At 39.9% G+C, this 72,089-nt stretch overlaps 3 protein-coding genes across 5 annotated transcripts in view; 2 read left to right on the top strand and 1 right to left on the bottom strand.

The window, feature by feature from the left end:
* Nucleotides 1-26,105: 26,105 nt before the first annotated feature.
* Nucleotides 26,106-52,830, top strand: LOC117323790. Of its 3 annotated transcripts, none has more exons than XM_033879245.1 (3): nucleotides 26,106-26,369; nucleotides 50,731-50,765; nucleotides 51,045-52,830. In XM_033879245.1, exons 2-3 carry the CDS (start codon nucleotides 50,761-50,763, stop codon nucleotides 52,162-52,164), a joined length of 1,125 nt encoding a protein of 374 aa, XP_033735136.1. In that variant the 5' UTR covers nucleotides 26,106-26,369; nucleotides 50,731-50,760; the 3' UTR covers nucleotides 52,165-52,830. The 3 variants fall into 3 exon arrangements, 2 of the variants coding, with proteins under 2 accessions (XP_033735136.1, XP_033735143.1); XR_004531837.1 differs by lacking the exons at nucleotides 50,731-50,765; nucleotides 51,045-52,830 and adding exons at nucleotides 37,662-38,722; nucleotides 38,757-39,164 and having other exon boundaries at nucleotides 26,172-26,369; XM_033879252.1 differs by lacking the exon at nucleotides 26,106-26,369 and adding an exon at nucleotides 26,384-26,699.
* Nucleotides 52,831-52,992: 162 nt separating this feature from the next.
* LOC117336912 (translation initiation factor IF-2-like) lies at nucleotides 52,993-54,225 on the bottom strand. The gene has a single exon (XM_033898038.1). The coding sequence runs from the start codon at nucleotides 54,223-54,225 to the stop codon at nucleotides 52,993-52,995; it is 1,233 nt and encodes a 410-aa protein (XP_033753929.1).
* A 16,609-nt stretch (nucleotides 54,226-70,834) lies between these two features.
* Nucleotides 70,835-72,089, top strand: part of LOC117336159 — a 2,345-nt gene continuing 1,090 nt past the window's right edge. The window contains exons 1-2 of the mRNA XM_033896927.1: nucleotides 70,835-71,886; nucleotides 71,979-72,089. The exon at nucleotides 71,979-72,089 is cut by the window's right edge and continues 286 nt beyond it. Of these exons, the coding sequence (XP_033752818.1) occupies nucleotides 71,437-71,886; nucleotides 71,979-72,089 (561 nt within the window). The 5' untranslated portion in view covers nucleotides 70,835-71,436. The remainder of the gene's footprint in view (nucleotides 71,887-71,978) is intronic.

Below are 72,089 nucleotides of genomic sequence, written 5' to 3'. Positions count from 1 at the left end.
GACTACGGAAATGTGCTTGATCTTATAGGTATTTAAATGATGAAGCTCAAACGTGTGTGCGGAAGCATTCTTTCATTCTTGCTGAATGTGGACGTGTCAAAAAATGGTTCTGTCATCATTTCTGGTGCACTTAGGGCGATCGCACCTTGGCCAAAGCTCAGATGCTCCTCGAGTTATTAGTATGGACCACGGACATATGCTCGATCAGGTAATGAGCGTGTGGAAGCATTTTCACTGAATGTGAACGGGTCAACAAGCGGTTCTATCATCTTACTGTCAGAATACTTAGGACGGTCACATCTTGGTCAAAATTCATATTCTTCTCGTTTTTGGTGTGAGAACCACGGGAATGTGCTCGATCCGGTACACACATGAATGATGAATTTCAAACCACGTGCGCAGGGAAGAATATTTGCATTCTCCTTGATGTTTAGGGTTCAACAGGCATTTCTGTCCTAATTTTTAGAGTTTTTAGGGCGGTAGGATTTGAGAACACGAAAATATGGTTGATCCGGTACTTGTTTAAACGATGAATTTCAAAATACTTTCGTGCGACAGCATTGCTACTTAATGTGGACGGATCAAAAGTCGTTTTTGTCATCATCTCTGGAGTACTTAGGACGGTTGGATCTTGGTCAAAATTCATATGGATGTGGAGTTGGGTGTCGGAACCAAGGAAATGTGCTCGATCAGATACTCTTTTAAATGATGAATTTCAAAACACGTGCGTGCTACAGCTTTGTTACTCAAATGTGAACGTTGTACTAGTGGAAGATGTCAGAAAAGTCGGTGATTAGCCCAGAAAATGGCACCTGCAGACTATGGACAGGACCTGGGACAAAAACAGGAAAATATGGAATTTAATCTTTTAAGGACCCTGTTGATTCAAGGTGGGGAAAAAACATGCTCACAGGCTTACTGTTTTTGTTCATTTTTAAAACTTCGGCTTGTCAAGTGATCTGGACTGTTCCCATCTATGTCATAATAGTTTATGTATAAATATAGATCACAAGTTTAGAACCCCATTTTATTAACAATAATAGACAGTATTGTTTAAATTCAAATACATTGTATTTGTCATTGTCATGTAGGTTTCAGGGACTGTTTGTTAGATTTGAAAATTTGAAATTATTTTTGTTTCCGACCACCGCCACGGGGTGGCTTCCTCTTTAGGTAGTCATATATATGTAACTTTTTTGTTGTTCTTACATATGTGTTTTTGAATTTTGAATTCAATGCTTTATTTTCTGGTTGCCAATCTGTCCCTTTATCAATTTTTTTTCACTTTTCAATACAGATGATCCTGAAGCTGATTGTCTCCCCTGTATTGCTGGATGACTGGATCAAGCTGCCCTCTCCTGTCGTCGGACTTCCGGGCGGACTTGGGCATTTTCGCATGAACTTTGTGCTGTGCTGCCAGTAACGATATAGTTCTCTTCTTCACTTCAGGTTTGTACTGGTGTTGTCTTTGGTATAATTCTTCTGACCTCAGTTGATCCAACTTATGTTTAACTTCCCAACTCAGAGTACCATCGAGGTGTTCGAACTTCTGTTGTATAGCTTTCCGGCCGTGTTGTTTAGAGTTAAGATGGTGTTGTCAAGTCTTCCCTCAGCATTTCGTCCAAAGTTCTGAGGTTTTGGTAGAACGACATTGGTGCTTCTGTGACAAGCCTCATTCTTCTGAGTAAATGTGTTAAGTCTCATTGAATAGATAGTCTTCATTTACAGGAGCTCCAATACCAACAACTGGTCATCTGGCGTCATCTGAAGATGATGTATCTGGTTCGAACCGAGGAAGATTGAGCGCACCCACTAGTTGTCGCTGTCATCTCCAGAGCACACCTCGGAGTGCTGACTGCACCTGGAACAGTCCCCTGAATAGCACGACACGGTGGCATCTAACACATCAGGCAAGCGACTTGTGATAGTCTCCATGTCACCGTTGTGTTTTTTCATGAAGGATTTGAAAACCAAGCTGCTCCTGGCTTAAAAGCCTTGGGGGAACACCTGTGAGTGAGACCTCATAAGTCTGGTACGTCCGGGAAAGATGGAGTCTCTGAACTTAGCACTGTTAGATTCCGGAACTGAGTGCTCTGCCTATGTGAGTTGGGTCAGCCAGTCTCTCCACTTTCCACATTGAATGTAGGGCTCACATGGCTTCCTGTAGGCCTTGATCTCCGATGTCCTTCCCCATGGCATATTCAGACAGGCCGTCAAACCGTCCGGTGTTGGCTGTGCACTCAGGGTGACCACCAGGACAGTCAACATCATACCCTTTTCCTCTAAGCCAAGGGCCTTTCCAGCAAAGTTTGTTGTGGAGGGTACGTCCAACTATCCACTTCTTTGGAGTTCAAATCTCGATTCCGAGGCTGGTTCCGCAAGAGACATTCAATCCGGGCTTCTTTGAGCTTCCAAATGTTGTACTATTGTTCCGCCCATCCACAGTTATTCCGATGGGGCTCGGAAACTCCTGTCCTCTCAGGGTGTTGTCCTGTACCACCAGTCGAGTCTTTTCCTCCTTGTCTGTTTTGTTGAGAGCGGTTATCTCCCTTGACACCTGGTTTGCCTGTCGTTGCATTCCACTTTTGGCACCTGCAGGTAGGTTCAGAAGTCTGGCTCCTTTGGTGCTGACGGACTGTCCACACAGTGCTGAAAGTAGTTTTTTGTTAATCAGTGCGCTTCTCTGTAAAGTTTGTTAAGTTGAGACTTGTACTCACATTTGATGCACTGCACAGAGCAACTCCAACCCAGGGCCCATTTCTTCTCGGACACAAGTTTAAATTCGGGTACTCTACATGTGTTGTCAGTTTGTTCTGCGTGTACATTGATGACATCATTCCACATCTTCACCATCAAGATAACATCAATAATCCGGTTTCCATCTATTTCAGTCTCCGAGTCTGACGAGGCGGTTGATGCATGTATTGTACAGGGTCTATCTTCGGTGTCCACTGCTACATTGGGTTGACTTTTCGGACTTTGTGCTGTATACCTTCATCTTGAAAAACTTGGCCTTATTCTTGGGGATGCTTCCAGGTTTGAAATAGTTATTTCTTCTCTTTCTGTCTCCGTTCATATTTTTATTGGTCAGTAGTGGTCAGTGGTGGTCAGATGTGTTTGGAGTACAAAATTAAAGTGATGCTGAACACTGATCTAGTAATTGTAATATACACATCAGTGCCTGTTTGATACTAGACTTCAAATGTGTTTTCAGAAACGATTGAGAGAGGCCAGTATATTATCATTAAAGATATATGCCCATTAAGCCCCCTCCCCCTCCCCCTCCCCCACCCCTTCCCTGCCTATGACTAGACAGCCTAACAGTACATGTAAGCAAAATTAATTTTAAAATCGTTAAAAAATAAAGTTGAAATTTGAAATTAAAAGAAAGCTTTGCATAGCTATATGCGAGAAATATCAAAGTTTACATACCAGTTTACAAAATTGAAATATCTCAATTATTGAAAAATCTGTTTAATTGTTTTTTACACATGGTGTCAGAAATACATATAGTAACTGTATGTAGAACTGTGTCTAAATCGTCTGTGTCAAGAAGGTGTGTTTAGATCTCTGTAATCTCTCGTATCCAAGCAGACTTCAACTAAAATGTCTGCCACTTCCTTTGAAATGGAAGATATATATTTATTACAGGGAACATCTCCAAACCATTCCATTTTTTTAAATTTCAAAACGAAAGCTTTTTGAAATATCCTTACATTCTGTACGTCAGATAGACGTTTTTACTGTGAGGAGGTGTGTGACTGTACGTGAGACAATCTTTTTTACTGTGAGGAGTTGTGTGACTGTACGTGAGACAATCTTTTTTACTGTGAGGAGGTGTGTGACTGTACGTGAGACAATCTTTTTTACTGTGAGGAGTTGTGTGACTGTACGTGAGATAGTCTTTTTTACTGTGAGGAGGTGTGTGATTGTACGTGAGACAATCTTTTTTACTGTGAGGAGGTGTGTGACTGTACGTGAGACAGTCTTTTTTACTGTGAGGAGGTGTGTGACTGTACGTGAGACAGTCTTTTTTACTGTGAGGAGGTGTGTGACTGTACGTTAGACAATCTTTTTTTACTGTGAGGAGGTGTGTGACTGTATGTCAGACAATATTTTTTACTGTGAGGAGGTGTGTGACTGTACGTTAGACAATCTTTTTTAATGTGAGGAGGTGTGTGACTGTACGTGATACAATCTTTTTTACTGTGAGGAGGTGTGTGACTGTACGTGAGACAATCTTTTTTACTGTGATGAGGTGTGTGACTGTACGTGAGACAATCTTTTTTACTGTGAGGAGGTGTGTGACTGTACGTGAGACAATCTTTTTTACTGTGAGGAGGTGTGTGACTGTACGTGAGACAATATTTTTTACTGTGAGGAGGTGTGTGACTGGACGTGAGACAATCTTTTTTACTGTGAGGAGGTGTGTGACTGTACGTTAGACAATCTTTTTTACTGTGAGGAGGTGTGTGACTGTATGTCAGACAATATTTTTTACAGTGAGGAGGTGTGTGCTGTACGTGAGACAATCTTTTTTACTGTGAGGAGGTGTGTGACTGTACGTTAGACAATCTTTTTTACTGTGAGGAGGTGTGTGACTGTACGTGAGACAATCTTTTTTACTGTGAGGAGGTGTGTGACTGTACGTGAGACAGTCTTTTTTACTGTGAGGAGGTGTGTGACTGTACGTGAGACAATCTTTTTACTGTGAGGAGGTGTGTGACTGTACGTGAGACAATCTTTTTTACTGTGAGGAGGTGTGTGACTGTACGTGAGACAATCTTTTTTACTGTGAGGAGGTGTGTGACTGTACGTGAGACAATCTTTTTTACTGTGAGGAGGTGTGTGACTGTACGTGAGACAGTCTTTTTTACTGTGAGGAGGTGTGTGACTGTACGTGAGACAATCTTTTTTACTGTGAGGAGGTGTGTGACTGTACGTGAGACAATCTTTTTTACTGTGAGGAGGTGTGTGACTGTACGTGAGACAATCTTTTTTACTGTGAGGAGGTGTGTGACTGTACGTGAGACAATCTTTTTTACTGTGAGGAGGTGTGTGACTGTACGTGAGACAATCTTTTTTACTGTGAGGAGGTGTGTGACTGTACGTGAGACAATCTTTTTTACTGTGAGGAGGTGTGTGACTGTACGTTAGACAATCTTTTTTACTGTGAGGAGGTGTGTGACTGTACGTGAGACAATCTTTTTTACTGTGAGGAGGTGTGTGACTGTACGTTAGACAATCTTTTTTACTGTGAGGAGGTGTGTGACTGTACGTTAGACAATCTTTTTTACTGTGAGGAGGTGTGTGACTGTACGTTAGACAATCTTTTTTACTGTGAGGAGGTGAGTGACTGTACGTGAGACAATCTTTTTTACTGTGAGGAGGTGGTTGACTGTACGTTAGACAATCTTTTTTTACAGTGAGGAGGTGTGTGACTGGACGTGAGACAATCTTTTTTACTGTGAGGAGGTGGTTGACTGTACGTTAGACAATCTTTTTTACTGTGAGGAGGTGTGTGACTGTACGTGAGACAATCTTTTTTACTGTGAGGAGGTGTGTGACTGTACGTGAGACAATCTTTTTTACTGTGAGTAGGTGTGTGACTGTATGTCAGACAATATTTTTTACTGTGAGGAGGTGTGTGACTGTACGTTAGACAATCTTTTTTAATGTGAGGAGGTGTGTGACTGCACGTGATACAATCTTTTTTACTGTGAGGAGGTGTGTGACTGTACGTGAGACAATCTTTTTTACTGTGAGGAGGTGAGTGACTGTACGTGAGACAATCTTTTTTACTGTGAGGAGGTGTGTGACTGTACGTGAGACAATCTTTTTTACTGTGAGGAGGTGTGTGACTGTACGTGAGATAGTCTTTTTTACTGTGAGGAGGTGTGTGACTGTACGTTAGACAATCTTTTTTACTGTGAGGAGGTGTGTGACTGTATGTCAGACAATCTTTTTTACTGTGAGGAGGTGTGTGACTGTACGTTAGACAATCTTTTTTACTGTGAGGAGGTGTGTGACTGTATGTCAGACAATCTTTTTTACTGTGAGGAGGTGTGTGACTGTACGTTAGACAATCTTTTTTACTGTGAGGAGGTGTGTGACTGTACGTGAGATAGTCTTTTTTACTGTGAGGAGGTGTGTGACTGTACGTCAGACAATCATTTTTACTGTGAGGTGTGTGACTGTAAGTTAGACAATCTTTTTTACTGTGAGGATCTGTGTGACTGTACGTGAGACAATATTTTTTACTGTGAGGAGGTTTGTGACTGTATGTCAGACAATCTTTTTTACTGTGAGGAGGTGTGTGAGTTCGTTAAACCATCGTTGCCACTGTGTGGTGACGGATTAAGTAGAGAAAATATGAGGCTTATTGTAACAATAACATGTTGCCATGGGAATATTAGCGCTAGATTAGGATGCATGTTGAAAATAGATTGAAATGAAGTAATGTGAGATACGTTCAACCGAGACCTAACGGTGTCAGTCGTGACATGAAGATAGACGCAATAACACTAACCGTCTCCGCGGCGTCTCTGTCGGTTTTATTGTTCTACGGAAGTCGTGTTCTGTGGCCAACAAAATTAGACAGCAGCTTTATTTTCCCCATTGCTGCTAGATGACCCGTCGGCTGATAAACACACATAATGTGTCAAATGTCACATAAATGATTCAATAGAGTAGCATATGGTAGAAATGTTGTAATTCATTGAATAACAAAAATACAATGTATCTACATGTGATGATTTCATGTGCAATTCTCGTATCATATAATTGACTTATTTGTTAACTAAAATCATACGAGTTATAATCATTGATTAATTGCAAATTCGACCGACCAAACAGCAATAGAACCTACATGATCTAAATGTGAAATAAGTTATCTATTTATCAATATTGGAACAAGCAAATTTGTATTTAGAGTCATTTTACATATTTGATTTTGGAATCTTTGTTGATATTGCTATATTCCATGTATTAAATGTTATGTATTTGATCCTTATTATTTGAGTTAGGGATTGCGGTACATAATCCATGCAGACACATGAACAGTTGTCAACAATACTAAACCCGTCCAGAGAGAGATAGTGATTGTTGCCATGACTACACAACTCTCTCCGCAGAAAGGGGCAATTACCATGATTACATTTTTTGTATTCCGCAGAAAAAGGGTCACTGCCCTGACTGTCATTTTCTAATTTTATTGTGCTGGTGGAATGACAACTCCGTGTTTGCAAAGCTATATGAAAACCCCGTACAACATGTCCTGTATTGTTCTGCCTTTTGGGACCAATCACAACGAAAAGAAATGAATAATGTACAAAATCGGGCAAAGAGAACATTCATGGACGCGTCAAAACACACATCCACTGTTGGCATTATTGGAGACAATTGGTAGTTACCACCCTTAGTTAACAACGAATTGAAGGTTTTTGTCTGAACTGTCGGGTGAATTCCATTGATAACGGACGTCTGTTTAGTAAAATTCACATATGGGCTAGGCGTAAATCATTGGATGGGCGAGCACTTCGGCTAAGCGAACAATATAGTATTCGTGATGTATTGGAATTTTGATATAAACTCATGTAACATACTATGAACGTCATTAAATCTTTAAACTTAGCAGAAAGACAAAATTGAATGGTTCGGTCAAAGCTGGGACGACCGAAGTAAGCCAAACGGAAATAAATTACGGATGTAAAGGCGGGTTAAGAAGGATCTGAGAACGGAACATTATACGAAAATATACATGACTGGAGCCTACCGTTGTGCTCTAACCAACCAACCAACGATGTGGTAGTGCTTCTTTTAAGATAGAGACTGGTCGCTATAACTGGCCCCTTTATCCTTTTTGTGGTGACTCAGTAGACAGCGAAGTACATTTTCTGTGTGACTGTCCTTTATACAGTGACTTGAGAATTAATCTCTTTCATCAAATGAACAGTGTTGTTTATGTTGCCCAGAAGAAGCGTTTTGCAAACTAATCCTTGCTAGTCCTTGTAATATAACTAGGTAATTCATTATAAATTCATTGTTTATCAGTATAAATTATCAGGATCCCAATGGTGGGGGTTGTGTGATTTGTCGGTAGGGGTTGGACCAACCACTCTCCTATTTCTCCCGTTATTGGGTGTAAGTTCATTCTAATTACATACTTATTTATGATTTCTTATCTTACTGTTTTAGAAGATAGTACGCATTTATATCTGCTATAATGTTTCATGAGCACCAAGTAGCTGGATGTTAATATATATGTATATGTATATTAGTGTGCCTCATATACCTATTTTATTATGTATGTATTAACATTTGACACGTTGATAAAATATGATTGATTGATTGTATGTATTTCATAGCTCTCTAAATATCGTTAATAAGTTAAATGTAGTTTTGACATTATATTTAGCACCAAATTCTGAATAGAATAATGCAAAACATGTTTCCATGTCCTTGTGAGTTTCGGCTTGTCTTTTTTTTTCAATAAAATAAATGGGGCAATATTTGGGAGAACCTTTTGTGTATTCGGTCAGTAAGTAGAGATGATTGAATGTAAATGACAAGCCAGGAAAACATGTCTGAGGCCAGTGCCAGTGCTGGAACAATTAAGGTAGGTCAATTCGCAATCCCTACGTTAGGCAGCAAAGGGAGAAAAATGAGAAAACCAGGCTGAATCCGCCAAGAATGAACACAAAGTTACGAGGACTTGGCTAGTGAGGATGCGGTCTGACGAACACTTCTCGCCATGTTGATCCTTTAAAGTTGTTTGAGTAGTGAGATGTTGTGTGGTGAGACACATTGTTACAGTATTTCCAATCCTCCATAATAAATTGGAAGTGTTTTGTTTAAAAAGAAAAAGAAAATTAATACTAGTAATATAACTTTTCAATCTTTTTACAGATTTTCTGATAATTTGGATTCACCAGTAAAACGGATTGGGTCATGTAGAAAATCATTGAAGTACATGTGAGTTTGACTTGGTTTATTAAATGATTTCTTCCCCTGTTTTCTTAAGTAGAGGGAGGGGGCTTAATGTGGGCATGGTTTAATGGGAATAGGGGGGGGGGGGGGGGGGGGGGGGGGGGGGGAGTGGGGGGGGAGTGGGGGGGGGGGGGGGGGCTGGCTTGGTTACGATTTCAGGCTTCGTTGACTTTACTTGTATCAGTAAACTGGGATCGCAGACCGGGCTATGTGCTGTTACCCTGTACGTGTAACCTATAGTAAGGGGAAACAGTTAAACCCAATTTAATGGCTTTGGATGGAAGGTGATTGACCGGCCTCCAGTATGTAATTCGATAAGGTAGTTAAAACAAGATTGTGCCTCGTAATAACCGTTGCTGTTGATGGGACGATACACTCAATGATAACAATTTTCAACCAAAAAATGAACGATTGTATTGTATATAGATGATTTTGGGGTATTTTGTGAAGAAGCTAACTTTACCAGTAGTAAGTGAAAATCTATGTGTGGTAGGATTAGTCCCGGATTGAGATTGTTTTCCATCTTGGTAAATGACCGTGGCTCACTACTGTAGCTACACGTACTTGCCATAAGTGTTCCACCAAACACTGATAAATAGGTCCAAGTTTACACCTTGTGACCATTAAGATTACAGATGCAGCAATTCTTATTATTATGAAAAGTATAAATAAAATGTACATATAACCTCCTACAGATACAGTTGAGTGTAGACTAAAGGTTACACAAAGTGCACTCGGAGTGCACTCCGTTTGGACTCCAGGTAAACTCTGACACATGTGTTAATCAATTTGGTAGACACCTATTGACATTATGTAAAACCACGTCCTTAAGAATCGTAAATGGGCGTCATAAAGATGATATTAATGGCAATATAACATTTCTAAATAGTAGAGGGTCCAGTCTAATAGATTATGTATTGTCGTCCGATGATTTTTTAAAGAAATTTTTTTATTTTGAAAGTGGCATTTTTAATGTGTTTTCAGACCACTCTCCAGTTAGCTTTACAGTGGATTTGTATGAGGTAAAAAACTAGTATTATACCTGTTGTGGAAAATGCAAAAAGTCCATATACTAAGGCAAAATGGATTGAGGACCATGCAGATAGGTCGCTTTATTGTTTAGAGGAACATAGTATAGAACTGTTACAATTTTGTAACATAAGGGGAGATAACCAAGAATGTATAGATGAAAGTGTCAATAAGTTTACAAATATGTTAAATGAATTGTTATTGCCTTTAAATACTATTACAGGTACACCAAGACGGGCTAGAAAAACTCGAGTAGAGGACAAGCCGTGGTTTAATGAACTTTGTAAGAAAAGATATACTGATTTCAAAAACGCTTTATTTATTTTCAATTCTGATAAGTCAGAAGAAAATAGAAACATTTTTACATCTAAAAAGCGTATTTATAAAAAAACTCGAAGCTAAATTAAAACGTGAATATGTAGCTCAACAGGGAAATATGATGGCTTTTCTGAGAAAAAGTAATCCTAAAGCTTTTTACAGTAAATTCACGAAAAAGAAAAATATTGTTCATGGTAATCTTAACGAACAAGATTTTTACAATTATTTTAGTGAATTATCAACAACAGAACCTGTGGATAATCTAATGGTCAATGATTTTTTAAATGATTATGACATAAATGTACCAAATAATATGTTTCATGAATTAGATAATCAGATATCTGATAGTGAAGTTCTTAAAGCTATCAGAAACTTGAATAATTCTAAGGCTTGTGGGCCAGACTTACTATTAAATGAGTATTTTATTAAAGGAAAAGAGGTACTTTTGCCTTGCTTAGTCCAATTGTTCAATAATATCTTTAAATCTGGTTTTTATCCTTCATCATGGTCATTAGGCAATATTATACCTATCTTCAAGAAAGGTGATAAAAATGATACCAATAATTACAGGGGCATCACACTAGTTAGTTGTTTAGGTAAAATTTTTACATCAATTTTAAATGAGCGCCTAATGAAATTTGATAGTGATTATTCTAAATTAAGTGACGCTCAGTTTGGCTTTAAGAAAAACTTATCTACTGTAGACGCCATTTTTGTTTTACAAACCTTAATAAGTAAAATTTTAAAAAATAGGAAAAGACTATATTGCTGTTTTATTGATTACAAAGAAAGCTTTTGATTTATAAACAGACAAAATTTGTGGTACAAACTTATTAAAGAAGGTGTTGAAGGGAAAATGTTGAATATTATAAGAGCACTTTATAAAAATGTGAAATGTTGTGTCAAATATAATAATAATATGTCCGATTTTTTTAAATGTCAAAATGGGTTATTCCAAGGTGAAATAATGTCACCATTATTGTTCTCCATGTATGTCAACGACTGTGAAATGAATTTCCTAACAGAAGGATGTCCATCTATTGAGTTATATACTATTAACTTGTTTTTAATTATGTATGCTGATGATATGGTTTTAATGGCAGAAACTCCCGAGGGACTGCAAAAAATGTTAGACACTTTATTACTTTACACAAAGAAATGGAACCTTACTGTAAACACTACCAAAACTAAAGTAATGGTTTTCCGAAACGGTGGTAAATTAAGAAAAGAAGAAAAGTGGTTATATGACGGATGTGTATTAGAAACCGTAGATGAATTTAATTATCTGGGGATACAAATGAATTTTAATGGTAAATTTAAGAAAACTCAACAAAAAATTGCTGAACAAGGAAGAAAAGCATTATTTTCAATTTCGGGAGTATCAAAGAATTTTTTTTTTAACGTTGAAACCCAACTACATGTTTTTGATACATACGTCGGTAGTATAATTAACTATGGGGCTGAAATTTGGGGTTTTCATAAAGCACCGGATATAGAGAAAATCCACTTACAGTTTTTAAAAAGATTATTGGGGGTTAAGAAAAGTACTTCTAATTGTATGATTTACCAAGAATTAGGGAGATTACCTTTTGTAATAGTGAGGAAATTTAGAATTTTTAAATATTGGTTGAAATTAAAACAAACCAATAACTGTGTGTTAAATGCTTGTTATCAAGATATGTTAGAAAACGGGAATGAATGGTTGAATGAAGTAAAAGAAGAACTGTATAGAATGGGTGTTGGGTATATATGGCAAAATGGGGATATTTATACAGCTGATTATATTATGAATATTGTTAAATGCAGACTATGTGATATATTTATACAAGAATGTAAAGAAAAAATCAATTCATCTTCCAAGTGTTCACTGTACAAGTTTATTAGTGAAAAGTTCTACTTACAACCATATTTATCAAAACCAATAGGTACTTCTAATTTAAAAGAAATAACTAGAATTAGATTGTCATCACATAAATTAAATATTGAAATTGGTAGATTTAATAACTTAGAAAGAAATCAAAGAATTTGTTCCTATTGTAACAGTGGAGACATTGAAGATGAATTTCATTTTATTATTAAATGTGAATTTCATTTAGACCTAAGAAAACGTTTTATTAAGAAATATTATTATAATAAACCTAGTATGTACAAATTTATTCAACTTCTAGAAACAGTAAACAAAAAAGATCTTTCAAATTTAGCAAAATATATTAAATACAGTAATAAACAAAGAACAGATTTTTTATTAGTATAAAAAAAAAAAAAAAAAAATGTCCTTCTACACTCTACCTGTTGTACAATGTATGTGTTAGTCCGGTTGTGTGTGAGTGTGTGTATGGAGTGTGTGGTTTTTGTATTGTATCATTTCTGTACATGTATATATTTGTTGAACCGATGAGCCGTAAGGCTCAAGGAAATAAAGAACTTGAACTTGAACCTGGAGTCCTATCAGGCCCCAATCCTACCTGGGTCCACATGTATCACATGTACCTGTAACCAAGTACATATATACATAATGTTTATAGATAGATGTATACTCTTATACATTTTGACTCCTTAAACATGTAACAATAAGATATGTGTTACTGTTTTATCTTTGTATATATCATCTTATTTTGTCGGTTCATTTTTCGTTGGTTAACTAACAGCATCTAATATAATTGATTTTTTCTATTAGTTAACCCTATATAAAATGAATAGATCTGGCACTTCGTTGAAAAATGTATGATAGCATTCCTTTGATTTGAAGAGTTTTAACAAGCCACGTCAATTAGCAGAAAATTGGCAATAAACAAAAATGTATTTGGCAAGTTGTTTGTGGTCTCTCAAAATGTAGAGTTTGATTGTGTACTGGACATAACTTGTACTCGAAGTACTAAGTACTGTTTTTAATATATATTATATTTCAAATACTTTTCTTCCAACAGTTTGTATTTATCTTAACATACAACAAAAAAGAAAGTTTTTTTTTTATCACCTTGATAGCATATTCCGGATCTAATGTCTAATTTTGATTAACAGTTTAACATCAGACTTACATTTCTATTTGGTAAACCAACTTTTTTTTTGTTAAGCCTGCCTCATTAAATCCAGGTCATACATGGAGTTCTTTTAACAGTTATATCAGATACATCCCCCCCCCCCCCCCCCCCCCCCCAACTTCCAGGTCAATATCTACCTGTATATCAAGCGTGATTACAGGGGTGTGGAGAAAAGACAAACCTACACTGACCCCAATAATGACCCCTTCCTCCAAGTTTACCTCATAAGGTGTGAAGATCTGGACAGGTGTACACACAGTCATCTAACTGGATAAAGACCCCCTTAATTGTTAGATGGAAACTGGTCATCACACCTTACCTTTACCTAGCCCGAGTTTCCTCTGGCATTGACACCATGTCTGGTATATTGTCAAGGCTAGAGGAAACTCAGGCTGACCTACATGTATACCAAGGTCATATAGAATATAGGTACAGACTTGTGACGGTCGATATCTGACACTTTTGAAATTATATGATTGTCCATTCCTATTACAGTATTATAATTAAAACAGTTATAAGTCATTAATATAAAAAAAACAATATTTGAAATTTTTTAATTTTTTTTTTTTTATTTCAAACTGGTACTATTACTTTATTTATTTGATGTTATAATGGAAGCATGTATAGAGTATTAGAGGTCAATATGTAAATCATTATCTGAAATAAAATCTGAAATCTGAAACATAGATTAATATAATTTTCATGTTTGAATTAAGAAAATACTAATCGAACATTCCATACACCAATTGCAGCGGGCCTTAATATGCATTTTTTTTTTAAAGTTTGAACATTTAACGTTATGATTTTATAATGACCTGTATCTGTTACATACAATGTATGAGTGACACATATCATGATAGATATTGACTGAATGGGAATAGAAAACGATGTAGTTCCAACAGGTCAGTTTTACAGGTAAATGGTACATAGGTTTGCCGTGTCCAACTGCCCCGAGGCAAATTTTACCTCAGGCTCTATAATCTTATTTCCTGGATGAGAACAATGTGTACTAATTACGGGTATAAGGCTATAGGTTGGTTTTGGGAAATGGTGAATTTACATTCATTATACCATTTTGAATTAAACTGAAATATTTTTTTCTTTTTTAGTTTAATCTCTTTCTTTACAATTAATTTTTTAAAGCAATGTCTTTATAATTTTGAATATAACAAGATAAGAACTGCATCATTTCTTAATTTGATTTGCATTAATATTTTTTGAACTTATATCATTCAACATTGTACCTCTACATACCGGACACCTGCATAAACCAGCCAATACGTTTGGTCTCAATGACTTACGGTTTAGACAGGTTACAATGTAATAAGAAACAGCTTGTTTTTACTTTTTAATTTCAGTAAAGAATGACTTCATTTCAATAGAGTTTGTCTTCTTAAATCTGTTAACCAATTTGTTAATGGTTTTACAACTTATCTTGACATTTCCACCTTAATTACACTGGTATTTCATTTATACATGTAATTTTGGTCTGATTAAGGCCTCTCAAATGGAGAGCTACAATCCTTTCCTTCAAGTCAGGAGATAATCTTACTGTTCTGTTAATTGGCCTGAGGTTATAACACTGTGACCCTGCTTTGCCCAGGTTATAACACTGTGACCCTGCTTTGCCCAGCTTCATCATTTGAAGCCATACAGTGACAGTATTGATTTATTTTTTGAGCTTGAAGCTTGTATTAATCGCTATAGTAGCGAAGGTAAACTTATGTTAATCGGCGACTTTAATAGCCGCACAGGCACAAAATCTGATTTTGTCCAAAATGATAATATCCATGTCAGTTTAGAGAGGCAACTCTCTAATATGTTCCACTACATCCCTGACGATGAATATTGTACACGGTCCAACCCTGACGACACTGTTAACCAGTTTGGCAATCGGTTAATTGATTTATGTAAATCTACTGGAATACGCATATTTAACGGTAGAGATGTAGACGGTTATTCTAATGATTATACATATTGTGGTCATAATGGTATGAGTGTTATTGACTATTTGATTTTAAACCCATGCCTTATAAACTTAGTTAAAAAATTCATAGTGTGTAATTTCAATGTTTTGTCTGACCACGCCCCCTTGCACCTGGAATTGTCTACACGATTCTCATTGGACGAGCGCGACACCGCGTATGCGGAATCAACCGAACACAAACAAATCCCGAATTATCGCTGGAATGAGGAACATAGTGGTCAGTTCTTAGATAACCTTACTAGTAATCTTGATAATATTAACGCGTCCGTTGTAATTTCGGGTGAGGTCACTCAACATTCAATCGATTCCTGTGTAAGTCGCTTTACCGACGAATTCACCCGGACGATGCGCCCGTTTACTCCGACTACTCGTACGTGCGATACACACACCAAAGGTGCAACAGGGCATGACCAGACGAACCGAACTAGAGGTTCACACGTGTGCGAGGACAAACCCTGGTTTGACACAGAGTTAAAAAAAATGTTTTACAATTATAAAAACGCATTGAATATTTTCAATAGATGTAAATCCATAAATAATCATAAAATATTAATTGATAAGAAAAGGTTATATAAATTAGCCGAACTTACAAAGAAAAGGATGTATATTAGATTTGAAGGGGATATGCTTGAATACCTAAGGAAGTACAACCCAAAACAGTTCTATAAAAAGTTTTCATCTTCCAAGTCATCAGGTCCAGAAATGAAAATCAGTACATTGTTTGAACATTTCAAAGGTTTAGCCACCAATGATGGTGATGAAACTGGTACCTTTTGTAATCACGATTCTGAAGAAAATACTGTCCCATTATATGAGGAATTAGACAGTCCAATTAGTATTGATGAAATTAAGAAGGCTATTAATAACTTAAATCATGGCAAGTCACATGGAATAGATGGAATTTTGAACGAATGTTTTTTAGTTGGAAAAGAAATAATTATGCCTGTTTTATGTACACTTTTTAATTCAATTTTGAACTCTGGTTACTTCCCAACCGAGTGGTCTGTGGCAATAATAACTCCTGTTCATAAAAAAGGTGTAAAAACTGATCCCAACAATTTTAGAGGTATCAGCTTGCTAAGTTGTTTGGGCAAATTATTTACGTCCATTCTGAATTTAAGATTGATACGTTGGTCCGAAACTTATGAGACAATTACAGATGCACAATTTGGATTTCGTAGTGGATTAAGCACTGTAGATGCGATTTTTGCCTTACACTCTATTATTACTAAATCCTTAAGTGAAAATAAACGTTTGTATTGTTGCTTTGTCGACTTTCGCAAGGCGTTTGACTATGTGAACAGAATTAATTTATGGTATAAACTCTCGAAATTAGGTGTCAGGGGCAAGCTTCTTCAAATAATTAAATCAATTTATAACAATGTTAAATCTTGTGTCAAATTTAAAGGTTGTTTATCTGATTTTTTCTCAAACGATATTGGTTTAATGCAAGGCGAAACTTTGTCGCCGATATTATTTTCCATGTACGTAAATGATTTTGAATCTTTTTTTATATCGAAATGTAACCAAAATTACGATTTTGGCGAATTAAGCTTATTTCTGATGCTGTATGCTGACGATTTAGTCTTGTTCTCTGAAACTGTCGAAGGCTTACAGGAATTATTAAATAATCTCGCAACTTATTGTGACAAATGGAAACTAACAGTCAATATTGAGAAAACAAAAGTTATGGTTTTCCGTAAAGGCGGGAAAATCCGTAACTGTGAAATATGGTCTTACCGCGAGAAAAAACTTGATTGTGTTGACGATTTCTCCTATCTTGGCGTAAACTTTAGATACAATAATAAATTCACGAATGTACAAAAAAAATTGTCTGACCAAGGACGTAAAGCTATGTTTGCTTTGTTTTCTAAATGTGTAAACATGAATCTAAATTGTAAAACCATGCTGAGTATGTTTGACACCTATGTAAGTAGCATTTTATTCTACTCATGTGAAGTTTGGGGGTCGACCAAAGGGTTAGATATTGAACAGGTCCATTTACATTTTTGTAAGAGATTACTTAAAGTTAAAAAATCTACAAATAATGCAATGGTATACTGGGAACTTGGCCGTTTCCCTTTAGAATACACAAGGAGATATAGGATAATAAAATACTGGTTCAAACTACTTGACACGAAAAATTGTATTTTAAATACTGCGTACAACTTTTTGTTAACTAAGAACACTGGGTCATGTTTTAATTGGGTACAATGTGTAAAGGATCTACTTTGCTCCTTAGGTTTTGGTGATGTATGGCTCTGCCAATCATCACATAATTCTAAAGCTACTTTATCTTGTATACGTCAAAGAATTTTTGATCAAGCTAGGCAATATTTAAGAGATCTCTTAGAAAAGTCTTCTAAATGCTTTTTATATCAGTATATTGTGGACAATTTTTCCATTCAATTTTACTTAACAAAATATATACCTATGAATTACAGAATATGTTTATCGAAAATTCGTATGTCTGCGCATTCTTTAGCAATCGAAACCGGCCGCTACAAGAATATTGATCGACATAAGAGATATTGTATAATTTGTAAGTCAGCGACTGAAGTAGAGGATGAATACCATTTTATATTGAAATGTAACATGTACAATAACTTAAGACGTCGTCTCATTAAAAAATATTACTGGCAGAAACCTTCAATGTTTAAATTGATACAGCTATTGAATGTAAATAATATCAAACAGCTAACTCGTTTAGGCAAATTTATTTTCGAAGCTAATAAGATTCGAGCCGCATGTCTTTAACTTGTTCACTTTCCCCTACATTCGCTCCATATATTTTAACTTGATACACATAAGTATTTCACCATACAATCAGATCTGCCTGATCTCAACGGGGGATGTGCGAGTTTCTGGTAGGGGTATCCCCAACCACTCTCGCATCTCCCTCACCGTTGAGATCATTCATTTGGATCAAATACATAGCTTTTAATATACTGTTATTATACCAATATTATATGTAACCAATAGTACATGATTTGACTAAGTATAGACTTTTATATTTAATATAACTTATGTCAGTGAATTGTATATGCAAATCTTATTTTCGAAGCCAATAAGATCCTGGCTATATGTACAAACTCTGAACTCGTTCTCCACTTTGTAATTTCTATTGCTGTTCACGTATATTATGACTTTGTATATTAAAATATGTGCTAATGGGCAATATGGCCCACAGTCAATAAAGAAATTGACACAGGTATTTCTGTGAACCCAGGACAGTACCTGTAGCTGGCTCCTAAAACTCACCTGGCACAGGTATCAGAGGTGTCAGGCCAGAGTCAGTCATGCATGGCCAATAATAGTAGCAATTAAACAGATACTGTCATTTATTACGGGTAGTCCAGAACTACATAATTGTGTGTACGTTATGTCAGAATATTAATTTAACTATAGGCAATGCTCGTAAATATGTACAGTTGTAAATGTATATTTTTCAAATGATACATTTAAATATATAACCTATATAAACTAAAATGATTGTTTATTTTATAATTACTTGCCTGAATTGAGTACACATATGTAGAGAATGTCTTATATAAAAAACACATAATTCATTAAATACTGTAAACTTTCAATATTTTGAATAATCAATAACATAATATAAATATACAATGTATTATCTGAACTTCCTTTACAGTCATGACATATGTACAGTAATAAATATTCTAATTGAAATAATTTTCAATTCCTTAATAAAATTAAATGCAATTTACTTACATCTTAATAAAATATGAAATAATAAGCAATTAACTTTCATAGAAACCTGATTATAGCATAAATTGTATAACTGTCTTTTATGGATCTTAATAAATATATATTTAACATGTAGGCATTACAATCTATGTATTATCATGTATTAACAATCGAAGAAATATTCCTAGTAACTAAATAAATGTTAATAGTAATATTAACAGAACAAAAGTAATTTGTAAATATCTATTTAATTATATGTAAATTATATTAAAAGCATCAAAGTATTAATATTTTTACATTATGTATATGATATAGTCTGATTATAGAACTGGGGTAGGCATGGTGTCTTATAGGACTCCAGGTAGACTCGGAGTCCACTTGGAGTGCACTCCAAGTTTACCTGGAGTCCAAACGGAGTGCACTCGGAGTGCACTTGGGTGTAACCTTTAGTCTACACTCAACTGTACGTGTTATGAATCTATTAAGTCCCTTCCCAAGCTGCAGATGGCAGCACTTGTGCCTGACATTAAGGTATCCAGGACAATACCTGTATAAGCTTGATATATCAGCAGTTCATCAACAGCAGACCAGCTGAATGTTACCCACGAAGAAATCAAACATATACAATCAAGTTTAAAATTTGGATCGATTCTCCTTGGATCTCAAAATGATCAACACTTAAACAGGCTTAAAAGACTATGATATTTTAAAGATCACGTTTACCACACTTTAGCTAACAGCAACAGTCATGATCAGATGGATTCAAATACTAAGCCATTCTAATACAGACATTATCAGATGGACTGCTATTCATAAGCAAACTTTACCTTTAATTGATCAGTTGTATAGTTTGGCCATTTGGCCACCTCAGCACGTGCTTGACAGTAACATGTCAGTATATCTAATGGGAACTCTTGACTAAATGTGATATGGAATGGTGGAATCGATTTGATTATTTCAATTATAAAACAATAAAATAAATGCAAAAGTATCTGTCAAGTTCCATCACGTGCAGGAGCATTGGCAAAAATACATCACTATAAAAGCATGTCTAAGTCTCTATATGTACCCCCCCCCCCCCCCCCCCCCCCCCCCCCCCCCAAAAAAAAGCAGCCCCTAATGGAATTAAAGTGGACAGACATATCAAGATTATTGCTGCAAAGTATCGTCAGAATGAGACTTGTGTTGCTTATAAGCTTAAGTGATGCTAAAAATGCACGCTGTGACACCACCCGCCTCAGGTCGTTTGGGGCCTCATCATTAGGCCACCAAGGCTCTGATTAGTCAGTAACTTGCGTAATATAGATTATGACCCTGATGCGGGGCATAACTACTGTTGTAAAGTTACTACTGGGTGATTTTTGGAAGTTTATTGATCATTTAAAATAATATTTTCCACCAAAACTGACAACACGTAAACTTCGGTCACCGTGACCTACCTTTTACGTTTGTTTGTTTTTTTTTTTTTTTGTCAACTTGTTTTTTCTAAACCTGACACCTATTTAGAGCAAGTTCAAAACTATTATTTTTGTTTCAATTTTGAATTTGTATCAGCCGGAAAATGAAACTATTTTACACCCTGTGACATTTTACCCCTGAAATTTCTATGAGCCCAGAAAAGAACTGACAAAATGCAATGAAAAAACTGTAACACTTTTTTCAATGGTACAGTTTTTTCATATCTTTCTGTACCATCTATGGTACAAAAAGCTACCATATCGGAATGTCGTTATCCATCACCCGGAATAACCCCAAAGGTTTGATAACACCCTCACAACAAGCCGCAAAGTTTATTAATCACTTCTGAGGACACAAACCGAGTTGAAACTATAAAGTAAGTAATGGGGGTACCTTGGGGTCAAATATTATTAAATGAAACCTGTATAATGTCGTCATTTCCATTTTAGAAATCAACAATTTCTCTTATGGTCTTATAAAATGTATATATATATTCCTCAATGCAAACATAGAGGATATTTAACAGTGTCTTCAGTAATACCAAATCTATTTCACGAGTTGGGCTAATATTTCGTTATTTGCACACTCGTAAAAATTATCAAAATATTAGCCACACGAGTGAGATTTATTTGGTATTACTGGAAATATTCTGTTTATTACATCTGTGTAGCATTTAATTTTGCCCATCGTCGTTTGTAAGCAGTGTTTTGATTTGGCAAATCAGAAAAAGGTATATTTTTCACTATTATTAATATAGAATATTTAAGTTTCGATATTTCACTACTAAAAACGTAATAAAATTAATTGTCCCATTTCATCAAAACGAACCCCATCGGTGTCAATATACATGAGGATGGAATCATCCAGTAGCCAAAGACATTCCGAGTTATTAATTGGCAGGCTATGTGATAACAGTTTTATCTGGGAATCATTTGTCAAACTCAGTAACATTTATGTCTAGCCGTTTCATATGTTTCTGTAACATGGCTGTTTTCGGCCGCTTTTTGTTAAAAAAAAAACAAAAACAAAAAAGATGTGAAAAACTGTGACCGTTTTTTTTCCATTTCATTTTGCCAGGCAAATGTCGCCCATTGTAGAAACTTAATTCTTCAACTGTATCAGTAGCCATCATCGTTATCAAGTCTACCTAGGGTGTTTACGACCTTTTATGATTATTAGTATGTTATTCAGATCAATTTATGTTTGTATACTAAGCATTGTGATCTTCAGTTCTAACCGCTTCTTTGTTGTATGATTAAGTGAGTTGTATCAGACAATGTTGTATGGTTAAGTGAGTTGTATCAGAAAATGTTGTATGGTTAAGTGAGTTGTATCAGACAATGTTGTATGGTTAAGTGAGTTGTATCAGACAATGTTGTATGGTTAAGTGAGTTGTATCAGACAATGTTGTATGATTAAGTGAGTTGTATCAGACAATGTTGTATGGTTAAGTGAGTTGTATGAGACAATGTTGTATGGTTAAGTGAGTTGTATCAGACAATGTTGTATGGTTAAGTGAGTTGTATCAGACAATGTCGTATGGTTAAGTGAGTTGTATCAGACAATGTCGTATGGTTAAGTGAGTTGTATCAGACAATGTTGTATGGTTAAGTGAGTTGTATCAGACAATGTTGTATGGTTAAGTGAGTTGTATCAGACAATGTTGTATGGTTAAGTGAGTTGTATCAGACAATGTCGTATGGTTAAGTGAGTTGTGTCAGACAATGTTGTATGATTAAGTGAGTTGTATCAGACAATGTTGTATGGTTAAGTGAGTTGTATCAGACAATGTCGTATGGTTAAGTGAGTTGTATCAGACATTGTTGTATGATTAAGTGAGTTGTATCAGACAATGTTGTATGGTTAAGTGAGTTGTATCAGACAATGTTGTATGGTTAAGTGAGTTGTATCAGACATTGTTGTATGATTAAGTGAGTTGTATCAGACAATGTCGTATGGTTAAGTGAGTTGTATCAGACAATGTTGTATGGTTAAGTGAGTTGTATCAGACAATGTTGTATGGTTAAGTGAGTTGTATCAGACAATGTTAAAAACAATAACCATTTACAGCATGTAATCGTATAATTTCATTTTAAAATGTATATACGTGTAGCACAAATCTACTAGTTTTTCGCCAAATAATGCACACTCTTCTTACAATTTTACAGAACATAAGAAAAATAAATACTTTACAATATGAACAAAAGATATCCAAATATCGTTCAACGACACATTTTATCACATAGTTCTCCTTCTGAAAAAAACTGTTAGTTCCAAGGAGGACTGGTTCAAAGGTGGTACCTAGTATTTCGCTCTATCGTTTGGAACACCGCAAGTATAGTACACCACCAGTATATAGTACACCACAAATATAGTACACAACCAGTATAGTACACCACCAGATTACACCACCAGTATAGTACACCACCAGTATAGTACACCACCAGTATAGTACACCACCAATATAGTACACCACCAGTATAGTACACCACCAATATAGTACACCACCAATATAGTACATCACCAATATAGTACAACACCAGTATAGTACACCACCAATATAGTACATCACCAGTATAGTACACCACCAGTATATAACACCACCAATAGAGTACACCACCAATATAGTACACCACCAGTATATAACACCACCAGTACACCACCAATATAGTACACCACCAATATAGTACACCACTAGTATATTACACCGCCAGTATAGTACACCACCAATATAGTACACCACCAATATAGTACAACACCAGTATAGTACATCACCAATATAGTACACCACCAATATAGTACACCACCAGTATAGAACACCACCAGTATAGTACACCACCAGTATAGTACACCACCAATATAGTACACCACTAGTATATTACACCACCAGTATAGTACACCACCAGTATAGTACACCACCAGTATAGTACACCACCAGTATAGTACACCACCAGTATAGTACACCACCAGTATAGTACACCACCAGTATAGTACATCACCAGTATAGTACACCACCAGTATAGAACACCACCAGTATAGTACACCACTAGTATATTACACCACTAGTATAGTACACCACCAGTATAGTACACCACCAGTATAGTACACCACCAGTATAGTACACCACCAGTATAGTACACCACCAGTATAGTACACCACCAGTATAGAACACCACCAGTATAGTACACCACCAGTATAGTACACCACCAGTATAGTACACCGCCAATATAGTACACCACCACTATAATACACCACCAATATAGTACAACACCAGTATAGTACATCACCAGTATAGTGCAACACCAATATAGTACATCACCAGTATAGTACACCGCCAGTATAGTACACCACCAGTATAGTACACCACCAGTATAGAACACCACCAGTATAGTACACCACCAGTATAGTACACCGCCAGTATAGTACACCACCAGTATAGTGCAACACCAGTATAGTACACCACCAGTATAGAACACCACCAGTATAGTACACCACCAGTATAGTACACCACCAGTATAGTACACCACCAGTATAGTGCAACACCAATATAGTACACCGCCAGTATAGTACACCACCAGTATAGAACACCACCAGTATAGTACACCACCAATATAGTACACCGCCAGTATAGTACACCACCAGTATAGAACACCACCAGTATAGTACACCACCAGTATAGTACACCACCAATATAGTACACCACCAATATAGTACACCACCAGTATAGTACACCACCAGTATAGAACACCACCAGTATAGTACACCACCAGTATAGTACACCACCAGTATAGTACACCACCAATATAGTACACCGCCAGTATATTACACCACCAGTATAGTGCAACACCAATATAGTACACCACCAGTATAGTACACCACCAGTATAGTACATCACCAATAGAGTACACCACTAATATAGTACACCACCAGTATAGTACACCACCAATATAGTACACCGCCAGTATATTACACCACCAGTATAGTGCAACACCAATATAGTACACCACCAGTATAGTACACCACCAGTATAGTACATCACCAATAGAGTACACCACTAATATAGTACACCACCAGTATAGTACACCGCCAGTATAGTACACCACCAGTATAGTGCAACACCAATATAGTACACCACCAGTATAGCACACCGCCAGTATATTACACCACCAGTATAGTACACCACCAGTATAGAACACCACCAGTATAGTACACCACCAGTATAGTACACCGCCAGTATAGTACACCACCAGTATAGTGCAACACCAGTATAGTACACCACCAGTATAGAACACCACCAGTATAGTACACCGCCAGTATAGTGCACCACCAGTATAGTGCAACACCAGTATAGTACACCACCAGTATAGAACACCACCAGTATAGTACACCACCAATATAGTACACCGCCAGTATAGTACACCACCAGTATAGTGCAACACCAGTATAGAACACCACCAGTATATAGTACACCACCAATATATTACACCACCAGTATATTACACCGCCAGTATAGTACACCACCAATATAGTACACCACCAGTATAGTACACCACCAGTATAGTACACCGCCAATATAGTACACCACCAGTATAGTACACCACCAGTATAGTACACCACCAGTATAGTACACCACCAATATAGTACACCACCAGTATAGTACACCACCAGTATATTACACCACCAGTATAGAACACCACCTGTATAGTACACCACCAATATATTACACCACCAGTATAGAACACCACCAATATAGTACACCACCAGTATAGTGCAACACCAGTATAGTACACCACCAGTATAGTACACCACCAATATATTACACCACCAATATAGTACACCACCAGTATAGAACACCGCCAGTATAGTACACCACCAATATAGTACACCACCAGTATAGTACACCGCCAGTATAGTACACCACCAGTATAGAACACCACCAGTATAGTACACCACCAGTATAGCACACCGCCAGTATAGTACACCACCAGTATAGTACACCACCAGTATAGCACACCGCCAGTATAGTACACCACCAGTATAGTGCAACACCAGTATAGTACACCACCAGTATATTACACCACCAGTATAGTACACCACCAGTATAGAACACCAACAGTATAGAACACCACCAGTATAGAACACCACCAGAATAGAACACCACCAGTATAGAAAACCGCCAGTATAGAACTCCGCCAGTATAGAACACTACAAGTATAGAACACCACCACCACCAGAATAGAACACCACCAGAATAGAACACCGCCAGTAAAGAAAACCGCCAGTATAGAACAGTACAAGTATAGAACCCCACCAATATAGTACACCATCAGTATAGAACAACACCAGTATATTACACCACCAGTATAGAACAACACCAGTATATTACACCACCAGTATAGTACACCACCAGTATAGTGCACCACCAGTATAGTATAGAATACCGCCGGTATAAACAGCAAGGTGTATTTATAAATCGATGTGTCAATAACATTAGGTATATTTTGGTATTTCCGCTAATATATTACTGGTCTGGATTTCACATGTCAACGCAGTTCACTGTTCCCCTGCTTTGTTGAAAACATCTCTCGCGGTGATCTCTCTCGCTTGAGCATTAGAGTACAGGACTCCGCCTCTTCAGTTTAATTGACCAATCAGAGCATTTCGCTAAAGATAGTTGTGTGAATCATACGGAACATATTTGTAAACAGACCTTTGTATTACAGTTTAGCCGATCCTCTACAGCACAGATTTATAACAATGTAATTCTGGATCGGAGCGAGGAACATTCACAGTGAGATATAACGAAGAAGCAGTCTATATCGACCAGCCAGGTAGACCTGGTAAGTAAGACAATTAGTTATAAAGTTTTACCTACTGTGACCTACACCAGGTTTTACCTGCCGTACACACACCTGCACGGTGAACCAGTGTATATATACATGTAAAAGTTTGTGGTCGGAAGTAACGAACACACAGTGTTTACAATATATTGTACAGGTGTCTGGAATGACACACGGGATTGTGACGACCGTCGCCATTTAGAATATCATTTAGTAAACTGTGTCGAACCGTCTGGCTTGGTGAGGTACGTGAACCTGTGGTCAGTTAACACGTGAAGGAGAGGAGATACACTGTTAGAGGACCTGTGGTCTGTTATAACGTCACTGAAGGTAAAACTTTTACAATAATCGGACCGACCTATATAGTTTATATACATATCTGGCACACCGTGTTTGTGATAGCAATATGTATATGAAGGGGATGGTTAGCACGGGAGGGGATCAGATTTCAGAGCGATATCATACTGATGGTATATATATTGTGTAGCTGTGTAGGCTGTATATTTCATCAGCTTTGTTCAACATAATTAAAGTATTAAGTTTGATAACAGACATCTGGCTTGGGAGGTGCATGCCTCTAGCTTATTTAGCTACATGTATATTTACTACATGTGCTGTACTTTGTTTTAAACGTTATCGGCTGGGTCAGACATACCCGTGCTATTGTAGACTCCCGATACAGATTTTTTTACGGGCACCAGATGGTGAGTTAGCACAATTTATAGTTATAGTCCCATGCCGACGGAATTCAATGGCAGCATCGATTGTACGAACCTAGTGAAGCTGAAGAAGGAAGGACATACATTACTGTACGTAAGTTATACTTAGACCCAGGAAATTCGCTCATTTCGATGGCTTACTAAGAACAACTCGACCAGAACTATACATATGGAACGTTTTACATTTAATGGGATGGGCGATAGAAAGTGTCTATATGATCCTTCTAGTGAGGGGAGTTTTATCAAGGAGATCACACAAGGACGAAAAAAAACTTGACAACATATTTTTCGAACACGGACAAATTGCACAAATAGGAATAAATTGTTGTTTTGGACCCGAACAAAATGTAGAGTTAAAATGATGATAATTTTCTCTGTCATTTACAATATACAAAAAACCAGGGTAAGACAATACTTGTAACATGCTTCGAATCAACACCTGCTTCGTTTTTTTTTTATTGCTAACGAGGAAGTCGCGAAGCGAGAATTTCCGGCGCTGACGTGAGTCTATAATGTATACAGACTTAGAGGGCGCTTTAATAGCCCCACGTCTATTACGTATACAGACCTACAGGGTGCTTTAATAGTCCCACGTCTATAACGTATACACACCTACAGGACGCTTTAATAGCCCCACGTCTATAACGTATACAGACCTACAGGGAGCTTTAATAGCCCCACGTCTATTACGTATACAGACCTACAGGGTGCTTTAATAGTCCCACGTCTATAACGTATACAGACCTACAGGACGCTTTAATAGCCCCACGTCTATAACGTATACAGACCTACAGGACGCTTTAATAGCCCCACGTCTATTACGTATACAGACCTACAGGGTGCTTCAATAGCCCCACGTCTATAACGTCTACACACCTACAGAGTGCTTTAATAGTCCCACGTCTATAACGTATACAGACCTACAGGACGCTTTAATAGCCCCACGTCTATAACGTATACAGACCTACAGGACGCTTTAATAGTCCCACATCTATAACGTATACAGACCTACAGGGAGCTTTAATAGCCCCACGTCTATAACGTATACAGACCTACAGGACGCTTTAATAGTCCCACATCTATAACGTATACAGACCTACAGGGAGCTTTAATAGCCCCACGTCTATAACGTATACAGACCTACAGGACGCTTTAATAGCCCCACGTCTATAACATATACAGACCTACAGGGAGCTTTAATAGCCCCACGTCTATAACGTATACAGACCTACAGGACGCTTTAATAGCCCCGAGTCTATAACGTATACAGACCTACAGGACGCTTTAATAGCCCCACGTCTATAATGTATACAGACCTACAGAGTGCTTTAATAGCCCCTCGTCTATAACATATACAGACCTACAGAGTGCTTTAATAGCCCCACGTCTATAACGTATACAGACGTACAGGACGCTTTAATAGTCCCACATCTATAACGTATACAGACCTACAGGGAGCTTTAATAGCCCCACGTCTATAACGTCTACACACCTACAGAGTGCTTTAATAGTCCCACGTCTATAACGTATACAGACCTACAGGACGCTTTAATAGCCCCACGTCTATAACGTATACAGACGTACAGGACGCTTTAATAGTCCCACATCTATAACGTATACAGACCTACAGGGAGCTTTAATAGCCCCACGTCTATAACGTATACAGACCTACAGGGTGCTTTAATAGCCCCACGTCTATAACGTATACAGACCTACAGGACGCTTTAATAGCCCCACGTCTATAACGTATACAGACCTACAGGACGCTTTAATAGCCCCACGTCTATAACGTATACATACCTACAGGACGCTTTAATAGCCCCTTGTCTATAACGTATATAGACCTAGAGGACGCTTTAATAGCCCCACATCTATAACGTATACAGACCTACAGGGAGCTTTAATAGCCCCACGTCTATAACGTATACAGACCTACAGGACGCTTTAATAGCCCCACGTCTATAACGTATACAGACCTACAGAGTGCTTTAATAGCCCCACGTCTATAACGTATACAGACCTACAGGACGCTTTAATAGCCCCACGTCTATAACGTATACAGACCTACAGGACGATTTAATAGCCCCACGTCTATAACGTATACAGACCTACAGAGTGCTTTAATAGCCCCTCGTCTATAACGTATACAGACCTACAGGACGCTTTAATAGCCCCTCGTCTATAACGTATACAGACCTACAGAGTGCTTTAATAGCCCCTCGTCTATAACGTATACAGACCTACAGGACGCTTTAATAGCCCCTCGTCTATAACGTATACAGACCTACAGAGTGCTTTAATAGCCCCTCGTCTATAACGTATACAGACCTACAGGACGCTTTAATAGCCCCTCGTCTATAACGTATACAGACCTACAGAGTGCTTTAATAGCCCCTCGTCTATAACGTATACAGACCTACAGAGTGCTTTAATAGCCCCTCGTCTATAACGTATACAGACCTACAGAGTGCTTTAATAGCCCCATGTCTATAACGTATACAGACCTACAGGGCGCTTTAATAGCCCCACGTCTATAATGTATACAGACCTACAGGACGCTTTAATAGCCCCACGTCTATAACATATACAGACCTACAGAATGCTTTAATAGCCCCACGTGTATAACGTATACAGACCTACAGGACGCTTTAATAGCCCCACGTCTATAACATATACAGACCTACAGAGTGCTTTAATAGCCCCACGTCTATAACGTATACAGACCTACAGGACGCTTTAATAGCCCCACGTCTATAACATATACAGACCTACAGAGTGCTTTAATAGTCCCACGTCTATAACGTATACAGACCTAGAGGACGCTTTAATAGCCCCACGTCTATAACGTATACAGACCTACAGGACGCTTTAATAGCCCCACGTCTATAACATATACAGACCTACAGGGCGCTTTAATAGCCCCACGTCTATAACGTATACAGACCTACAGGACGCTTTAATAGCCCCTCGTCTATAATGTATACAGACCTACAGAGTGATTTAATAGCCCCACGTCTATAACATATACAGACCTACAGAGTGCTTTAATAGCCCCACGTCTATAACGTATACAGACATACAGGACGCTTTAATAGCCCCACGTCTATAACGTATACAGACCTACAGGACGCTTTAATAGCCCCACGTCTATAACGTATACAGACCTAGAGGACGCTTTAATAGCCCTACGTCTATAACATATACAGACCTACAGAGTGCTTTAATAGCCCCATGTCTATAACGTAACCAGACCTAGAGGACGCTTTAATAGCCCCACATCTATAACGTATACAGACCTACAGGGAGCTTTAATAGCCCAACGTCTATAACGTATACAGACCTACAGGGAGCTTTAATAGCCCCACGTCTATAACGTATACAGACCTAGAGGACGCTTTAATAGCCCCACGTCTATAACGTATACCGACCTACAGGACGCTTTAATAGCCCCACGTCTATAACGTATACAGACCTACAGGACGCTTTAATAGCCCCACGTCTATAACGTATACAGACCTACAGAGTGCTTTAATAGCCCCACGTCTATAACGTATACAGACCTACAGGACGCTTTAATAGCCCCTCGTCTATAACGTATACAGACCTACAGGACGCTTTAATAGCCCCACGTCTATAACGTATACAGACCTACAGGACGATTTAATAGCCCCACGTCTATAACGTATACAGACCTACAGGACGCTTTAATAGCCCCACGTCTATAACGTATACAGACCTACAGGGAGCTTTAATAGCCCCACATCTATAACGTATACAGACCTACAGGACGCTTTAATAGCCCCTCGTCTATAACGTATACAGACCTACAGTGCGCTTTAATAGCCCCACATCTATAACGTATACAGACCTACAGGACGATTTAATAGCCCCACGTCTATAACGTATACAGACCTACAGGACGCTTTAATAGCCCCACGTCTATAACGTATACAGACCTACAGGACGCTTTAATAGCCCCACGTCTATAACGTATACAGACCTACAGGACGCTTTAATAGTCCCACGTCTATAACGTATACAGACCTACAGGGAGCTTTAATAGCCCCACGTCTATAACGTATACAGACCTACAGGACGCTTTAATAGCCCCACGTCTATAACGTATACAGACCTACTGGACGCTTTAATAGCCCCACGTCTATAACGTATACAGACCTACAGGACGATTTAATAGCCCCACGTCTATAACGTATACAGACCTACAGGGCGCTTTAATAGCCCCACGTCTATAACGTATACAGACCTACAGGGCGCTTTAATAGCCCCACGTCTATAACGTATACAGACCTACAGGGCGCTTTAATAGCCCAACGTCTATAACGTATACAGACCTACAGGACGCTTTAATAGCCCAACGTCTATAACGTATACAGACCTACAGGACGCTTTAATAGCCCAACGCCTATAACGCATACAGACCTACAGGACGCTTTAATAGCCCCACGTCTATAACGTATACAGACATACAGGACGATTTAATAGCCCCACGTCTATAACGTCTACACACCTACAGGACGCTTTAATAGCCCAACGTCTATAACGTATACAGACCTACTGGACGCTTTAATAGCCCCACGTCTATAACGTATACAGACCTACAGGACGCTTTAATAGCCCCACGTCTATAACGTATACAGACCTACAGGACGCTTTAATAGCCCAACGTCTATAACGTATACAGACCTACTGGACGCTTTAATAGCCCCACGTCTATAACGTATACAGACCTACAGGACGCTTTAATAGCCCCACGTCTATAACGTATACAGACCTACTGGACGCTTTAATAGCCCCACGTCTATAACGTATACAGACCTACAGGACGCTTTAATAGCCCAACGTCTATAACGTATACAGACCTACTATACGCTTTAATAGCCCCACGTCTATAACGTATACAGACCTACAGGACGCTTTAATAGCCCCACGTCTATAACGTATACAGACCTACAGGACGATTTAATAGCCCCACGTCTATAACGTATACAGACCTACAGGACGCTTTAATAGCCCCACTCTATAACGTATACAGACCTACAGGACGCTTTAATAGTCCCACGTCTATAACGTATACAGACCTACAGGGTGCTTTAATAGCCCCACGTCTATAACGTATACAGACCTACAGGGCGCTTTAATAGCCCCACGTCTATAACGTATACAGACCTACAGGGTGCTTCAATAGCCCCACGTCTATAACGTATACAGACCTACAGGACGCTTTAATAGCCCCACGTCTATAACGTATACAGACCTACAGGACGCTTTAATAGCCCCACGTCTATAACGTATACAGACCTACTGGACGCTTTAATAGCCCCTCGTCTATAACGTATACAGACCTACAGGGAGCTTTGATAGCCCCACGTCTATAACGTATACAGACCTACAGGGTGCTTCAATAGCCCCACGTCTATAACGTATACAGACCTACAGGACGCTTAAATAGCCCCACGTCTATAACGTATACAGACCTACAGGACGCTTTAATAGCCCCACGTCTATAACGTATACAGACCTACAGGACGATTTAATAGCCCCACGTTTATTACGTATACAGACCTACAGGGAGCTTTAATACAATTGTAGCCCCACGTCTATAACGTATACAGACCTACAGGGAGCTTTAATAGCCCCACGTCTATAACATATACAGACCTACAGGACGCTTTAATAGCCCCACGTCTATAACGTATACAGACCTACAGGACGTTTTAATAGCCCCACGTCTATAACGTATACAGACCTAGAGGACGCTTTAATAGCCCCACGTCTATAACGTATACAGACCTACAGGGAGCTTTAATAGCCCCACGTCTATAACGTATACAGACCTACAGGACGCTTTAATAGCCCTACGTCTATAACGTATACGGACCTACAAGACGCTTTAATAGCCCCACATCTATAACGTATATAGACCTACAGAGTGCTTTAATAGCCCCACGTCTATAACATATACAGACCTACAGGGAGCTTTAATAGCCCCACGTCTATAACGTATACAGACCTACAGGACGCTTTAATAGCCCTACGTCTATAACGTATACAGACCTACAGGACGCTTTAATAGCCCCACGTCTATAACGTATACAGACCTAGAGGACGCTTTAATAGCCCCACGTCTATAACATTTACAGACCTACAGGGAGCTTTAATAGCCCCACGTCTATAACGTATACAGACCTACAGGACGCTTTAATAGCCCCTCGTCTATAACGTATACAGACCTACAGGACGCTTTAATAGCCCTACGTCTATAACGTATACAGACCTACAGGACGCTTTAATAGCCCTACGTCTATAACGTATACAGACCTACAGGACGATTTAATAGCCCCACGTCTATTACGTATACAGACCTACAGGGAGCTTTAATAGCCCCTCGTCTATAACGTATACAGACCTACAGGACGCTTTAATAGCCCCACGTCTATAACGTATACAGACCTACAGGGCGCTTTAATAGCCCCTCGTCTATAACGTATACAGACCTAGAGGACGCTTTAATAGTCCCTCGTCTATAACGTATACAGGCCTACAGGACGCTTTAATAGTCCCTCGTCTATAACGTATACAGACCTACAGGGAGCTTTAATAGCCCCTCGTCTATAACGTATACAGACCTAGAGGACGCTTTAATAGCCCCACGTCTATAACGTATACAGACCTACAGGGTGCTTCAATAGCCCCACGTCTATAACGTATACAGACCTACAGGACGCTTAAATAGCCCCACGTCTATAACGTATACAGACCTACAGGACGCTTTAATAGCCCCACGTCTATAACGTATACAGACCTACAGGACGATTTAATAGCCCCACGTTTATTACGTATACAGACCTACAGGGAGCTTTAATACAATTGTAGCCCCACGTCTATAACGTATACAGACCTACAGGGAGCTTTAATAGCCCCACGTCTATAACATATACAGACCTACAGGACGCTTTAATAGCCCCACGTCTATAACGTATACAGACCTACAGGACGTTTTAATAGCCCCACGTCTATAACGTATACAGACCTACAGGACGCTTTAATAGCCCCACGTCTATAACGTATACAGACCTAGAGGACGCTTTAATAGCCCCACGTCTATAACGTATACAGACCTACAGGACGCTTTAATAGCCCCTCGTCTATAACGTATACAGACCTACAGGACGCTTTAATAGCCCCACGTCTATAACGTATACAGACCTAGAGGACGCTTTAATAGCCCCACGTCTATAACGTATACAGACCTACAGGACGCTTTAATAGCCCCTCGTCTATAACGAATACAGACCTACAGGACGCTTTAATAGCCCTACGTCTATAACGTATACAGACCTACAGGACGATTTAATAGCCCCACGTCTATAACGTATACAGACCTACAGGACGCTTTAATAGCCCCTCGTCTATAACGAATACAGACCTACAGGACGCTTTAATAGCCCTACGTCTATAACGTATACAGACCTACAGGACGATTTAATAGCCCCACGTCTATAACGTATACAGACCTACAGGGAGCTTTAATAACCCCTCGTCTATAACGTATACAGACCTACAGGACGCTTTAATAGCCCCACGTCTATAACGTATACAGACCTACAGGACGCTTTAATAGCCCTACGTCTATAACGTATACAGACCTACAGGACGATTTAATAGCCCCACGTCTATTACGTATACAGACCTACAGGGAGCTTTAATAGCCCCTCGTCTATAACGTATACAGACCTACAGGACGCTTTAATAGCCCCACGTCTATAACGTATACAGACCTACAGGGCGCTTTAATAGCCCCTCGTCTATAACGTATACAGACCTAGAGGACGCTTTAATAGTCCCTCGTCTATAACGTATACAGGCCTACAGGACGCTTTAATAGTCCCTCGTCTATAACGTATACAGACCTACAGGGAGCTTTAATAGCCCCTCGTCTATAACGTATACAGACCTAGAGGACGCTTTAATAGCCCTACGTCTATAACGTATACGGACCTACAAGACGCTTTAATAGCCCCACATCTATAACGTATATAGACCTACAGAGTGCTTTAATAGCCCCACGTCTATAACATATACAGACCTACAGGGAGCTTTAATAGCCCCACGTCTATAACGTATACAGACCTACAGGACGCTTTAATAGCCCTACGTCTATAACGTATACAGACCTACAGGACGCTTTAATAGCCCCACGTCTATAACGTATACAGACCTAGAGGACGCTTTAATAGCCCCACGTCTATAACATTTACAGACCTACAGGGAGCTTTAATAGCCCCACGTCTATAACGTATACAGACCTACAGGACGCTTTAATAGCCCCTCGTCTATAACGTATACAGACCTACAGGGAGCTTTAATAGCCCCTCGTCTATAACGTATACAGACCTACAGGACGCTTTAATAGCCCCTCGTCTATAACGTATACAGACCTACAGGACGCTTTAATAGCCCCACGTCTATAACGTATACAGACCTACAGGACGCTTTAATAGCCCTACGTCTATAACGTATACAGACCTACAGGACGATTTAATAGCCCCACGTCTATTACGTATACAGACCTACAGGGAGCTTTAATAGCCCCTCGTCTATAACGTATACAGACCTACAGGACGCTTTAATAGCCCCACGTCTATAACGTATACAGACCTACAGGGCGCTTTAATAGCCCCTCGTCTATAACGTATACAGACCTAGAGGACGCTTTAATAGTCCCTCGTCTATAACGTATACAGGCCTACAGGACGCTTTAATAGTCCCTCGTCTATAACGTATACAGACCTACAGGGAGCTTTAATAGCCCCTCGTCTATAACGTATACAGACCTAGAGGACGCTTTAATAGCCCCTCGTCTATAACGTATACAGACCTACAGGGCGCTTTAATAGCCCCACGTCTATAACGTATACAGACCTACAGGGCGCTTTAATAGCCCCTCGTCTATAACGTATACAGACCTACAGGGCGCTTTAATAGCCCCTCGTCTATAACGTATACAGACCTACAGGGAGCTTTAATAGCCCCTCGTCTATAACGTATACAGACCTACAGGGAGCTTTAATAACCCCACGTCTATAACGTATACAGACCTACAGGGAGCTTTAATAGCCCCACGTCTATAACGTATACATACCCCCACGTCTATAACGTATACAGACCTACAGGACGCTTTAATAGCCCCTCGTCTATAACGTATACAGACCTACAGGGAGCTTTAATAGCCCCACGTCTATAACGTATACAGACCTACAGGACGCTTTAATAGTCCCACGTCTATAACGTATACAGACCTACAGGACGCTTTAATAGCCCCACGTCTATAACGTATACAGACCTACAGGGCGCTTTAATAGTCCCTTGTCTATAACGTATACAGACCTACAGGACGCTTTAATAGTCCCTTGTCTATAACGTATACAGACCTACAGGGCGCTTTAATAGTCCCTTGTCTATAACGTATACAGACCTACAGGACGCTTTAATAGCCCCACGTCTATAACATATACAGACCTAGTGTTAGACCTCGGTGTTTGGTATCGGATCCCTGACCTGTCGTGTGTGAGACCTCGGTGTTTAATACTGGGCCCCCTGACTGTATTTAACCTCACAGTTAGCGTATGTTCTCCGTAATGTTCATTTGCTGCTCCACTTCCGCTGCTAGTTCTGTTAAACCATTTCGTTCCCATGGTACCCTTCCATCAGCTGCTGGCATCCACTAAAATGTGTAAGCTCGGTATCATTATCTAAACTAGTGTTCACATGTACACGCGTCGACATCGATAGAATGGTAGGCGTTTGGTGTCCGTAGGAAACTTGTAATTGATTAAAACCTTTTTTTATGTGTGTCGTCCTCTTCCATATATACAGTATCTAATTGTGGCATAATGGAAAGGTTCCTGTGGGATCTGAATTAACGCACATTGTTGATATAAACATAATATTTTGATGTAAATTGGATAATAGCTTGTTAGGAAGGCCGATGTAATGACATTACGTCACTCATACAACTTACACATTTAGATCTACAAAATTAATATCATCGTTACTCGACAGGAAATTGAGATATATATACAAGTATAGTGCGGGGTCAAAGGTCATGGAATCTATAAGTCAAGGAAATAGGTGAAGGGTTTCTGACAGATCTGCTTGGCTACATTTGATCGTAGAGAATTGCACGCTTCACTTTGATGTGGTCTTGTGTAAGCATGAGTTGTACGTAATCGAGTTAATTAATATGCATGTATGTAACCACAGCAACAGTCACCACATGCGCACAGGATACAGCGTTAGATCTCGGCACGCACATTCACCAAGTAAATCACAGAAGTAAGACCCTCTAAACCAGAATTATTATATTCCAATTTGAAATACGGCACTAAAGTGTTAAGTTAAACAGGAGGGCCTGCTATCAGTATATCAGAATAGAAAAAAAAACTATAACAAGTGTATAAAATTGTTAGACATGGGGGCATTCATGTTTGCACCATTTCGGTAGCCGTACCGGAAATAGGCGCTGATACTGGTTTGATTTGTATCTCTGCAGGGTGACTGTTGCTGAAGATGTTTGGTTTGGGCAAAATGTTACAAAGCTGTGGCAGTGGGTGTCGGCTGTTATGGAACGACCCAGTAAAGCAGGCCGAGGGATATGGAACTGTGAGCAAGGAAGATGGCGGACTAGAGTCGGACGACCCATTCGAGTTTGATGACGAGCCCGATTTAATCTTTACTCAGCCCTACCCAAAGACAATTTGGTCCGACTCGACAATACATTCGCCAATCGTGAAAAATGTCACTGTGTCCGCGAATGGGTCCACATCTTCAGCTGCCAGCAATATATTTAACTCACCTATCGTTAAAAAACATGTCCCTGTAGTGAAAGATATTTCACCCAGTGACACTCGAGTTCACACGTCCTCGCAAAAACACTCGCCAGTTGTACAAAATTCCATCGAGCGGCCATCACCTAACGTGGGTGTCGACTCGTCAGTATACACAAAGAAATCCTCACCAGAACCGAGACGTAAATCTAAGTCGGACGAGTCAGTCAGTATACAGATGGTGTCGGTTGTGTGACGGATATCGAACAGCAATTTCCCAGCACGGATTGTGCTGTTTGCCATTATGTATGGACTACTTCCGGTACTATAGAAATTACTTCCGGTATAACCACCAGACAGATTAATGGCAAAGTTCGTCTTTTATATGTTTTCATTGAGGCGATGGTGCTTGTCTGGTGACATGCGTGAGGAATTACAAGCTTTAAAATTGTTTTGTTGTGCGTCAGACAGATAGTTGTCAGCAAAGTCTTTCGATTCTATGGGATCAGGCTAAACGTTGAAGATGAAGTTGTAATGAAGATTGGTGACTTGTGTACTCTTTACACTGAAAACGAGAATGTAAACATGGTGACACGTGCAGAATACTCATTGGTGACGTATGTAGACATCACATTGAAGGCGAAGGGAGATTGTAAACATTGGTGACGTGTGTAGACTATGTAGTGAAGTGAGATGTAAATATTCGCGAGGTGCGCAGATACTGTTGTAAAGAGAGGTTGTAAACATTGGTGAGGTGCACAGACTACATTGTATGTAGTGAAGAGAGGTGTGGATATTGGTGAGGTGTGGATATTGGCGAGGTGTGGATATTGGCGAGGTGTGGATATTGGTGAGGTGTGGAAATAGGAATAGAGCGTGTGTGGTACACATTAATATAATTGACTATCGTTTAAATATATAATGACATATAAGGTATTTATTGATGCCGTAAGTTGAAATTGTATTGGAATGTTGTGAAGCTGTCTGAGTATATGTTTTATGAGTAAACAAGGCCAGTAGCTATGTTTAAGCCCACAGTCACGAGGCGGTTGTCGTCCAGTTACCTGAACGGCCTTAATCTAATGTCATATGTTAGTTCATGGCCCAGAGTTTTTATTTTCATTTTGTTTGAGGAGGAGGGGTGGGGCCATAAAAGGGTGGGGCCATAAAAGGGTGAGAGAGAAACTCTTTGAAGCATTTTGATTAAAAAAAACCAACTAAAAAAAAACCCAACTAAATGTCAGCTAGATGGAAGTGTCGACTGCAATACATGGTAATGAGAGGCAGTATCCCAAAATGGGAAAAGTATTTGTATTGTAGCTAAAAGAGCGCTTTACAATAATCACTGAAATATGCAGTCGAATTGATAACGGCCCCGTTAGCCTCTTGTTTGTTTTGGTATCTTTACTTTTCGCATAACGCCATGAAGTACTGAGTGTCACTTGAACACAAGATCGAGATGAATACAAGGCGGACGGATCAGAAGTAACGGTCGTTAAAAATGACTTGTTTATAGAAATGTTTCAACTGAGCTGACCGATAAAAAGATGTACAACTGGCAGAAGTTTGTTATCACTAGTTACGAAAAAATAAATGTTAATCAAAAATGTCTACATGAAACATTTTTCCTGTTCACATGATCGTCAATCCAAGGACTAATAGGAAAGGGTCGTACATTAGATATTGTATGCGTTACAGCTTTGACATTTGGAAGAGGATGTGTGAGAAACAATCTTATTGATGTGACTAAGTATTTCCCAGCGTTGTTCAACATTCCAATTATTATTGGACATTGTTTGTGCATGTTAAATGTTATATAACAATATTTTACTTAGTCAAGATTGAGTGCATGGTGAAACTAGAAATATAATGTGATTATATAGGTGCTTGCTTCTTTAACTACTTATGTTAAAAACTAATTCGTCCATCACAGGAAGCCGAGATAGAGAATGGTATGCATATCGAATTCCATATCTCGTTTCAAGTTGGTGCTACCCTAGTTAAAATGGCCACGATCCACGATGTATACGCTATTATTTGAAATATTGTATCATATTTTCCAGAACAACATAATTACAATATATAATGTGTTACAACTCACATCAATGTCTACCAGAGCACAGAATACACAAACACAGACGACACATTTATTACAGAATACACACAGACGACACATGATACAGAATACACACAGACGACACGTGATACAGAACACGCACAGACGGCACATGATACAGAATACACACAGACGACACATGATACATGATACACACAGACGACACATGATACAGAATACACACAGACGACACATGATACAGAATACACACAGACGACACATGATAAAGAATACACACAAACGACACATGATACAGAATACACACAGACGACATGCTTGATACAGAATACACACAGACGACAGAATACACACAAACGACAGAATACACACAGACGACAGAATACACACAGACGACACATGATACAGAATACACACAGACGACACATGATACAGAATACACACAGACGACACATGATACAGAATACACACAGACGACACATGATACAGAATACAATCAGACGACACATGATACAGAATACACACAGACGACACATGATACAGAATACACACAGACGACACGTGATACAGAACACGCACAGACGACACATGATACATGATACACACAGACGACACGTGATACAGAATACACACAGACGACACATGATACAGAATACACACAGACGACACATGATACAGAATACACACAGACGACATGCTTGATACAGAATACACACAGACGACACATGATACAGAATACACACAGACGACACACATGATATAGAATACACACAGACGACACATGATACAGAATACACACAGACGACACATGGTGCATAACACACTCAGACGACACATGATACAGAATACACACAGACGACACATGATACAGAATACACACAGACGACATGCTTGATACAGAATACACACAGACGACACATGATACAGAATACACACAGACGACACATGATACAGAATACACACCGACGACACGTGATACAGAATACACACAGACGACACATGATACAGAATACACACAGACGACACATGATACAGAATACACACAGACGACATGCTTGATACAGAATACACACAGACGACACATGATACAGAATACACACAGACGACACATGATACAGAATACACACAGACGACACATGATACAGAATACACACAGACGACACATGATACATGATACACACAGACGACACATGATACAGAATACACACAGACGACACATGATACAGAATACACACAGACGACACATGATACAGAATACACACAGACGACACATGATACAGAATACACACAGACGACACATGATACAGAATACACACAGACGACACATGATACAGAATACACACAGACGACACATGATACAGAATACACACAGACGACACATGATACAGAATACACACAGACGACACAATTGATACAGAATACACACAGACGACACATGATACAGAATACACACAGACGACACATGATACAGAATACACACAGACGACACACTTGATACAGAATACACACAGACGACACATGATACAGAATACACACAGACGACACATGATACAGAATACACACAGACGACACATGATACAGAATACACACAGACGACACATGATACAGAATACACACAGACGACACATTGATACAGAATACACACAGACGACACATGATACAGAATACACACAGACGACACATGATACAGAATACACACAGACGACACATGATACAGAATACACACAGACGACACATGATACAGAATACACACAGACGACACATGATACAGAATACACACAGACGACACACTTGATACAGAATACACACAGACGACACATGATACAGAATACACACAGACGACACATGATACAGAATACACACAGACGACACATGATACAGAATACACACAGACGACACATGATACAGAATACACACAGACGACACATGATACAGAATACACACAGACGACACATGATACAGAATACACACAGACGACACATGATACATGATACACACAGACGACACATGATACAGAATACACACAGACGACACATGATACAGAATACACACAGACGACACATGATACAGAATACACACAGACGACACATGATACAAAATACACACAGACGACACGTGATACAGAATACACACAGACGACACATGGTGCATAACACACTCAGACGACATGCTTGATACAGAATACACACAGACGACACGTGATACAGAACACGCACAGACGACATGCTTGATACAGAATACACACAGACGACACATGAAACAGAATACACACAGACGACACATGATACAGAATACACACAGACGACACATGATACATGATACACACAGACGACACACATGATACAGAATACACACCGACGACACAATTGATACAGAATACACACAGACGACACATGATACAGATTACACACAGACGACACATGATACAGAATACACACAGACGACACATGGTGCATAACACACTCAGACGACACATGATACAGAATACACACAGACGACACACTTGATACAGAATACACACAGACGACACATGATACAGAATACACACAGACGACACATGATACAGAATACGCACAGACGACACATGATACAGAATACACACAGACGACACATGATACAGAATACACACAGACGACACATGATACAGAATACGCACAGACGACACACGTGATATAGAATACACACAGACGACACATGATACAGAATACTCACAGACGACACATGATACAGAATACACACAGACGACACATGATACATGATACACACAGACGACACACATGATACAGAATACACACAGACGACACATGATACAGAATACGCACAGACGACTTACTTGATACATAACGCATCCACACCGACTCCATTGTGCGGAATGTTTTTAAGGTTTATTTCAAGCTCTACTGTACAGGAAATATATGAGCGGCTGTAAGCTGTATTTAACTTGAAAATGAACTGTTTTTACTTTTAAATGGTGTTGCTGAAGTATCACAATCATTGCCGTTTTCACTGATGTAGTACAGAGTGTACATAATCTGAGTGTAGGACTAGACTGGTGTATAGTATACATCAGCCGAGTAGAGTGATTCTGGTGGATATCTCCGAGATACTTGTTTAACACCGAAAACAATTGTCTTTTATTTGTATGTTTTACTTTTATTCATACTTTAATATTCGGCCATATGTATTTTAGATAAACAGGATCATATTCATCATAATCGTATTTCGAATATACATGTTTTACTCATCATTAATATATTTTAAATATGTAGGTTTTACCAGTTTTAATTCTGAAATTTTGATATACAGGAAGCTAAATGAAACTCAATGTCCAGGTAATTCTACAGTTGAGTTATTACCTGATATTGACCTAACATTGTATGTATGAATGTACGCTACATATACAACGAAACATTCCTTTGTAGTAATACATATTGTAGATCTGGGGCGTTACAACATTCACACATGTTTATAACATGTTTATTAGGTTTTACTAAGTCTGTCACAGTATGTTGTTACCAGAAATAAATATATTATTATATACCTGTGTGTCTGTGTGCTGACTACCTCGTGTGCCTGATGCTGACTCTGTAATCTGTATACTCTGATAACGTCACAAGGTCATCGTACCGCTATACCTAACACAATCGGATTACACAATACCATATCAATAATAGTCCGTCAGTAGATACAGTCGGACGGTTGATTTGTGTCCGTGTAGAACATTTACTGTAGATACAGAGTCGGACGGTTGATTTGTGTCCGTGTAGAACATTTACTGTAGATACAGAGTCGGACGGTTGATTTGTGTCCGTGTAGTACATTTACTGTAGATACAGAGTCGGACGGTTGATTTGTGTCCGTGTAGAACATTTACTGTAGATACAGAGTCGGACGGTTGATTTGTGTCCGTGTAGAACATTTACTGTAGATACTGTATATACAGAGTCGGACGGTTGATTTGTGTCCGCGTAGTACATTTACTGTAGATACAGAGTCGGACGGTTGATTTGTGTCCGTGTAGAACATTTACTGTAGATACAGAGTCGGACGGTTGATTTGTGTCCGTGTAGAACATTTACTGTAGATACAGAGTCGGACGGTTGATTTGTGTCCGTGTAGTACATTTACTGTAGATACAGAGTCGGACGGTTGATTTGTGTCCGTGTAGAACATTTACTGTTGATACAGAGTCGGACGGTTGATTTGTGTCCGTGTAGTACATTTACTGTTGATACAGAGTCGGACGGTTTATTTGTGTCCGTGTAGAACATTTACTGTAGTTACAGAGTCGAACGGATGATTTGTGTCCGTGTAGAACATTTACTGTAGATACAGAGTCGGACGGTTGATTTGTGTCCGTGTTGAACATTTACTGTAGATACAGAGTCGGACGGTTGATTTGTGTCCTTGTAGAACATTTACTGTAGATACAGAGTCGGACGGTTGATTTGTGTCTGTGTAGAACATTTACTGTAGATACAAAGTCGGACGGTTGATTTATGTCCGTGTAGAACATTTACTGTAGATACAGATTCGGAGGGTTGATTTGTGTCCGTGTAGAACATTTACTGTAGATACAGAGTCGGACGGTTGATTTATGTCCGTGTAGAACATTTACGGTAGATACAGAGTCGGACGGTTGATTTGTGTCCGTGTAGAACATTTACTGTATATACAGAGTCGGACGGTTGATTTGTGTCCGTGTAGAACATTTACTGTAGATACAGAGTCGGATGGTTGATTTGTGTCCGTGTAGTACATTTACTGTAGATACAGAGCCGGACGGTTGATTTGTGTCCGTGTAGAACATTTACTGTAGATACAGAGTCGGACGGTTGATTTGTGTCCTTGTAGAACATTTACTGTAGATACAGAGCCGGACGGTTGATTTGTGTCCGTGTAGTACATTAACTGTTGATACAGAGTCGGACGGTTTATTTGTGTCCGTGTAGAACATGTACTGTAGAGACAGAGTCGGACGATTGATTTGTGTCCGTGTAGAACATTTACTGTAGATACAGTCGGACGGTTGATTTGTGTCCGTGTAGAACATTTACTGTAGTTACAGAGTCGGACGGTTGATTTGTGTCCGTGTAGAACATTTACTGTAGATACAGAGTCGGACGGTTGATTTGTGTCCGTGTAGAACATATTTACTGTAGATACAGTCGGACGGTTGATTTGTGTCCTTGTAGAACATTTACTGTTGATACAGTCGGACGGTTGATTTGTGTCTGTGTAGAACATTTACGGTAGATACAGAGTCGGACGGTTGATTTGTGTCTGTGTAGAACATTTACTGTTGATACAGAGTCGGACGGTTGATTTGTGTCCGTGTAGAGCATGTACTGTAGATACAGAGTCGGACGGTTGATTTGTGTATGTGTAGAACATTTACTGTAGATACAGAGTCGGACGGTTGATTTGTGTCTGTGTAGAACATTTACTGTTGATACAGTCGGACGGTTGATTTGTGTCCGTGTAGAACATTTACGGTAGATACAGAGTCGGACGGTTGATTTGTGTATGTGTAGAACATTTACTGTTGATACAGAGTCGGACGGTTGATTTGTGTCCGTGTAGAGCATGTACTGTAGATACAGAGTCGGACGGTTGATTTGTGTCCGTGTAGAACATTTACTGTAGATACAGAGCCGGACGGTTGATTTGTGTCCGTGTAGTACATTTACTGTTGATACAGAGTCGGACGGTTGATTTGTGTCCGTGTAGAACATTTACTGTAGATACAGAGTCGGACGGTTGATTTGTGTCCGTGTAGAGCATGTACTGTAGAGACAGAGTCGGACGGTTGATTTGTGTCCGTGTAGTACATTTACTGTAGATACAGTCGGACGGTTGATTTGTGTCCGTGTAGAACATTTACTGTAGATACAGAGTCGGACGGTTGATTTGTGTCCGTGTAGAACTTTTACTGTAGATACAGAGTCGGACGGTTGATTTATGTCCGTGTAGAAAATTTACTGTAGATACAGAGTCGGACGGTTGATTTGTGTATGTGTAGAACATTTACTGTAGATACAGAGTCGGACGGTTGATTTGTGTCCGTGTAGTACATTTACTGTAGATACAGAGTCGGACGGTTGATTTGTGTCCTTGTTGAACATTTACTGTTGATACAGTCGGACGGTTGATTTGTGTATGTGTAGAACATTTACTGTAGATACAGAGTCGGACGGTTGATTTGTGTCCGTGTAGAACATTTACTGTAGATACAGTCGGACGGTTGATTTTTGTCCGTGTAGAACATTTACTGTAGATACAGAGTCGGACGGTTGATTTGTGTCCGTGTAGTACATTTACTGTAGATACAGAGCCGGACGGTTGATTTGTGTCCGTGTAGAACATTTACTGTTGATACAGTCGGACGGTTGATTTATGTCCGTGTAGAACATTTACGGTAGATACAGAGTCGGACGGTTGATTTGTGTCCGTGTAGAACATTTACTGTAGATACAGTCGGACGGTTGATTTGTGTCCGTGTAGAACATTTACTGTAGATACAGAGTCGGACGGTTGATTTGTGTCCGTGTAGAACATTTACTGTAGATACAGAGTCGGACGGTTGATTTGTGTCTGTGTAGAACATTTACTGTCGATACAGAGTCGGACGGTTGATTTGTGTCCGTGTAGAACATTTACTGTAGATACAGAGTCGGACGGTTGATTTGTGTATGTGTAGAACATTTACTGTAGATACAGAGTCGGACGGTTGATTTGTGTTCGTGTAGTACATTTACTGTAGATACAGAGCCGGACGGTTGATTTGTGTCCGTGTAGAACATTTACTGTTGATACAGTCGGACGGTTGATTTGTGTCCTTGTAGAACATTTACTGTAGATACAGTCGGACGGTTGATTGATGTCCTTGTTGAACATTTACTGCAGATACAGAGTCGAATGGCTGGTTTGCAAGAGTCCCAAGCAAGAGACTGACTATGTCTGAGCTATTATATTTAGAATTTCAAATATTATTATAACGTGTTTTTTTATTGAAAAATGTAATAAACAAATAATTTCACTTGTGTTAATAATATTTAAGTATTATCCAAAACTCGTGAAATATATTTAGATATTCCCTATCAATAAACTAGGACATTCAGTCTCGGCCAGACAATTATTATCCTTGTTGTATATGGTACTCCGAATGAGGTTAGAGTTGTCTCCCTTCGTACACAAATTGATAACAATTTCAGTCAAATTTTATTGATATCGTTGGCTTATCACCTACTTACTGTAAACTGCGCTGGTAAGAATAGCTTGTTCTCATATCTATTTATCTATTGTGATATCTAAAGGAATGAGTCGATTGTTAACCCGATGTTCAATGACAGTTGTATAGACAATGCCGAATTTATAACCAAACTTCACTTACCATGATTTGGTGTTATTCAGTGAAAACTCTAGTCACACGCTAGGTACTATCGAAGGCTCCGACTTAAAGATTCTGACAAGAGACTTGGTGTAATTGGAGAATGCAGCCACAGACTTGGTGTTATCGGATACTCCAGCCACAGACCTGGTGTTATCGGAGACTTGGTGTTATCGGAGACTCCAGCCACAGACTTGGTGTTATCGGAGACATTAGCCACAGACTTGGGTGTTATCGGAGACTCCAGCCACAGACTTGGTGTTATCGGATACTCCAGCCACAGACTTGGTGTTATCGGAGACTCCAGCCACAGACTTGGTGTTATCGGATACTCCAGCCACAGACCTGGTGTTATCGGAGACTTGGTGTTATCGGAGACTCAGCCACAGACTTGGTGTTATCGGAGACTTCAGCCACAGACTTGGTGTTATCGGAGACTACAGCCACAGACTTGGTGTTATCGGATACTCCAGCCACAGACTTGGTGTTATCGGAGACTTGGTGTTATCGGAGACTTGGTGTTATCGGAGAATACAGCCACAGACTTTTTGTTATCGGAGACTACAGCCACAGACTTGGTGTTATCGGAGACTCCAGCCACAGACTTGGTGTTATCGGAGACTACAGCCACAGACTTGGTGTTATCGGATACTCCAGCCACAGACTTGGTGTTATCGGAGACTTGGTGTTATCGGAGACTCCAACCACAGACTTGGTATAATCGGAGACATTAGCCACAGACTTGGTGTTATCGGAGACTACAGCCACAGACTTGGTGTTATCGGAGACTACAGCCACAGACTTGGTGTTATCGGAGACTACAGCCACAGACTTGGTGTTATCGGAGACTACAGCCACAGACTTGGTGTTATCGGAGACTACAGCCACAGACTTGGTGTTATCGGATACTCCAGCCACAGACTTGGTGTTATCGGAGACTACAGCCACAGACCTGGTGTTATCGGAGACTACAGCCACAGACTTGGTGTTATCGGAGACTACAGCCACAGACTTGGTGTTATCGGAGACTCCAGCCACAGACTTGGTGTTATCGGAGACTCCAGCCACAGACTTGGTGTTATCGGATACTCCAGCCACAGACTTGGTGTTATCGGAGACTACAGCCACAGACTTGGTGTTATCGGATACTCCAGCCACAGACTTGGTGTTATCGGAGACTACAGCCACAGACTTGGTGTTATCGGAGACTACAGCCACAGACTTGGTGTTATCGGAGACTCCAGCCACAGACTTGGTGTTATCGGATACTCCAGCCACAGACTTGGTGTTATCGGAGACTCCAGGTACAAACTTGGTGTTATCGAACTGCGATTAAGTCCACAACTTGTACGCCTTATACCTGATCGAATAGGAAGATGTATTGATAGTACGATACTTCCATTTGATCTGCGTTGTCACAATACAACATTACTAAACATTAGGGACAATTAAACGATAAGTATCAGGTAATTCCCTTGGTCCAGTGATATGAAGAACAATGTTCGTGACGCCATTATGTCAGGCGTCACAATGTTAAGTGTATTTTTGACGTCACGTGATACCGATGTACGAGCGTTATTCGATTTTCCAAATAAGGCAGTTAAATGTTGATGTACAGTTGAACGTATGATAAGATGATGAGATCAGTATGCTAATCGATACGACAATGGTGGATGTTGATGAGTTGAAGGTTATGATATTGGGGTGCGGCGTTTGCGCTATAAACTTCCGGAAGGTGTGATGACGTCAGGGGAGTGTTTACTTTGTGAACCGATGCACTGTTTTCGGAACGAATTTGCTTTAAACGTGATATAGGTGGAACGTCATATTATGGCACTCGAAATAAATGTCCCCTTAAATTTGTTATATTAACTATCCCAAATCATTTAATACACCGCTTGGTTTCAACACATTCTAATAAACTCATCCCCGCCATCTGTGTATAGGGACGGAATGTTAACAGTCCCGCCGTCTGTGTATAGGGACGGAGTGTTAACAGTCCCCGCCGTCTGTGTATAAGGACGGAATGTTAACTGTCCCCGCCGTCTGTGTATAGGGACGGAATGTTAACAGTGCCCGCCGTCTGTGTATAAGGACGGAATATTAACTGTCCCCGCCGTCTGTGTATAAGGACGGAATGTTAACAGTCCCCGCCGTCTGTGGTGTATAGGGACGGAGTGTTAACAGTCCCCGCCGTCTGTGTATAGGGACGGAGTGTTAACAGTCCCCGCCGTCTGTGTATAGGGACGGAGTGTTAACAGTCCCCGCCGTCTGTGTATAAGGACGGAATGTTAACAGTCCCCGCCGTCTGTGTATAAGGACGGAATGTTAACAGTCCCCGCCGTCTGTGTATAGGGACGGAGTGTTAACAGTCCCCGCCGTCTGTGTATAGGGACGGAGTGTTAACAGTCCCCGCCGTCTGTGTATAGGGACGGAGTGTTAACAGTCCCCGCCGTCTGTGTATAGGGACGGAGTATTAACAGTCCCCGCCGTCTGTGTATAGGGACGGAGTGTTAACTGTCCCCGCCGTTGCGTTGTCTTTACCAAACAGTTACAGTGGTAAGCTCGGTCTGTACCGAACAGTAACCGAGGTGTGATCTGTCTTTACCGAACAGTTACCGATATGTGATCTGTCTGTACCGAACAGTTACCGAAGTGTGATCTGTCTGTACCGAACAGTTACCGAGGTGTGATCTGTCTGTACCGAACTGTACCGAACAGTTACCGAGGTGTGATCTGTCTGTACCGAACAGTAACCGAGGTGTGATCTATCTAAAGAGAAGATCTCTCTAGCTGAACAGTACAATTGTATATTGTGGCTAGTATTTTACCAGGGTTACATACTCCCCCTCCAGGAAAGAATTCGTCCTCGAGTTTCCAGGGGTAACAGCGATGCTTTCGCAAGCAGCGATGAGTATCAATCCCAGGTCCCTACATGGGCACCAATGTGACAGAGGGCTGGATTAATTAAATTTAAATCACTGCCTCCGCTAGGGATCGAACCCGGGACCTCTGGCTTACTAGTCTTACGCTCAACCGATCGAGCTAAAGAGAAGATCTCTCTAGCCGAGCGGTATATTGCGGCTAGTATTTACCAGGGTTACATTATTGATACACTAATATATAATCACATGCTTTTCAATATTCTCTCAGATTTATCACCATTTTCATAGATTCATTAATGTAGTCGTAGATTTATTAGCACTGTCATATATTTATCAATATGGTCAAATGTTTATTTAAAGGTCTTTAACCGTTGATATCATAAGCTAAATTGATGCCTTATTTTGTTAAAATCGAAGTGTAACATACTAAATGTTTTTTTCTTCAGGTAATGAGTGTGTGAGACGATATTGGAGAAATGAGGTAAATGTCTGCCTGTTTATGTCTGTGTACTTGTTTTTAAATATACATATGATAACAATGTACTTCTAATCCTGATAGAACTAGTGTATATAGAGTTACAAAAATGTACTTCAAATTAATTCAGGAATCAAAATTATATAACTACAAGATACAATAAGTTATATTTTGTCGTGTGTCACAAGAATTTATCGGAAAATGTCGATAGAGATATTTCTACAAACGCATTGAAATTAATAAAATTGTATAGGATTGTGATTTGAATTGTGGTTTTGTTTACAGTGTATGTAGGCAGATTTGCCGGAAGGCGTTGCGTGGCTGTTTGCGTGTCCCCGGATGTAAGCCGATATGTTACAGGTGTCTACGTCCGGTTTGTTACGGTGTGTCCGACAGTGAAGACGAGGACAACGATAGTGATAAGGAGGACGGACACTTCTTCAGTAACGCACACCACGTACAAGGGTCAGAGTTTCAGGAGGAGGTCCCTCTGAGAGAACAAGCTGCCACGGAAACATCAGCAGTCGTCGAGTACTACAATGACATCAGTTTTTTGACTCCGCCCCCCTGGCATATTGAAAAATCCGTGGTTAAAGATGAACATCGAGGTTATACAAATGTTTTAAGCGCAGATGACATGCGGGCACTTCCGAGCATATCGAACGTCGAGTATACCATGTGTGTTTCTGACGACCGTCATATTTCGCCAGCACATGACTATGTAAATATGACAGGTGAGCGTGGCAGTGGTGTCGCGGGTTGTGATCTGGACGTACCGACGGACTCCTCTCATCACTACCACAATATTGACCGGGTCCAGATGACGTCGGAGACGGGAGTGACCCGAAGTCACCTTGATTCTTTGTTAAATCACAACCAGGGATCACAAGTGAAAGCCAGGGACAGATGTCTCGACCTGGTAAATTCGAACGAGCAAGATTGTGATGGAAACTATAAGTCAGTAGACTCGGTAGCCGCCCCTACTGTTCACGTTTGCTATAAAGAAAGCACGGAAAAGACTGACAGCGTTTGTCTTCCCCTATCGGAAACGCCACGTGTGGTTTTAGACCTGGCAGAGTCGGGTCTATGTGGTGATCACGGTGTGATTGGAGCTTGTAATCTGTCGGACAGAGAAAAGAACCTGGCCGATTCGGGTCTGTGTGGTGATCATGGTGGGATTGGAGCTTGCCATTTTTCGGAGCGAGAGTGGGTCTCCGGTAAAATTGTTAACTCATTAGGTACGGATATTATTGATGACGAGTCAGCTAAGAATAGTGAGGCATTGGTCATCCTTGACGGTACGGACGACACGAATTGTGAGTCAGCTATCGCTGCAGCCGACAGAAGCAACGAGTTGTCTGAAAGTGGAGAGGTTAACGTCTGTTGTTACGTCACAGGGTGGTGATCACAACAACTCAACACACGTCGTGGATGACCGGGTTTTAACAGCCTGTACGGACGACTTGACAAATGGCCTGGATTTAATGAACCATTCTACCAAAGTTACTACCGGAGGTGTGGACAAAGAAGACAATGCATCCACACCAGGTGTACCGACTGGACGTTTAAACAATGATGACGTTTCCTTAGAAACTAGTTTGGATAAATCGCAGACTTTGATAATGCTAGAATCCAACGTGTAGGTATTTATTTCTCATGTTAACATTAATTAATTATTTAGTTGTCATACAAAATAGGTAGTGATTTATACTTGGTCACACAAAACAGGTTGTGATTTCTATTTTGTCACACAAACAGGTAGTGATTTCTATTTGGTCACCCAAAACAGTTTGTGATTTCTATTTTGTCATGCAAAACAGGTAGTGATTTCTATTTTGTCACACAAAACATGTAGTGATTTCTATTTTACCACACAAAACAGGTTGTTATTTGTATTTTGTCATGCAAAACAGGTTGTGATTTCTATTTTGTCACACAAACAGGTAGTGATTTCTTTTTTGTCACCCAAAGCAGGTAGTTATTTGTATTTTGCGAATTCAAGGTTAACGCTTTCACTTGTTAAGAAGACAAATAAAAAGAGAAATATAGTATCTTTCACTGCAGTGGAAAATATTACTTTTGTTATTTGTGAAACATAACACCTAATGTAACAGTCAGAAACTTGTGAAAACGCAGAAAGATTGATGCAAAAGTGAATTAACAATATCAGTAACAATCGTTAGCCTTTACAAAGAATTTTTGACATTTATTGTCTTTTCAATAAGGTTCCGGTTTAATAATACAGTATGTGGCCTCCCTCGTCCCTGTGGCCTCCCTCGTCCCTGTGGCCTCCCTCGTTCCTGTGGCCTCCCTCGTCCCTGTGGCCTCCCTCGTCCCTGTGGTCTCCTTCGTCCCTGTGACCTCCCTCGTCCCTGTGGCCTCCCTCGTCCCTGTGGTCTCCTTCGTCCCTGTGGCCTCCCTCGTCCCTGTGGCCTCCCTCGTCCCTGTGGTCTCCTTCGTCCCTGTGGCCTCCCTCGTCCCTGTGTCTCCCTCGTCCCTGTGGTCTCCCTCGTCCCTGTGGCATCCTCGTCCCTGTGGCATCCCTCGTCCCTGAGGGCCTCCCTCGTCCCTGTGGCCTTCCCTGTCCCTGTGGTCTCCTCGTCCCTGTGGCCTCCTCGTCCATGTGGCCTCCTGCGTCCCTGTGGCTCCTCGTCCCTGTGGCCTTCCTCGTCCCTGTGGCCTCCTTCGTCCCTGTGGCCCTCGTCCCTGTGACCTCCTCGTCCCTGTGGTCTCCTTCGTCCCTGTGGCCTCCTCGTCCCTGTGGCCTCCCTCGTCCCTGTGACCTCCCTCGTCCCTGTGGCCTACCTCGTCCCTGTGGCCTCCCTCGTCCCTGTGGCCTACCTCGTCCCTGTGGTCTCCCTCGTCCATGTGGCCTCCCTCGTTCCTGTGGCCTCCCTCGTCCCTGTGGCCTCCCTCGTCCATGTGGCCTCCTCGTCCATGTGGCCTCCCTCGTCCATGTGGCCTCCCTCGTTCCTGTGGCCTCCCTCGTCCCTGTGGCCTCCCTCGTCCCTGTGGTCTCCCTCGTCCATGTGGCCTCCCTCGTCCATGTGGCCTCCCTCGTTCCTGTGGCCTCCCTCGTCCCTGTGGTCTCCCTCGTCCCTGTGGTCTCCTTCGTCCCTGTGGTCTCCCTCGTCCCTGTGGTCTCCCTCGTCCCTGTGGCCTCCTCGTCCCTGTGGCCTACCTCGTCCCTGTGGCCTCCCTCGTCCCTGTGGTCTCCCTCGTCCCTGTGGCCTTCCCTCGTCCCTGTGGCCTCCCTCGTCCCTATGGCCTCCTCGTCCCTGTGGCCTCCCTGTCCCTGTGGCCTCCCTCGTTCCTGTGGTCTCCCTCGTCCCTGTGGCCTCCATCGACTCTGTGTCATCCCTCGTCCCTGTGGCCTCCCTCGTCCCTGTGGTCTCCCTTGTCCCCGTGATCTCCCTCGTCCCTGTGGCCTCCCTCGTCCCTGTAGCCTCCTTGTCCCTGTCACCATCTATGAAACTACACTGTACATATGTCTGCGCTAGTACGCTTCGCACTTGTCATTAGTCTGATGAAGTTGACAGTGTAGTCATCGAAACGTTACACTCTTAAATAGCATATTGGTTGTGTCATATAGCTTCTATCATGTTTATCTTAACATCCTGAAAAAATGTTCTAGAATATGCGTACAATTAGTTGACAATACGTATTTTGCTGGCATCCCTCTTTGACATTCAAATCTTTGTTTCTATCTCGAAACAATCGCTCAAAAGACATAGTCATCTCTTATGATAATTTGTAATTGAGTACGACGTCATTTACTGTTCCAAAGTATATGCTTACGTACGTTATTGTTTTAGTAAGTTACGACAGGGTAGATTTAGCGTAAAGTTACGAAAGAAGATTTGTGTGTACCTTACGACGAACGTTCTTAAGGTACGATGTTTTTGTGAAACGCAAATTATCAGATGCATACACCCAGTGGGTGTAGGAATACAGACAACTGTTTTATGTAAACAAACAATATGACCGCCAACAACGAAGAATCACTTGAGGGAGATTTACACAAACACTATTTGTTATCTGATTAAAATGACAATTAAGATGTGTTTATTGTTTCTGAGTTGAAATTAAATCTGCAAATGTATTTTCATGGCGTATCAACAAGTATTTTATCAACAAATTTAACCAAAATGCCATTTCTGTCGTCTGCTAGACCCTGGCTGTTTATAGGACATTAAACAAAAACAAACCAAACCAAACGTCTGCTAGACACAGAAATGGACCCGGTCGCTTCCAACGAGTCAGAAAGTGAAAGTTCGCAAAGCAGTATTGAAGAACTACCACGATCAGAAATGGGAGTTTCATAATTAAAATGCCCAAAACAGACCCCTTCTATCAAACGAGACGCCATCTGGGCGATGGGAATTTTTCAAGGTAAGCAATGGTTAGGTGTTAAATGTCCTATAAGGCCTGTAAAGGAGGAATCTAAAACACCCATATAATGATCTAGCAATGTCGTCACGATTGATCAGCTGTTGATGAAAACAACAAAAGATACATTGTATTTAAACAAATGCATCGGCAATTAAAACAGGAGTGGATTGTAACTAAACAACACAATCATACAAAGTTATAATTGTTACGCAGCGCACTTCATTTGTTCCCACTTCAAAATCTGAAGAAAAAAAAATGTAAAAATCTGTTTCAAATTGGAGTAAAGGAAACCCATGGTGGGGAAACGAACATGACGATAGTTGAAGTGCAGAGAAATCAAAGAATTGTATATGCTGGAGCAAGGCCTGCTTAAACTCCAGACCAAGTACAACTGGAACACTTTAATTAACATTAGAGGGGGGATAAACAGATGTCCGAACCATTGACATTGTGAAAGATACACAATTTAAAGTTGCCAATGGTGTGCTAGATGGCCTATTGAAAAAGCGTGTTCGATTTGGGATATCCAAACCCACACAGCACAAACCAATTACTGATGATTGCAATTAAGAGAAAATATCTACTTTCCTCTGTAAAGCGCAAACTTATCCAATTATCCTAAAACAACATGTATGGTACATGTACAACATACCGGTATCTGTCCAATTTGTATTAAGAGGTATGGGGTTTCACTGTCAACTAAAGAAATCTTCCTTTCAGTTTCACACAATGTTCACAAGAACTACCAGGGAAGGCTCTTGGGGATCCGGAAAACAATGAACAATGAACACGACAAGCGAATGTTCGCCACAGGTCTGACGCAAGTCTTGTAAAAATGTTAAAAACTTCTCATAGAAAAAAAACGGTCTTTTCAATCAGTACAACAACAACAACAAAACTGTGGGAAACAAGTCACTCCCCATTTGGTATACAACTAAATCATTCGCAAAACGTACGTTCTCGAATATGATCTCAGATATTTGTAAGGCTGCCGGTATTCAAAAGTCCTACACTTCACATTCTTTACGAGCTACGGCATTTCAGTTTTTAAGTGACGAGGGGTACTCGGGAGGACATATCATGTCCTTGTCGTCTCATAGAAATGAATCCTCTTTGAGATCGTACTCCAGAAATGTATCTACAGCACAAAAGAAATCCCTTAATAGTACACTGTCTTCTATGGCACAACATGAAACTTCACACTCTCCCCGGCCTGTACGATAGGTCGTTGAAACGTTTTCGGGAAATCGACCCGTACCGTTACAAGAGGAAACAAAAGGATGGAGGTACTGCTAGCAGGGAAAACAATTAATAATCGAATAAAGTTTATCATACCACCAGACCAGATGCCTATACCTGGCGAGACAACGAGGACGGTAAAAAAAAATGGGACGCCAAAGGAGCTCAAAACGGAAGAAAATGACTCGTTTCAAACCGATACTGGAAGCATGGCAAACAGGAAGAGGAAATAATTACATTGAAATCGTTCGAAACAAAAAGAACCTGTCAATAAAATTGGGTGTCTTTTTGCAAGTAAGTCTCCTCCTCCTCCTCCTCCTCCTCCTCAGCAGCACCCAAGCCTCTGGACTGAAAGGACACAGAAATATGTCAGTGCAGACAATGCAAACTGATTTTTTTCTTTTCGCGGAAAGATGCACTCCACAGACACGTGCGACTAAAACATTGGGAACGCTAATATATACAAGGCATGCGTTTCAACACCCGTTCACCATGATGATTTCTTGACACACAGACAAAGACATTTCTTGTGAAAGATATATTGCTAGGAAGTCTTACAACAATTAACCTAAGACCTCAACGTATGCTAAGGCTCTGCAAGAGATGGCAACCCTTGTATGATATCACAGAAACAGTTGACCAAAGCGTCGAGCTCATTAGGGGAATACCCCAAGATCACTAATTCCTTGATCCCGATGTCCGAAATGTCATAGTATTGGACGATCTCATGTTCTCTGTAGGTAAAGACTCGCGCAAGTAAGACTTATTTACGGACGGGATACACCACATCAATCTTTCAGTTTTTGTCATCAATCATAATCACTACCAAACCAAAAGTCCGACACAGTGAAGAAACACACATGATCTCATTCTCTTTACATCCTATCGACAGACAACAGGTCATCACACTAGCAAGACAGATATACCCAGAAAAAACCGATATTTCATGCCCAAATTTCAAGTCTGTTGCGAAATCCTTCGGACATTTGTTGGTCGACTTGAAACCATCTGCAGATGGGAGAGATAGACTAAAACAAAGCATCTCCGATAGAAGCCATGGTGATGATCCAGATTTACAACACACTGGAAATGAGGTTTACGGAATGAGGCAGTCATTGCGACAGGATACATTTGATTACATGCAGGAAGACATGGAATGATAATGCCTCCACCATAAGGTATATCTCAACATGGAAACGTCGATGAAAATGGGTAAACGGACAGTCGACTACCGTGCACGTACACCAGAGTACGGAAATATGCCAGAGATTATCAAGGATGTAAAAGAGGATATTCGAAGGTCAAGACATGGAGGAAGTCAATATTAATGCTTACAACAATCCCTTTCCAAGGATAAGAGAACTGTTGATGAAACAGAGTAAGAGTCGCGTCACTCGAAAGAGACTGGTCAAACCATCAGATTGCGCTGACAACACAAACGTTGAGAAACGAACTATCAATAGGAGACGAAGAATCTTTGAGAAAAACATCGGAACTACATGTAAGTTATTGTCTCGTACAATAATTTTGTCGAAGATTCTCGATTCGGACGAGGGTATCAAACGTTCCAAAGAAGGCACGGAAACGCATACATCTGATGAAAACACTGGCGGATTTAAGGGGCGTGATTGAAATGTCCATCATATCGTCCGTTCTTACGATTATTTGATTTGGATGAAATAAATGCAGTAAAATAGATTACGGCGATGGTTCTAGTAAATAATTACGGCTAGCTCTGAAAGTCGGGAATGTCCCAAAAGGCCCATAATTCTTTTAACTTTCATTCAATCTCGAGAATAGCTTCATGAAAGATGACATGGAATCATGAAGTTTGAAACTATGAGCTCCATGAGAAGTATCTATTTCATAACAACGCGATTGAGGTGAAGGACATAGAGGTACCTGAAACATATTGTTAGACACGCTCAAGTAACCACTTAATCATATCTGTACCTGAAATGTTGGATTGTCATTTAAACATGACGTAGCAATATCCTTAAGCGACGCTAAACGGTCGGAAAACATATCAACACTGAAAAAATGAAATATCACAAGTCAGCTCAAAGCAGACCCATCATCAGACATGCTTAACATCAGCAGTGAACACAGGAAATCCATGAAACATAGCACCACACAATGTAGATGCGTAGTAAACAATACCTACACTGTATACGTGTAATCAACATATGGAGCGGCCATCTTCGTCACGTTCCTATAACCATGGAAAATGTCGTTCACGGTTAAAATTTAGGGACAGGAAACTCAATGTAATGAAATACTACTGGGAAATGACGATGTATCCACTGAACCATTGACCAGTGAAAACACTAAATGTTTACTGTAGTGGCTACTATATACAAATCCAGATCTTGTCCAAACTTATGTTGGTTCTCCTTGGTTTATTCCGTGCCTATACTATTGTGAAACTAACAAGGATTATAATGTTGACTAACTGCTCTACAGAGTTAGGGAAGATTTTTATGGTATTTTCCCCCGAATGACAATGCATTATTCACTTTTAAACGACTAAAATAGTGCAGTTTGATTGTTTAAACATGACCAGACTCCTTTCCATGTCAATCGATATCACTGTCAATGAAGCATATACTTACTTCAGGATCGAATGATATCGACCAAACTTAGTATACCATCAAACTGTACTATCAAAGGATTGTACTTTTTCGGTAGACCAATTTGTTTGTCTAACCAGTGAGAGCAAATGTGTTTTGATTTTATAACTAAAACGGAAAACGTCCATAAAGAAAACGTGTAATTGTTTCATCTGTGGTCGCAATGATTTCGATGTTGACCAGACAGTTTCCCCATCCGCCAGTTAACGTGAACAAGTCCGTCCAGATAGCTTGGCCCATGTTTTAAAATGTAAGCCATGTTTCGGACAATCACATCGATATTTCGATATTCTTATCCATCATAGAATAGCACATCCTTAAAGTACAAGCACATGACGAGTCGCCTTAAAGTAAAATTTTGTACGAGATAGTAATGGACAATCACATGACGAGTCGCCTTAAAGTAAAGTTTTGTACGAGATAGTAGTGGACAATCACAGGACGAGTCGCCTTAAAGTGATGTTTTGTATGAGATAGTAACGAGGTATATGCATTGTATTAATAAGCAGTTTCCTATAACATACCGGAACTTATACATTCATATATGGAACATTTTCAGTTGAAGATTGTGAGAAAACTGGAAGTTGGTTAAAATTACCTTTGTACTCTTATCTGTTGTTAATTCCCACACATCAGAAGTATTATTTGTGCCGTCGGGTGTTTTGGGCTTTGACATCCGCGCAGTATTTATATATATACGCAGATTAATTTATTTTAAGAATCTGCCTCTAGTTATGAAATGTAAACCCACGTATTCCCTCTAAGCAGCAATTTCTTCCGACCAATTTAAAAGTTAAGCATGCAAATGTGCTGACCAAGAGAAACTTACAAATTAATTTCAGAAAAAAATTGTAGTTATAGTGCTGTATTTATTTTGAAACAATGAGACAATGTTATTATTGTATAACTAAGATCATGATTAATTAGATTAAATCACTGCCTCTGCTAGGGATCGAACCCGAACCCCTTTGTGTTACTGGTCTCACGCCCAAACCATCTCTCTAGGCGAGCGGTATACATACAAACATTCAGGAAAAAGCTCGTCCTCGGGTTTTCCCAATAGTAACAGCGATGCGTGTGGAGCAAAGATAAGTATTTTCCAAGGCTCCTACATGGGGACCAATGTAACAGAGCACATGGTTACTTTAATTTAAATAACCTGCCTTCACTAAGGATCGAACCTGAGACCTCTGGCTTACTAGCCTTATGCTCAACCGATTGAGCTAAAGAGAAGCTCTCTCCAGCCAAGCGGAATCAGGGTGTATTGCGGCTAGTATTTACCAGGGTTACAGTTGAGACAACATTAATTCATATTTCACTTAAACTTGTCAGCCACTTCATTTAATCTGTATTTTATTATAAATAAATGATGATAATAGAATAAATCATTCCAGTCGTGTACCAAATAAGATAAAGAGAAATTCTATATAACCTGCATTAATGTTTTCAAAATCGCCGTGCGTTCATATTTAATAGAGAAGGATCCCTTCGTTTTATGGTCATATATCCTGGTTTTACCCACTGTCTTTGCTTCAGTATATATTATATTGTAACACCTCTAAAGGTCTTCGTATGACAGGTACCAGGAGAGGCGACTGGTCCAACTGACTCACCTGGGTTATCGATTGTATACCTTATCGATATCCCTATATTAAATAAAATACAAAGTGACCAGCTTTATTAAAAATCACATTGTCAACATTGACGAACAAACACGTGCTGCCTGGTAGGCTAATTGTGGGATCGTGGTATGTTAGTTCCAGTTGGTTGTTGAGGACATTACGCGTAATCTACTGTACTGACGGGGTACTTGTTGTCAAGTAATTGACTTTTACAAAAAACAGTATTAACTGTTTTCATATTAAAAACATGGCCAGTCATCAAGGTATATTTTAGAAAAGACGTATTTGGTGCCACTGGCTGATGGGAAACCTGCTGTGCCTACACGCACTCATCATTCCATACCGTTATTCCATTTACTTACTGTTCATAAATGCACTTTGACTTGGTCGTGCCGGCACTCTAGATCTGGTAGGGAAATAAATGGCTATATGCATTTGACTTCGTCGTTCTAGCACACTGGCCCGGAGATAACTGACTATATACACATATACTTTGAGTTGGTCATGCCGGCAAACTGGCCCGGACTTGGTCTTTGTGCTACTCTGGTCGGAAGATAACTTACTATATACTTGGGCATGGCTGTTGTGGTGTTCTGGTAGGGGATAAATGACTATATGCTTTGACTTTGTCGTGTCAGCATTATAACTGCATTCTTTGACTTGGTCGTTTGGTACTCTGGTCCACAGATAAACAATATGATATGACTTAGTCGTGCCAACACTCTCGCCCGGAGATATTTTGGCATTATGATTAGAATCAAAAATCAAATCCGGTCCAAAGCTGGCAATTTGCTTGACAATCATGTATACTACGTCCTTGCTTCTAACAACTGTATATCATCGATTGGGGTGGGGTGAAAACCCAAAGAGAAAACATAACTTATCAACAAGTGTGTAGCGTTATCAGATACGTCATCAATACTTGATAAGCGCTATCACATACGTCATTGACATCTGTGAAGTGCTTTCACATACGTCATCAACACTTCTGTAGCGCTATCACATACGTCATCGATATCAGTATAGTGCCATCACATCAATCATCAACACTTTTTTCAGCATGAATGAAGGTAAAACCTTGGAAGAGCTTAGCTATAACCACCTGACTCACTCATCGATACTCAGGAATAGGGACCTACGCATTAAAATGATCACCTGACGCACCCACCGGTAATCAAAAATCAGAAAGGAAGTACATGTACCTACACACAAAAATTATCACCTGGCTCACCCACCGGTTATCGGGAAGGAAGCACATGGACCTACACATAAAAATTATCACCTGGCTCACTCACCGGTAATCAGAAAGGAAGTACATGGACCTACACATACAAATTATCACCTGGCTCACCCACCGGTTTTCGAGAAGGAAGCACATGGACCTACACATAAAAATTATCACCTGGCTCACTCACCGGTAATCAGAAAGGAAGTACATGGACCTACACATACAAATTATCACCTGGCTCACCCACCGGTTTTCGAGAAGGAAGTACATGGACCTACACATAAAAATTATCACCTGGCTCACCCACCGGTTATCGGGAAGGAAGTACATGGACCTACACATAAAAATTATCACCTGGCTCACCCACCGGTTATCGGGAAGGAAGTACATGGACCTACACATAAAAATTATCACCTGGCTCACCCACCGGTTATCGGGAAGGAAGTACATGGACCTACACATAAAAATTATCACGCAAAGCACGGAGAAGAGTCAGTGTAATGTCATTTTAAAGGTGAATATTCATTTAATAGGCTAGTGACGCTAACATGCAGATTGAATACACAGTCCAGTCTAAAGTAGTAACTGACAGTAATGTAATTGAATATTGAAAAAAAAATTTGGGGTATTTTCCCTGCAACTTTGCAAGCAAGATATGAATTCACCAGACCACATTTTATTAACATAAGTGCTTCAAACAATTTTTTGATCTACAGTAGGTCAAAAAAGTGTTTGGATTTTCAATATGTGTAGCTGCTTGGTTTATATGGGTCATTATGTTGCGTGTTTTTTTTTATCGTTTTGTACGCGTGGAGGTAGTGCTTTTTTGTGCGTGTACCAGTATTTTTAAAATTCTCTTCAGGTAATGAACTTGTGAATGTATGTGAACTGGTATTTTGGATACGATTGGATTCCAAGAGTGTGGTTGGGAGGGACGGGGAAGTATTCATGGTTGAATGTGGTAGTGGTATGTGGCAGGGTTTATAAATGGATTTTTTTTTTGTATAGAAAGTCATGAATTATAGAAGGGAGTACATAGTTAGGAGTAGTATTTTATTGTACTGTATATATATGGTATTGGTCATAAGCAATACGTGCCACCATGTGAACGGGCTCTCATGAACATCTGTGCTTAAATTTGTTCTCCTGTACTAAAAACAATATTCTCTTTAACTTGGGGTAATACAAGTTTGAAATGATAAATTACAGGTCTACTGAAAGAAAAACTTTTGGTACTTTGATTCTAAGTGGTGAATTTTAACATTAGGAATGTGACTTCCTTTTTCATTGTTTTGCCTTTCAAAAACAGTTATGTCCAAATTCAAAAAGGAGTACACTCTACTTTTATTTCGCAAGCTGTTGCCGTGCCCACATTCTGAATCGTATTCCTTCAGTAAATGGTTTGTGAAACGGAGGATTTGTGTGCTAAACTCAGTTCATTTCTCCATGAATCTCAGTTCTGCAAAATATGAGTACATATTTATTTTCTAAAGGTTCGAAAATGTTGGAAAATCACCCTTAAAAATAAACTCATGTTATGAAACAAGCAGTTGTCATCATCAGGCACCTTCATACATGAAGTGCTTTTCATCATAAATTGAAATACATATGTAATTTGTGATAGATGAAGGGATTTAAACAAATCTTTATACATTGGAACAGATTTGAGCTAGACATAGTCACCACCGTATGATTATTAATATGTTCACTGTTACACTAGGCTGACTAATTTATAAGTTATTGACAGCAGAAGTGGACAAGATAGAATATGTTACCTTCAATTTCGAGATGTAAGTTATGGATATATTCAAACTCAAAAATACACACTATGATCAACAAATCGGTCCATGAAAAAAGAAATCCTTACATTTCCTTCAACTTTTTATGTAAACATTTTTTTCTTACTTGTAACACTTTTTGGACACCTGTCCCACATTCGTCATCGGAGAAATAAACACGCATTTATACCGTAAGCCCACGAACACTCACCAGTACCTTCCTTCACCTGTCCAGTTGTCAACCACATCATTCCACAAGGAGCGTTCCATGCTCTCAAGTTTCGAGAACCAGGCGTATCGCCTCCAACGATGGCTTCAGACGTCATTACGTAGAGCGAAGATCATATCTTCTCAATAGGGGGTATGGAGCAGCCCTGATTGTTCATCAGATCTGGAAATCTGGAAGAGTATCCTGTGTAGTAACCTTCCATCCCGGCATGCCAGCATTGTCAACAATCTTCCAGAAACACTTGCAAATCCTGCTATCGTCCAGTAAACTCAAGGATATAAGGAACCACCAATATTATCTTACCACGGACAGAAGAAAACATCAACGATTTGGTAGACAGAGGTAAGCTTCTCGTGCTACTGCCACTGGCTGTTTCAAGACGTGTAACAGCAAAAGGTGTAAACTATGTAAGTATACTCAGAGCACCAATTCATTCAATTGTGAGACAAATGGACAGAACTGCAGCATCTTCCAGTCAGTTTCCTGAACATCGGTCAATATAAACATGCCTTTGTATCTTTGCCAAATGTAGCATGCAGTATGCAGGGGAGACCAAGACACCACTCAATCTAAGAACCAGCCAGCAGCGAGACATTTCAACATGCACGACATGCAGGGCGTCTCCATTGACCACTGTATGAGTTTAGATGATCAGCAACGCCTAAATAAGGAGCGAGATTGAATAAACAATCTCCACACCAGCTGCTAACTCCTATCATATTGTATTGCTTAATCTATCTGTGATGTCCACGTCTACCGCAAACTTATAGCATTTGTGTCTATTGTTTTAGGGTTTTGTTGAGGTTACCGGAATAAACTAACTCTGCATCGTCGTTATTCATTTCACCTCTGCCCGAAATCCCCGCCCTATTTCAGGAATGAAAAATAATCCGCCACATGTTACGTAGTTGAAGGACTCTCACAACATAGCATTTTACAATATGTCATTACTAGCGACTTCATCGGCTCTAACATTCCATTCATTTATAGTTTCAAATGATGTGCAATTTATTCCAAATTATAGTTTGAAGTTTTCGCCACCCATAAATTGATGTATTCCGCAGGTTTATATCAACTAAGAGCACAAGGGTATTCGTAGGATAATATCCCTGATTCATAGAGTGGTGGGGGAGTTCCTATCTGAGGAATTTCCAACTTTTTTTTCACCTGAAGTCCGATGTCATTCTTTTTATAGTATGAGTGTATATGTTTGTTTTTTAAACCTCAAAACATTATTATTTATCCTCGTATATAGAAAGTACCCACTCCATATGTATATTAATCCGAACAATCCCTATAAACATTAGAAACACACTTTCTTAAGGGACTTGGTTATTACAAAAAAGCTACTGATTGACACTGTCAAAATGAAATAGTTATGCGTTGTATTCTGTTGTTGTGAAAGTGCTTCATGTAAGTTGAAAAACTTGTGCCGGATCCCCGTTATATATTTATGATACAATATAAATATGTTTAAATCCCGCAGTTTGGACCTTGAATTTTGTTTGAGGAAATAAACCAATTGCGGAGAAAAAAACGAACACTTGCTAAAATAACACGCGCTGTCGTCACATTGCTTCAACTGGCGCTGTTACTTTGTGAAACTTTATTATTTTTACTATCCATCTACATGTATACCATCGGTTCAACTTCTAAGATGTTTTCTTATTAATTACGATAGGTCTTCGGCGAATTAATTATCGACCGAGAAGATCATTAGTACAAACGTAACGATAATGTTCGTTGTTTTTTCTACTTAATTGATGTAACTGTTTTATGTCTATATGTGGTTTGTAATTTACCTGTGTCTTGATAAGGGGGCAGGTTGCCTCGGAAATTCGACTATTTACTTGTGTTTACAGTCGTTATCACTACATAACCAATTATCTATCTCCAATTGTTAGGATCTAGTACCTATATTGGACCATACCGTCGTTACTACTTACTAGACCCTATATATACAAACATACATACATAAAAGTGATAATTGATATACTGCATATTTATCTATAATTTGCCTGCATCTTGTCAACTTCAACATAAATATAATACATATCTATAGGGGTTAGGGTGAGGAATCAGAATCTATTTCAGTTTACGATGTATTTCTGAGTGACTTGACGTATTCCTGAATTTTCATCATTCAAGAAATCGTCTCTACCATGAAATAGCAACTGAAGTTCTAGTGGAATATACTCAATTATATCACGGAACAATGCTATTCTATTGTTCACATAATTATTACAAACAAAGGAAAAGTGATTTGTATCTGCAGTTTGATGTTCACATTGGCAGTGACGGTAATTAATCAGATTTACTCTATGTGGGCCATTGTTAGGTGTGATGGCTTTATTTCGTAGTCTGGCATGCAATACATTTGATTTTCTATCAGCGAAAGAATAATGAATTCAAACTGCTATGCTGTTTTAATCGAATTTTAAAAGATGGATAAGACAAATTATTTCTGATTCAAGATTAAGTTAGTTCCACTGTTATATTGAGGATGGAAAGAAAGAAGAGTTTGTGAATTGCAGACGTAAATCAGTTTTGTGAATCACGCAGATTGTCTTGAGAGTTTTCTGAAACAGGTGGATGTAGTACTGACGACAAGTACTTTTGAACAAGATTATTTTTAATTGTATAAGATCATTTCATTGTTCTTCTGGAACGTCTATTTCACAATGGTTTCTTTCGGAATAAAGGGATTCTTCAGTGGCATACGATGGCAATCCAGTTATAATTATGGCAGCTTCTAACTGAAGCTTATAAAGTTTGTCTGTATCACTGAGAGAACTCCAATCCCAAACTTCACAACAATATTTGAATAATAATATAATATAAGCTTTGTAATTCTTAAATAAAGCTTGCTCGAGGCATTTTCACCCTCGAATTTACATGTAACAACTATACAGACAATTCGCAATGACTAAGGTACCGCGGACCTCTTATAAATACGACGTATATTGTATTACTGACTGTAATTGTGCGTATCTATTATATAACACGCACATATATCATGTACCTACTGGATTATACATCTCTCGTGAGTGAGTACTGGTTATACATCTCTATGTTACGGTTATGTTATAATTCAGCCATGACAGATCCTTCCCTCACGAGTCGGATTGCTGGAATGACATAGGGCAGTAAGTATTTACCCAGAGGTCGGAATGGTGGCGGGAATATATGGTGCTTTATTCGTGCAAAGGGTAAGTCAAAAGTCTACCGAAGTCTATGTCATAAGTACAACTCAGTCGAAATATTGAACATAACAACCCATGTACATATAGATTCCGAACTGATGACGTCACATACCCGATTTACAACAGGGACACCACGTGTACATGCACAGTCGTTACCAATACAAATACATGTACTTGGGCTACAAACTCGGTGAAGTTGACAAAGTTCAAAAGCTATCCAGTAATCAAATAGACGTCCGGCAAAATCGGAATTCGAGTCTATTCCCTTTTCTTCTCTAGCTAAGTTCAAACGAATCATTTCCTTTCCTACGGAAAAACTCGTGTTTTGTCGATTCCACTCCCTTTTACATTTTTTTTTCCTGACAGAACCCGCCCGTCGGATTATGGGACAATTTCGCATAGAAACTTGGCGTATATTTTCATAAATACACATTTTCCTCCAGTTTTTGATGCGCGATAATTTTTTAAGTTAACAGTTAGTGTGAAAACTGTACAGAGCTCGAAATGTAAATATTTCTTTGGGAGTAAGCGGCTTTAAATCCTACCCTACACCAGTCCGTAATTATAACCCTTACAAAACAATGAAAATCAAGTAATGTTTAGCTTAAGTAATACAACACTGGCAATTAATTGTCTGAGTTAAGACATGTAATAAAAAGAGGTCCATGAGCCTCAACGATCACCTGAATTTTGAAATATTTAAGTGAATTTAATTGACCCTTTTTGGCCCCGCCTATAAGCTCCAGGGGGTCAGTCAGTGCCAACATATGCATACCATCGAGCTGTCATCAAGTGCTTATAATGTTACAAAGTTATAAACTATAGTAAATTTTACCCCTTCCTCTGGGGCAAACGTGCGACCCGAGGGTCATGAAATTCACAATTTTGATAAAACGCCTTCAGACCCTTCAATCTATGAAGAGTATTTTATTCTACCTTATTTAGGTCTTGATATGAAGGTTCATGGGATTTCAGTTAATTTGACCCTTTTTGGCCCTGCCCATAAGCCCCTGGGGGTCAGTCAGTGCAAATATACCTGTAGTTAGCAATAGGCATCCAATACTGATAATTCTAACTAAGTTTGTATTATTTCCAATGAAAATTGGAACAAGTAATGCTCAAAATGTGATTTCCCTATATAAACTATAGTAAACTATCTGTACATGAATAGAACTACAAAACTCACGACTGCCATATTCAGCATTTACGGAGAACACCCACTGACCGAGTCTGTCTGGCGGTTTCCGGTTCTGGTGCGATCTCCGTGGAGAAACCAACTCTTTCTCGCCTGATCTATATGTCGAAACAGATTCATATGGTATAGATGGTCTGCTTATACGCTCCATATGACTCATTCCACTTGCAAGGAACAGATTAGGCAAGTAAGATGACTCCGTAGGGTTTCTCTTTTGAGGTATTACGTATCTCTCCATTTCCGAGTCTGTCTCAGAACTTGACTCACCTAGTGTCCTACATTGTTTCCTGCGAGTAAAAGGGATAGCGATCACTTCACCAGGTATCACATTAAATGGTAACAACATGTTACGATAGAAGATACGCAGGGATTCCTTAGCACTTTCTGGTTTGACGAGTCACCTTGTACACTGGTACATTTGTACATCAATGTCTAGTATTTCAGTGACTACGTTATGTTATGTTCCACCAGCCTGCGAGATTGTGCTTCCCCTGAATTCCAACCTTTCTTACCAGTACTCTCGTACTGTGGCATCATGGTAAGTTTTATTGAGAGCGTACGATTTCCAGTCTAACTTCTGGTTATCTTCTAGTGTAGCTAGCATCTTCAACAAAGTCTGGCTGAAACACTCTGCGACCCATTCCCAATAACGTGATATAGAGTTTTCTGGGCTTTCTTTTCCCAACAATCCTACATAGTTCCCTAAATTTTGATCTTGTCTCTATGGAGCTTCTCGAGAAAGCTATAGTGGTTTCACAAGTGTTTGTCTCCTGATACATCTACCACGTTGCTCCATTTTCCTATCGATATCCCCCTCCACATACCAGGCCAATATAACCTTTGTTTTGCCAACCATAGTGTCTTCTCCTTACCTTGGTGCTCACCATCATAGTAAACACCTTTTAGTGATTGAAGCTTCTCACCATCTACATTTATGGTTCTGTACAAAACACCATGTTCAAGAAAAAGGCTCTGCAGATGTCTGCCACTAAAGCCAACAATGCATCGTCCGCCTGCTTAGCCTACCAGCTCACCAACATACACAGCTTCCTCCTCGGCCGTGGGAGTAACTGAATTAGTGGTTAAACAATCAACTATTGGCACAGAATCCATTGCTGACTGGAATACTTCCTTAACCATGTCTGTATACAAGTGAGGCTGACGGGACAATCCATACGTATCTGCTTTTTGCCTTTCTGCTCTGTAGGTTATTGCAAATCACAACCTGCTAGAGCAGCTACCCACCGATGACTCGTAACATAAGTAAGGTTTTTGTTTTGTCAATTAACACTTTGAAACTGGTTCCATCCAACTTATGTGCCGGGTAGTTTTTCTTGGTTGGTCCCAGACCATGAATTGCATATGCAATGACTCGCTTTTGACCTTACTGTTCCTGGTACAGTACTGCACCAAGTCCAGAGCCACTAGCATCCGTGTGCACTATAAAGGGAAAGGAGTAGTCGGCATTGCACAGTATTGGTGGACTCAACAATTTCTCCTTCACTGTATCAAAAGCTACCTGATGTTGGGTTCCCAACACCCACTTTGCAGGATTTATCTTTATAGCCTTTGTTTTGTCACTGGGTTTCAATGACCATGTCCTCTCAATAAACTATTGAGGGTCTCTACAATCTATGCATAGTCCTTGATAAACCTACGGTAATAACCAACCAATCCAAGGAACTGTCTAGCCTCCTTAGCATACGTTGGTTCAGGCCAGTCCACAACCGCTTTCAACTTCACAGGATCGATGCCTATACCCTTCTCCGAGACTACATATCAAAGATAGGTGATAGAAGTCTTAAAGAACTCACATTTGTTTGGTTTTGATTTGAGACCGTGTTATTCCGATCGATCGAACATAGGCTTTATCTTCTTGATGTGTTCCTCAAAAGTCTGGAAAAAAAATGAGTTTGGTTTATTTTTGTTTAACGTCCTATAAACAGCCAGGGTCATTTAAGAACGTGCCAGGTTTTGGAGGTGGAGGAAAGCCGGAGTACCCGGAGAAAAACCACTGGCCTACGGTCAGTACCTGGCAACTGCCCCACGTAGGTTTCGAACTCGCAACCCAGTGGTGGAAGGCTAGTGTTAAAGTGTCGGTACACCTTAACCACTCGGCCATCGCGGCCCTTAGTTACCCATACACTTTTCCACAAGTCTTTGGAAAGTGGCGGGTGCATTGGTAAAACCAAACTCATACGGTTGCACTCGTAAAAACAGAGATTTTAAACTGCGAAATCAATTTTTTGCGTGTCCAATTCCTCCATCTTGACTTGCCAGTAGCATAAACGTAAATCGAGTTTGGAGAAGTACTTTGACCCACTGAGTGTATCTACAACTTCGTCAAAACGAGGCAACATGTAGGCGTCTTTAGGGTACTTGCATTTAGAATTCTATTATTAATACAGAATATGTCCTTCTTTCTTACTGAAACTACATTAGATGAGAAAAGACTATTTGACGCTCTAACTACATCTGCCTGTAACAGGTCTTTGACGTGTTGGCGCACCTCCTCAAACATTCCTTCAGGTATTCTTTTAAGGTACTGTCCCACTGTAACGTCTAGCGATTCCGTCTGAGAAACGGACGCGGACGTTTATCGGACGTTGTTATGCGTTTCTCAGCTGGTTTTCAGCTGGTTTACAGACGTATATAGACGTTCATAGACGTTGACAGACGGAGCTGGCCGTTTTAGACTTTGGACATGTTCAAAGTTTCCAACGTCCAGCTAACGATCGCGATGGACGGTTCTCAAACGTTACTCACACGTTTGTTGGCCGTTTTCACCGTTATTCAGACGGAACATTACCGGTGTTTAGACTGTACACGGCCGTTAGGCAGACGGACAGTTCGTCTACCTACAGCCAAGGAACGCATTAAACGTCCATGGAACGGTTAAACCGACAAGAAAACAGCCGAATAACGTCAAAGAAACGTCCACTCAACGAACACTCGACCGCCCGAAGACCGTTTAAGTAACGGTAGAAACGGATGGATACGGATTGAGGAACGTCTATTAACGTCTAATAAAGTCTAAATAACGGTCGAAACGAACGTAAAACGTTTGAGAAACGACTTGACAACGATTAAGATTGGCGGGTTCTAGCTGACAAAGTTTTGGGCCTGCATACTCTTCATTTACTCATCCGCTTTCAATCGGAATGGATGACTATTCAGATGAGGTGGCACTTATGCAGGCACAGCTTGATGTGCAAGTTGCCAGAATAAATCTTTATACATATGCTGTTCAAAGACAAAGGGCAAGGCTCAGACAGCAGAAGAAGCGAAGGCGCAGATTCTGGTTTCGCCCATGGCTTGGCATCGAGAGGCGGAGGAGTTTTGGTCTTTACGACCAGTTGATGGTCGAGCTGCGAGCTGAAGATCACAATTCCTTCTGCAATTTCATGCGGATGCCACCGGATATGTTCAGTGAGATCCTTCGCAGAGTCGGACCAAGAATCACCAAGAAGCATACATGGTTCAGGGCCCCTATTGAGCCTGGAATGAAGTTAGCTATAACACTTCGACATTTGGCATCAGGGGCCAAGTATATGGACATGCGCTACGGATGGAGGGTTCCGCATAACACAATCTCAAAAATTGTGAGAGAGGTAATTATGAAAACAATTGTGCTGATTTTGATCTTGCTTTTCCATGTTCTAATATAATGTACTTACCATGCCTTGCATTCTTGTACTTAAAGGTTTGTGGGGCGATCGTGGATGAGTACATGAACGAAGTGATGGCAGTGCCAACATCACCTGAAGAGTGGAGGGTCATCGCAGATGGCTTTCGCACAAAATGGAACTTCCCT

This window comes from Pecten maximus, chromosome 1 (genome assembly GCF_902652985.1).
Source record: "Pecten maximus chromosome 1, xPecMax1.1, whole genome shotgun sequence".
In the NCBI taxonomy this organism is placed as follows: domain Eukaryota; kingdom Metazoa; phylum Mollusca; class Bivalvia; order Pectinida; family Pectinidae; genus Pecten; species Pecten maximus.
The sequence above is the reverse complement of the archived record's forward strand: the minus strand, read 5'-3'. Positions and strand labels throughout refer to the sequence as shown.

Bases quoted from the DNA above. Each gene is read 5' to 3' on its own strand.
- LOC117336912 (XM_033898038.1), bottom strand. From the start codon at position 54,225: ATGGTGACAGGGACAAGGAGGCTACAGGGACGAGGGAGGCCACAGGGA.